Below are 61,796 nucleotides of genomic sequence, written 5' to 3' on the forward strand. Positions count from 1 at the left end.
TTCAGGGATCAAGAAAGTTTGGGAAATCTTACTCAGTGTAGAACAAGAACTCTGAGTGTTACTTCTGCAGGCACTGTTGTAAGCTGTTCAACAATTCCTCCGGAACTGGTAAAACAGAAGGTAAAATGGCAGTTGACAAGACAGCAAAAATCAGCTGTGAGATGTCGATTACAGAAAGGAGAAGCAAATATATTTACCAAGCAAAGGAGAGAAAACATGCAAAATATTAAATCAAGTTTGGAAGCAGCCAGCTTTTGGGGAGAATAACATGTTTTAAGATCTTGGATAGGGACTGGCATTGTGGCACAGTGGGTTAAACCTCTGCCTGTGATGCCCATATTTTAGTGCTGATTTGAGTCCTGCCTACATCTGGGAAAGCATTGGAAGATGGACCACATACTTGGACCCTGCCACCCATGTGGGAGACCAGCTGAAGCTTTGGGCTCCTGGCTTTGACCGAGCCCAGTCCTGGCTATTTGGGACATGAACCAACGGATGGAAGATCTCTGTGTCTCCCTCTCTGTTGCTCTACCTTTTAAATAAACAAACAAATATTAAAAAAAAGAAAATATTCTAAAATGTTCATGAGAGAAACACCAAATTACTTTCAGAGGATCTCCAATTAGAATCTCAGCTGACTACTCATCAAAAACCCTACAGGCTAGAAGAGAATGGCAAGATATAGTCCAAAATTTAAGAGAAAAAAACTGTTAGTCCAGAATTCAAAGATTTCATCTATGAATGAAGGTAAAATGAAGACCTTCCATAATAAACAGAAATTGAATTAATTTGTCACCACTTAATCAGCCTTACAAAAGATGCTAAAGGATGTGCCATACAGAGAAACACAGAAAGCAAGACATCACTGGGGCCAGCACTTGTGGCACAGTAGGTTAATCCTTTGCCTACAGCTCATTATCCCATATGGACACTGGTTCTAGACCTATCCAGGTCTCTGTTATGGTCTGGGAAACAGTAGAAGATGGCCCAAACGCTTGGGCTCCTGCACCCATGTGGGAGACCAGAAAGAAGCTCCTAGCTCCTGGCTTCAGATCAGAACAGCTCCAGCCATTTGCAGCCATTTGGGGAGTAAACCAGTGGAAGGAAGACCTTTCTCTCTGTCTCTCCCTCTGTCTATAACTCTACCTCTCAAATGAATAAATACAACCTTTAAAAAAAAAGCCAGCATCATGAAAGAATATGAAGGCAGAAAATCTCCCAGTAAAAGTATAAAAGAAATTCAAAGTTAGCAATAGGAATATTCATAGAAAAAATGGCAGAGCCAAGTCATTACTTATCAATAGTCACCTTGAATGTAAATGACCTCAATTCTGCAGCTAAAAGATACAGACTGGCCAAATGGATTAAAAAACAAGACCCATCTATTTGCTGCCTACAACTAAAACATCTCACCAACAAAGATACACAAAAACTAAAAGGATGGGAAATAATATTCCATTCTAATGGAAAGCATTAAAAAAGGGCAGGTGTAGCCTTCCTAATATCAGATAAAATAGACTTTAACACAAATACTGTAAAAGAGACAGAGAAAGACACTATGTAATGATTAAGGATCAATTCAGGAGGAAGATGTGACTATAATAAATGTATATGTACCCAATTACAAGGCACCTGGCTATTTGAAAGAACTGTTAGTTGATCTAAAGGGAGACATAAAATCCAATACAATAGCAGTGGGGGTAAGTGGCACTGTTGCACAGCACACTAAAACCCCGGCCTGCAATGCCAGCATCCCATATGGGCACCAGTTTAAGTCCCAGCTCCTCCACTTCTGACCTAGCTCCCTGCTGATGCACTTGGAAAATTCAGCAGAGGATGGCACAAGTCCTTGGACCCCTGCACCTTCATGAGAGACATGAAAGAAGTTCCTGGCTCCTGGCTTTGGATTGGCTCAGCTCCAGCCATTGCAGCTACTTGGGGAGTGAACCAGTGGATGGAAGACCCCCCACCCCGTGTGTCTCTACCTCTCTCTGTAATTCTTTCAAACAAGTAAAATAAACAAATAAACAAAAAACAAGACTTCTCTCCCTGTATCTCCCTCTGTAATTCTGCCTCTGAAATAAATAAATCTTCTTCTTTTTTTTTTTTTGACAGGTAGAGTGGACAGTAAGAGAGAGAGAGACAGAGAGAAAGGTCTTCCTTTTGCCGTTGGTTCACCTTCCAATGGCCGCTGCGGCTGGCACATTGTGGCCAGTGCATCACGCTGATCCAAAGCCAGGAGCCAGGTGCTTCTCCTGGTCTCCCATGCAGGTGCAGGGCCTAAACACTTGGGCCATCCACCACTGCACTCCTGGGCCATAGCAGATAGCTGGCCTGGAAGAGGGACAACTGGGACAGAATCCGGCACCCCAACCGGGACTAGAACACAGTGTGCCAGTGCCACAGGTGGAGGATTAGCCTATTGAGCCATGGTGCTGGCCAAAATAAATAAATCTTTAACAAAATGGTAATGGGGACTTCAACACCCTACTTTCAGCAATAGATAGATCAACCAGACAGGAAATCAACAAAGAAACAATAGAGCTAAGCATTTCTATAGACCAAATGGATTTAACCAATCTCTACAGATTCTTTCACCCCACAGTTGCAGAATACACATTCTACTCATCATTGCATGACACTTTCTCTAGGATATACCATATACCATGCCATAAAGCAAGTCTCAGTAAACTAAAAAAAAAAATCAAAATTATGCCATGTGTCTTCTCTGATCATAATGGATTGAAGCTGAAAATCAATAAATCAAGAATCTCTAGAACATATGCAAACACATGGAGAGTGAAAAACATGCTCCCAAATGAACAGTAGGCCAAAGAAATCAAAAGAGAAATTTAAAAATTCCTGAAAGTGAATGAAAATGACAATAACAGCATATCAAAACTTATAGGATGGGGCCAGCGCTATGGCATAGCAGGTGAAGCTGCTGCCTGCAGTCCCAGCATCCCATATGTGTTCCAGTTCTGGTCCCAGCTGCTCCAGTTCCTATCCAGCTCTCTGCTGTGGTCTGGATGGGCAGTGGAAGATGGCCCAAGTCCTTGGGCCCCTGCACCTGTGTGGGAGACCTGGAAGAAGTTCCTGGCTTTAGATCAGTGCAGCGCCAGCCATTGAAGCCAATTGGGAAGTGAACCAGTGGATGGAAGACCTCTCTCTCTCTCTCTCTCTCTGCCTTTCCTTCTCTCTCTGAATAACTTTTACATTCAAATAAATAAATCTTTAAAAAAACCTTATTGAATACAGCAAAAGCAGTGTTAAGAGAGGAGTTTATAGTAATTGGTCCCTACATAAAGAAACTGGAAAGTCACCAAGTAAATGAGTTATTAATGCATAGCCTCTTTGAGATGGCAGCTCACCTTCAGCTGTACTGCATTACATCCTCTAATTTCAGGCAGTTTTACCTTCCATAAGCACCCTGAAACCACATGTAGTCAGAGTATTCTCTTGCTTATGTCAAAGAAAAACCCAATTATTCCTTATATATAGAAAGCATCTGGGCATTATTACATAAATACAACAAGATTCAAATATAGCAATAACAGTACTTGTAAAACCATTTTCCACACTTGAATTGTAAAGTCATCACTTGAAATAAATTTTGGGTCATACAAACTCAAAGATAAAAATTAAGATTTATTTGGGTAAACTGATAGTGAGCAGCCAAAGTCACAGTGAAATAGTTTTCATAGAAGGCCAGCATTGTGGTGAAGCATGTTAAGCTACCACCTGCAATGCTGGCATCCCATGTGAGTGCTAGTTTGAGTCCTGTCTACTCCAATTCCAATCCAGCTCCTTGCTGATACATCTGGAAAGCAGCAAATTTTCCAGGCACTTGGACACTTGCTGCATATATGGGAGACCAAGACTGAGTTTCAGGATCTTTATTTCAGTTTGACCATTGCAGCCATTTGGGGAGTGTAGCAGCAGATGGAAGATCTCTTTCTATCTCCAATCTCTCTCTCTCTCTCTCTCTCTCTCTCTCTCTCTCTCTCTCTCTTCTCTCTCTCCCTCTCTTTCTCACTGTGACTCTGTCTTTCAAATAAATTTTTTAAAAATACTTTTTATGGATTGACGTAAAATACCTCCATAGAAAATGAGAGAGAAATATAAGTGTACCTTCAGCTCTACAAGATAGTATAACATCAAAGTTAACTCACAGAAAGTAGAACAGAGTACTTGCTATGATTTGGATACAGTCTGAGTGCCCCCTAGGACTCCATGTGTTGAGATTTCATTCCCATTATGAGACACAAAGAGGGTGAAAACCTAATCCAATTATGGTGTGCAGAGGGGAGGCCTTTGGGAAGTGATAAGGATTTGATAAGGGTATCAGGCAGGAACCTAAAGGTGGAATCTTGGTGGCTTCATATGAAGACAGGAGAGACAAGACATAGAAATGCGCACACCCTCCTCCTGTCTTTGGTGTTCTTTGCCACCCAGGACTTCTGCAAGCACAAAGGCCACTTGCTATGAGATGATATCCCAGGAGGGCACTGGCAAGAGCCTGTACCATTCTACTTGAACATTAAGCCTTGAAAACTGTAAGCTAGATGAGCCTCTCTTCTTTATAAAGCTGTGTATTTTACTATAGTAACAAAGCACCAATACAATAATAAAGGCAAAAATAAAACTATAGAATTGATTAATAAAAACAGAGTTTATGCCTTAAAATGTACTTATGTCTGGAAACTTGTACATTAAAAAGAAGAAAGTATAAATATACAGGAAGGAGCATAAGTAAGGAAATAAGCAAATATGTGTATGATCATAAACAACAGTCCATTTTCATTGAGTGCTTTGTATGATTCAGGCACTGTTGAAATAAATTGCAGTTAAATAGTAGAATACTGAACAACTATTGAATGAAGGAAGATAAATTTACACAAACATCATAGAAATTTAATTACAACAAACTGCCAAGTGAAAAGGCAAGATAAAATTGAATAGGGGAAAGCACTGTGGTGCTGTAAGGTAAACTGCCACTTGGACATCTGAATCCCATGTCAGAGTGCCTGAGTTTGATTCCTGCCTCTGATTCTGATGCAGATTCCCCTGTAAAAGGTATTGACCAGTTGGCTGGGTACCCAGACACGTTTTATATTGTATCCTTCTCTTATCTTTCTCAATCCTGATTTCAGGTCCGTCAGGTCCGACTAGCTCTAGCTTCTGGCATAGCCATTGTATTCATGGCATTTCTGTTGACAATTTTAAAAGATGTCTTGGTAATGATTTACAATTCTTTCTGGCTGGTAGAAGCAACTTTGGATGCTACTAGTAACCTGTTCCTTTACAGATGAAAATGGAGGCTACTATTGGCTGTCCTGCTTCCTGAGTGGCTGACTGATGGAAAAGTTGGTGCTGAAAAGGAGCTCTGAAAATAAATCATTAAACAGAACTTGATGAGTTTCTGTTAGGCTCTGGTTCTCATTTTCCTTTGGTGTTAAATGTCCCCAGTAAGGAAGCTCAAGGTCATTGTGAATTAGGGCCAGGGTTGGTTAAACAGAGTGTGGGCCACACTGGAGCTTCTGATTAATCTCCAAAGAACTGAGCTTAGCCTCAGTATTTGCATTTTCCCACAAGTATTTATTCATCTTTGATTAACACAATACATGTATATTTTTATGGAGAAGAGTGCAATATTTCAACACATGTCTTCACTGAAAACTAATCAAATCAGGGAATGGGCATCTCCATTTCCTCAACATTTATTTCTGTTTAGAGCCTATGAGAGCACCTCTTCTAGTTATCCATGCTGGATATTAATAGACAGGAGACAGATTAAGTCTGAATTAGGTAGCCAGGGACAAGGGGCTGAAGTAATCCAAGTCTGATGTGCAAAAGAAAACTCAAGCTTGATGGGTAAATCTGACATACAGAGAAACACACCTGGAATAAAATGGCCCCACTATACAAAAACAAAATTAAAAAAAAAATAACAGGCTGTGTTTGAGGGAGCCTAGGACTAGAAATACACTAGATGGTGTCCATCCTGCAGGTCCTTACCAGCATGTATGTTGCTGCTCATTAATAGCTTGTACACACTAAACAAACAAAAAAAATGGAAACCCCTTGTACAAATATTTGCCAGCACACAATGAGATCTAGGTTTTGACACAAACAAGTTACAAATGGCTCCATTGAAACTGCCCTGCCATCATAGATCTTGTATAACCACCACACTTGGTCCTTGGAGATAATGTACTAAAAACACAAACACCCCTAGATTGTCAGTCCCTGTGGCTTGATGTCTCTTTCTGCCAGTCCCTCCACTTGTTTGGACCCTCTCTTTCTCTTAAATAAAACTTCACTTCTACTCTCACCATTGTGTCCTGTCTCATAAGTTGTCATTGACACTGGGACATGAACCCAGTGAAAACTAATCTCACTAGTAGTCCTACAACATTATTGGGGACCCGCTAGGCTTTCCTCTCCAAGTGGCAAATAAAAGATCACCAATGGCCTATCACTCCTACTTTCTCTTTCCTATCATCTTCATTTTCCTTTCTGAGATGATGACAAGGGTGCATGTGACTGGAGGTAACCTGGTAGAGGACTGATGGTCTCTGACTGAGGCTACTCATTTATGTGACCCAAAACTCCCCAGATGAATTCTAGACTCAAAATGCCCAATATCTGAACACTGATTTCCTCTTTACTTTCATTTCTTATTGGACAATTCTACTTAGTGGAGGGAAGGTGAGATTCCTGAGCTCCCTTTTCAGTATCCTCCTTGGAGTTTTCTCCTTGAAGTGATTCATGCATATCTTTGGAAGACTCTACACTCCCAAGTGAGTTGAGAAAAGCACCAGCCTTTTTACTCTGACTCCTTATCTTAGAGTTCTGTCTCCTAAATGACCTCTTGACTCTATTTTCCTGCATGTGTTCCAACACACATTAATTTCTTTTCTGGAGTCTATCATAGTGTCCTTGGGTATCATTGTCAAGAAACTTATCTCACCTATTTTGTGAGCCACAAGTGTCCCTTTGTTATAAGTGTTTAACTATTGTTGAGATTTTCAATTCCTGGTGGAGGAGACTTTATCAGGCAGCGGTTGCCCCAATTGTTGTAATATTGCTTGGAGATTTCTAGGCAAAAATCCAGGCTCAATAACATCAAGTGCTTTTAAATTTATATGGACTAATCCATAGGATGAAGTCCTGGACTTCTTAAGACACTTGCTAACCTAAATCCTTATTCCCAGACTTTTTTAACTGACCATCCCATGATTAGAACTTCTAGTACTGGATTTTAGTTTGGGGGTATAAGATTACTGTTCCTTTTCTGGATCTCTGGTTTTTCTCTTGCTAGTCTTCCTCTTTATGGGCTCTTACAGGAGCCTGCTTATAGGTCATTATCTCTGACCTTTAAATTTAACAATCCTTAGGGACCTATGGGACCCCTCCATCACATAATTTCCTCTATTATGCCTTTAAACCTCCTCCATAACCTTATGACCTCTGACTGGCCACCTTGTGAATTTCCCACTGGGATGTGTCCATTCCAACAGAGGGCATGGTGAGTCCATATTGGGGCCCCTGCTACATCAGATGTTTTTATGTAAGCCCTAAGGAGAAAGTCAATCTCCAAACAGATTTGTTCACACTAAATGCTTTTTTTTTTTTTTTTGGACAAGCAGAGTGGATAATGAGAGAGAGAGACAGAGAGAAAGGTCTTCCTTTTTGCCATTGGTTCACCCTCCAATGGCCGCTGTGGACGGCTCATCATGCTGATCCAAAGCCAGGAGCCAGGTGCTTCTCCTGGTCTCCCATGCGGGTGCAGGACCCAAGCACTTGGGCCATCCTCCACTGCCTTCCCGGGCCACAGCAGAGAGCTGGCCTGGAAGAGGGGCAACCAGGATAGAATCCAGCACCCCGACCGGGACTAGAACCTGATGTGCCAGTGCCGCAAGGTGTAGGATTAGCCTGTTAAGCCATGGCACCGGCCCACATTAAATGCTTTTAACAATAGAAGCTATGGAGAAGGAGACAAGATGGAGGGAGGCAGATGCTTTTACATGCACTGTACTACTAGTGAATGTTGCTCTGCACACAACAGATGTTAATTAATTATTCAACAGGTGTTAATTTTAGAAAATTAGTTTAGAAAGAAAAGTAAATTTTAAAGATGTGTTTATTTGAAAAATAGTTATATAGAGAGAGACAGAGATCTTCCATCTGCTTGTTTACTCCCCAAAATGGCTGCCATGGCTGAGGCTGAGTCAAGCCAAAGCCAGGGGCAAAGAACTCGATCTGGGTCTCCCACGTAGTTGCAGGGGCCCAAGTACTTGGACCATCTTCTGCTGTTTTCCCAGGTCCATTAACAGAGAGTTGGATTGTAAGCAGAGCAGCAGCAGCAGAAGCTGGGAATGAAACTAGCCCTTTGATTTTCAATACCAGTATCAGAGGAGGCAGCTTAATCCACTGTACCACAATGCCAAATGCAAGAAAGGTAACTTTTTGAACCCAAGAGTTTTCAGAATATTTTACACAATTCAATATTGAAGTCTTTGTTTAATACTCCAAGGGCCTAATTGGAGTAGTCACTTGGCCTAATGGCTAAGCTACCGGTTAAGAATTTTGTATCAGGGCTGGTACTGTGGCTTAGTAGCTAATCCGCCACTTGTGATGTTGGCATCTGATATGGGTGCTGGTTCATGTCCTAGCTGTTCCTCTTCAGATCCAGCTCTCTGCTATGGCCTGGGAAGGAAGTAGAAGATGGCCCAAGTCCTTGGGCCACTGTACCCATGTGGGAGACCCAGAAGAAGCTCCTGACTCCTGATTCCAGATCAGCCTGGCTCCAGCTATTGTGGTCATGCCATTTGGGAAGTGAACCAGTAGACAGAAGACCTTTCTCTGTCTCTCTCTCTCTCGGTCTGTAACTCTACATCTCAGATAAACAAATAAATCTTAAGAAAAAAACCCAGACACATGTATCTCACATCAGAGTGACTAGATTAGGTCCCTGGCTCTGCCCTGATTTCAGCTTCCTGAAGAAACAGAGCCTGGGAGAAAGAGGGTAATGGTTCAAATAGTTAGGTCCCTATCCATGTCACATGGATTGGATTCTCAATTCCTGACATCAAATCTGGTCATTACATGTGTTTAGGGGACTCAATCAGATAGGGGCTTTCTCAGTCCAATAAATAAATAATATTTTAAATGCATAATTGAAATTAATATTAAAAATAAGAAGTCAATTTTGTGCATTGAAAATTAAGTGCATGAAAATTAAGTGTGCTGTTGGTCAAAGGGGCAGAAATTTTAAGTTTTAAGATGTATACATGCTGGGGGTCTAATGGCACAGTGAGTGCAGTGAACTGGAATGTGTTGTCTAAAAGAGTGATCTTAAGTGTCCTAAGTGTCCCACCACACACACCCTAGCTATGGCAGAAGGTGGATGTGTTAATTACCTCATAGGTGGTAGTCATTTCACATTATATACATCATTACTTTGTACTTCATCAATATATACCATCTTACTTGCCAATATAGCACAACAAACCTTGAAAGAAATGAAATTTTAGGATTTTCAAAACCTCTGTATCAAAACTGCTGGAGAAGCACATTCTTTCCCATGATAACAGATGGAACAGAGGGCACAGGACATGAGCAGGTCAGGAACCTTGGCTCAGGCCTCTGCTCTCTGAAACTAACATGTCCATGGACTGCTGGGCAAACCTCAAAGTGTCTGAGCCTTCTTTTCTTCACCAGAGTGCCATGGATCCAAATAAGCTAGTATATTTGAAAAGGTTTTGTACCTGCTAAAACTGCAAGTGGGAGGTAGAGTTGTTTTGAAAGCACTCACTGTGTGGCATGCTAAGCAGAACAGCTGAGCCACACCGAGCATGTGGCAAACATCCAGATGTTTTCATAATGATGTGAGAAAGGTGTGCTTTTTGGTAAGTCCTAGCAGTGGAAAATCAACCCTGAGGGAAGTGGTGCTCCCATAATGCTCTCTGGTTTGGATTGCTGGCACCTCCTCTCTCCACCTCTGTTCCAGGGGAGAAAAGTCTAAGATGCTGAACAGCTCCATTTCTCTCCACACACTTCTGGGATCCACGCTCTAGTCCTTTCAATTCTCTGGGAATAATTTGTCTCTTTCAGATCCAAGGACAAGAGCATTCACCAGCTTCTTAAAGTTCAAGCCATAGCTACTTCTTATCACTTCAATGAAATCTCAGGGAACCAAGGGTACCAACTCAAAATAAGTCACTTAATCTTGAGGCCACAGCCTATTTAACAGAAAAATGATGGCTCATATTCAAAGGGTCCTATGAGCTTGTAAGGTTCAAGTAGAGTGTCCATCTCCCTCTCTCTCGCTATCTCTCTCTACTTTCTGGTTGGTTGTATGTCTACCCCTAGACTGGGGTAGAACTATTGTCAGTGTCCTCGGGTTTTGAACAAGACAGAGCCTGACTTTGATTTCTCAGGTGTCAAAGCCTGCTCTCCTCCTCTCCTCCTTTCTCTGGCCTACCTGACCAACGTGGACCCTCAAACAGCTGTTGTTTATTAAATTTCTGATAAGCAAAGAGACAGAGGAAAAAATACACAAATGATGGGTTAACAGTTAACTCAATCAACAGTACTTACTGTGTATTTTATGTAATGAACTGGGGTCCAAATTCCACCTGTTAGTGGAGTTGGGAGTGCAGCATGTCAGATACAAAGACTAGGAGATCACTTGAAAGAAGGGGATCAGTCAAGAAAGCTGGCTTAAGATCATGCCATGGGAAGCAAGGGTGAAATGAGAAGATGAAGGAGTGAATGAATACCAAGAGTAGACCGATGAATGGGCAGTGTGGCCTCACACTTTGTTACTGCCCATACCTCACACTGGATTTCTTTTTGGATTACTGCACCCCTGTTGCCAGACACATGTTGGTTATATTGGATGCATCTACAGAGCATGTATGAGTCATGGGAACTTACCACCATGGTGAGACAAGAGTTTTCTATTTCTTTTAGAAACAGCTCCTCACTTGGCACTGCACAGCCAGTACGCACTATCCAGATGGAGAGCAAAAAGGTCTCAGACATTTATCACTACAGAGAAACTATTCTTTTTAGCTTTTCACAAGCTTACCTCTAAATTTTCTAACGATTAGCTTCCATTTCAGCCCTCCCCAGTCTCAAAAAAGGAGCCACCTCACCAAATGAGATCTTACTTTTGTTTTTTTATTTGAGATTTATTTATTTTAAAGGCAGAGTTACAGAGAAAGGAGAAACACAAAAGGAAAGAAATTTTTCATCCATTGGTTCACTCCCCAAATGGCTACAGCAACCATGGTTGGGCCAGGTCACATCTGGAGCCTGAAGGTCCATCTGGATCTCCCATATGGATAGCACGGACTCAAGAACTTAGATCATCATCCACTGCCTTCCCAGATACATCAGCAGAGATCTGAACTGGAGTGGAGTAGCCTGTACATGAACTGGCACTCTGTTATCGGATGCCTGCATTGCAAATGGGGGCCTTAACCTGCTGTGCAATGATAACAGATCCCCAATACAACTGTAAATGCACATACCATTACTCTCAAGAATCCCACTTTTGAATATTTGTCTCATGGATATAATGTAGAGACAAAATAGTTATCAAAAAGAGGAACAAATTACACTAGTTAGGGTAACTTCCTACATAGGAATATTATATAATTCCTTTAAGGGATCAGGAAAATCTCTACAGACTAATAGGATAAAACTGTTCATTAAAGGGGCCAACATTGTGGTGCAGTGAGTTAAGCTTCTACCTGTAATATTTGCATCCCATATGAGTGCTGGTTTGAGCTCTGGCTGCTCCATTCCAATTCAGCTCCCTGTGAATATGCCTGGGAAAAGCAGTAGACGACATAAGTACTTGGGTTCCTGCTACCCATATGGGAGACCTGATAGAGTTTCAGGCTCCTGGCTTTGGCCTGGCCCAACCTCATGCCCAGTCATTGTTCCCATTTGGGGAGTGACCCATTGGATGAAAGATCTCTCTGTCTCTCTCTCTGTTAGTCTGCCTTTCAAATAAATAAATCATTTTTAAAACCTGTCCATAAATATAGTTTTATTAAATTGTAGTTAACAGCCATATATGCACTGAGTTTAAAAGTTAAATTATATTACCACTGAAATACAAAGGATAAAAGGAAACTACTGTGAAGAACTATATGCTAATAAACTGGGAAACTTTGAAGAATGGATAAATTCCTGGATTTGTATAACCTACCAAGATTAAACCAAGGTGCTGGTCCTGTGACATAGTGGGTAAAGTGGCTGCATGCAGTGCCAGTGTCCCATACAGGCACTGGTTCAAGTCCTGGCTGCTCCACTTATGATCCAGCTCTCTGCTATGGCCTTTGAAAGCAATAGAGACAGCTGAAGTCCTTGGGCCCCTGCACCCATGAGGGGGACATAGAAGAAGCTCCTGGTTCCTGGTTTCAAATCAGCTCAGCTCTGGCCATTGTGGTAATTTGGGGAGTGAACCAGCAAATAGAAGATATCTCCCTCTCTCTGTAACTCTGCCTTTCAAATAAATAAATCTTTTTGAAAATTGATGAAATAATCAATGATACAAAAAAATGGAAAGATATTCTTTGCTCATGGAATGAAAGAATCAATATCATTAAAATGTCTATACCACCTAAACCCATCTACAGAAAGACCCAGAATAGTCAAAGCAATCCTGACCAAGAAAAATCAAGCTGAAGGCATTACAATACCTGACTTCAAAGCATACTACAGGGGCTGGTCTGTGGTGTAGTGGGTAAGGCCACCACCTGCAGTGCCAGAATCCCAAGTGGGTGCTGGTTCAAGTCTTGGCTGCTCCACTTCTGATCCAGCTCTCTGCTGTGGCCTGGGAAAGCAGTGGAGGATGGCCGAAGTCCGTGGGCCCCTGCACCCACATGGGAGATTTGGAAGAAGCCCCTGACTCCTGGCTTCAGATCAGTACATCTCTGGCCATTGCAGCCAACTGGGGCATGAACCAGTGGGTGGAGGACCTCCCTCTGCCTCCCCTTCTCTCTCTGTAACTCTTCCAAATAAATATATAAATATTTTTAAAAAGCATACTACAGTTATAGTTGTTAAAATGGCATTGTATTGGCACAAAAACTGATACATAGATCATCAGAACAGAATGGGAAGCCCAGAAATTAATCCAAATAAATACAGCCAATTGATTTTTGATAAAAAGCATTCAGAACATATAGTGGAGTAAAGATAATTTTTTCAACAAATGCTGCTGGCAAAACTGGATGTATATATGTAGAAGAATGAAATTAGATCCATATCTCTCATCATATACAAAAATCAACTCAAGATACATCAGAGACCTACACTTAAGAGCTGAGACTTTTAAGTTGCTAGAAGAAAATGTAGGGGAAACACTCCAAGGTTTAGGGGATGACTTGGACAAGAGCCCTGAAGCACAGGCAACAAAAGAAAAACTAAACAAATGGGACATATAAAACTTAGAAACTTTTGCACAGCAAAGGAAACAATCAATAAAATGAAGAAGACACCAAAAAAATGTGAAAATGTATCTGCAAGACAGCTGTCTGACAAATGATTACTATCTCAAATATATCATCAACTTTAAAAACTCAACAAAAAAATTACCAACACAGTTGAGAAATGGGAAAAGGACTTCAATAAACAATTTTCAAAACAAGAAGTACAAATGGCCAAGAAATATATGAAAAAAAATTCTCAACATCACTAGCCACCATGGAAACACAAATCAAAACCACAATGAGATATCACCTTACATCTGACAGAATGGCTTTTATCCAAAACATAGAGTGTAACAAATGCTGGCAAGGATGTGGAGAAAGGGAAACAATTATACACTATTGGTGGAAATGTAAATTAGTGCCTGCACTGTGGAAAATTATGTGAAGATTTATTTAGAAGCTAGAAATAGACTTGCCATATGATTCAGCAATCACACTACTGGGTATATACCCAAAAAACGTGAACACAACATATCAAAGAGATACCTGCACCACTAAGTTTATAACAGCACTGTTCACAATAGCCAAAATTTGGAATCAATCAAGGTGTCCATCATTAAATGAATGAAGAAATGTGGTATAAATATACAATGCAATGTTTTCATCTATAAAAAAGAATGAGATTCTACCATTTACAGCAAAATTGACACAACTGAAAGACACCATGTTGAAATAAGCCATACCTAGAAAGACGTACTGTTTGATCTTTCATATATGTGGAAGCTAAAAATTAAATAATTAAAATAAAACAAAAAGAAAAAAGGAAGAGATGCCTGTGTGTGTCTGTATTACTGCAATTATAGTTTTGTCAAACTTTTTTTATAATTTTGTCAAATCAATGGTTAACAATGTTATGTTTCTACAATTTTAATGATATATGATTACTTTAAAATGCACTGTATGTGGGAAAATGGTCATTTTTACATATTTTCCATTTAATTATGGTTTACAATCATTGTCTATATTACTGTTAACTAGGGTCTTTTTACTTTTTACTTATTAAACTTCTTTTTTGTTTAAATTATACAAGTTTATTCTATTTCATAAATACAGATTTGGGAACATAGTGATATTTCCTACTCCTCTCTTCCTCCTGCACATGCTACAACACTCTTCTTTTACTTCTCCCATTCTCACTCTTAATTTCTTTTTTTTTTCTTTTTTTTAATTTATTTTATTTTATTTTTTATTTTTTGACAGGCAGAGTGGACAGTGAGAGAGAGACAGAGAGAAAGGTCTTCCTTTTTGCCCGTTGGTTCACCCTCCAATGGCCGCTGCGGTAGGCGCGCTGCGGCCGGTGCACCGCGCTGATCCGAAGCCAGGAGCTAGGTGCTTCTCCTGGTCTCCCATGGGGTGCAGGGCCCAAGCACTTGGGCCATCCTCCACTGCCCTCCCTGGCCACAGCAGAGAGCTGGCCTGGAAGAGGGGCAACCGGGACAGGATCGGTGCCCCGACCAGGACTAGAATCCAGTGTGCCGGCGCCGCAAGGCGGAGGATTAGCCTAGTGAACCAAGGCGCCGGCTCTCACTCTTAATTTCTACAATGATCTATTTTCAGTTTACTAAATGATCATAAAGTTAACCTTACACTAACCAACAAATAGTATTCGGTGTAGTATTAAGCCTTTTTACTGTAATGCAAATTTTAAATATGCTATTTAAAAAATTAAAAATAGGAAATGGAGAAGGAAAAGGGTGAGAGGGAGAGAGTGAAAGGCAGGGAGGAAGGGACTATCATTATGTTCTTAGAAAGTATCTACAAACACATTGAATCTGTTTAAAAACAATTAAGGACTAGTGCCATGGTGTGGTAGGTTAAGCCTCCACCTGTGTGGCCCCAGAGTTCCATATGGGTGTAGTTCATGTCCTGGCAGCTCCTCTTCTGATCCAACTCTCTGCTGATGGCATGGGAAAGCAATGGAAGATGGCCCAATTGCTTAAGCCCCTGCACCCATGTGGGAGGCCAGGAAGAAGCTCCTGACTCCTGGCTTCTGATTGGCTCAGCTCTGGCCATTGTGACCATGTGGAAGTGAACCAGTAGATGGAAGAGTATTCTCTGTCTCTCTCAATCTCTTCCTGTAACTCTCTCAAATAATCTTTAGAAAACTAATTAAAATTAAAAGATTAAATGATATTAAAAGGCTTAGGTTTCCTGTTTTACCCCTCCCAATCCCCAGTCCTTTTCAAGAAACAAGCACATCTTACTATCATAGCTGTCCCTTCCCACATATACATGTTAGTTTACTTATAAATCAGCACTGTTCTTTCTGTGGTTCTATTTCTTGGAATAATTTATTTATTATATACAAAATACAGAAACATAAGGTAAGCCACAATATAACTTTAAATTGTCTAGTGGCCACCTTTAAAAAATTAAAATAAGCAGGTAACATGAATTTTAATAGTATCTTTTATTTAACCACAAATTTTAACAATATATATGCAATCAGTATGAACATAAGTAATGAGATGGTATATGTTCAGAAAGTTCCCTTCAAAAGTCACATTGGAATTTAATTGCCAGTGCCACAGTTGTTTGGGAGGTGGGATCTGTGTAAAGTGATCAGGTCCTGGGGGCATAACTCTCATTTGTGGATTAAGGCTGTTCTCCTATGAATGGGTTAATGAAAAATGAAGATGTTTTGATGGTTTTTATTTTCTGCCCCCCTCCTTCTCTTTCATTGCCATGTGCCATGTTCTGCCATGTTATGAGACAGCAAGAAAACCATTGCCAGATGCAGTTCTTACAACTTGGACTTTGTAGCATCAAGAACAATAAGTTAAATAAACTTATATTGTTCATAATTTACTCAGTATGTGATATCCTATAGTAGCAGCAGAAAATAATTGAAAACAGACATTTCACAGTTTTTACTACACCTTCAAAATCCATGGTGTAGTTTACACTAATAATGCATCTCAATTTGAACCAGTTACATTTCAATTTCTCAATAGTCATATGGGACTAGTCACTACCATATTAGATATAATAGCTCTAATTGAAGTATTCTTCTATTTTTTGATTGGTGATTGACTTACTCTGAAGTGATACCTTGACAGCAGGGACTCCATTTTAGAGCAACTGAGACTCTATCTTGAGAAAGCACCCCCCCACACCATGAGACTATGGTCTGAAACTAACTATGGTCTACAACTTAGAGTACAGGCCGGCGCCATGACTCACTAGGCTAATCCTCTGCTTACAGCACCAGCACCCTGGGTTCTAGTCCCAGTTGGGGCACCAGGTTCTAGTCCTGGTGGCTCCTCTTCCAGGCCAGCTCTCTGCTGTGGCCCTGGAAGGCAATGGAGGATGGCCCAAGTGCTTGGCGCATCTCGCTGATCCAAAGCCAGGAGCCAGGTGCTTCTCCTGGTCTCCCATGCGGGTGCAGGGCCCAAGGACTTGGGCCATCCTCCACTGCCTTCCTAGGTCATAGCAGAGAGCTGGCCTGGAAGAGGGGCAACCGGGATAGAATCCAGCGCCCCAACCGGGACTAGAATCTGGTGTGCCGGCACTGCAAGGCGGAGGATTAGCCTGTTAAGCCACAGTGCCGGCCTGAGAGAGGTCTTTTATCTGATGGTCCACTTCCCAATTGGCCACAATGGCTGGAGCTGCACTGATCTGAAGCCAGGAGTCAGGAGCTTCTTCTAGGTCTCCCATGTGTGTGCAGGGGCCCAAGGACTTGGGCCATCTTCTACTGCTTTCCCAGGCCATAGCAGAGAGCTGGATCAGAAATGGAGCTGCTGGATCTCAAACTGGCACCCATATGGGATGCTGGGGCTTCAGGCCAGGACATTAACTTGCTGTGCCACAGCTCTGGCCCCTGGATTAATGTTAGGATTGTAATTTGTCCATATCCCAAATATGATTTAGGTCAATACCTGGACTAATATCAAGATTGTATTTAGTATTGTTAAGATTGTAATTGGTATTCTCATGATTGTAATTGATATTAGTTTTGCATAGGCCTTAGGTCAGCTTGACCCTAGCAACTATGTATTCTCCCCAACCCTAACAACCATGTATTCCCTCTCCCTTCCTTGTGGTTTTTGCCTTTATAAACCCTGTTGCTTTGAGATTAGTGGTCCAAAGTTTTTTAGTGTAGAGCCTATTCTCAGCCACTGGCAATAAAGGACTCCAAAGTTTATCAGTGTGTGGTGCTCCTCTGTCAACATGTGTTCAGATAGAACAACTCTTACAGGTAAATAAACATCTAGCTTTCCTAACACTGAACTTTCTTGCATTTTTTACAAGATTTACATACTTGTGATTCAATATTCAACATTTATATTATATGCATGTGTCCATAAAAATGTAGCTAAGTATGCATTTTGTTATGGCAGTGCTTCCTTTCTTATTTTTCTTATATATATCCTGAATGTTATAATTGTCTTCTTTTTATTAATTTCAGAGTCTTGGTGTCTTTTAATCTAACTCTTCCTTGTCTTCCAATGGCCTTCCAGTATAGTGCTCTGCTGGTCAGCTCCATCATAGAATCTTCAGTTTGCATTGGTCTCCCATATGTCATTTGCCTGTTTCATTTGTTCATTTTGGTCAGATTCACAATTTGGTAATTTTATACTTGTAAGAAAAAAAAAGCCTGGTATAATGTTCACATTATCAAAATGAATTACAGACTCAATATATCCTATCAAAATCTCTATGAGTGTTTTTTTTTTTTGGCAGAAACAGAAAAACCTTTCCAAAATTCATACAGAACCTCAAGGGACTCCAAATGTCCAATACAATTTTGAAAAAATAGATTTGTAAGTCTCACATTTCTTGATTTAGAAACATTATTGAGCTGATGCTGTGGCATGGTAGGCTAAACCTCTGACTGCAGCACTAGCATCCCATGTGGGCATTAGTTTGGGTTCCAACTGCTCCTATTCTGACCCAGTTCTCTGCCAATGGCCTGGGAAATTAATTGAAGATGGCCCAAGTGCTTGGGCCCCTGCACTCCTGTGGGAGACCCTGAAGAAGATCCTGGCTCCTGGCTTTGAATTGGCTCATCTCTGGCCATTGCTGCCATTTGCAGAATTGACCAGCAGATGGGTGACCTTTCTCTTTGTCTCTTCCTCTATCTGTAACTTTACCTCTCAAATAAAAAAAAAATTAGAAAATAATTTTGAAAATTACACATGTACAATTCTCAAACCACTAGGGCCCTGGCATCAAAGCAAATATACAGAACAATAAAATAGAATTTAAAAAATTGTATTGGTGAGATTTCCAAGACCATTCAGTGCAGAAAAATAATCTCTTCAACAAATGATGGTGGGAAAACAATATACTCACATGCAAAAGATTGATGCTATAACTTTTTTTGTTTTGTTTTTGAGAGGCAGAGTTACAGACAGAGAGGGAGAGACAGAGAGGAAAAAAAAAGAGAAAGATCTTCCATCCACTGGTACACTCCCCATATGATCACAATGTGCTGAATCGCACACTTCCCACCTGTACTGATTGACTTCTGCTTTGGAGGTAAAATTGCTATCCTTGGGTCTCTTTGTATCACTCTCCAGGAAATCCCCTCCCTTCCTACAGGGTCCTCTATCCCAGTCTTCCTCTGCATTGGCTTCTCCACTCATCTGTATGGAGTATATCCTCCAGGAACTGTCTAAGAAGGCAAATTTCTGAAATATTATTTAGATTTGCCTGCCTGAGAGTGTCTATTTTTCATCAAACTTGATTCATAGCTTGGGTTGCTATAGAAATCAATGTTCTTTTACTTTTAGAGGCTTTTCCATTGTCTTCTAGCTTTTAGTACTGCCATTAGGAAGTTGCTGATCCTTTCTGTGTGAACTGTTTTATTTTCTGGGAGTTTATGGACTCTTCCTAATTCCAAATATAATGCAACTTCACAATTATGCTGGAAGTTTTTGTTTTGTCCTTTTCATTGGACTGTGATTGAGTCCCTTTCATCCCAAAATACATATCCTTTGGTTCTAAAAAGTGTTCCGTCATCCATGTTCTCTTTTTCTTTTTAAGATTTAATTGCTGGGTTGTTAAACCTCCTGGACCCAAATTCTAATTTTCCTCTGTTTTCCTTCCTACTTTCTATTCTTGTTTTGCTTTACTTTTGGGAAATTTTTTCATTCAATTCTTCTTTTGAATTTTTCATTTCTTCTACATTTCTAATACCCAAGGACTATTTTTTGTTCCCAGAGATTTTTATGGCATACTGTTGTTCTTTCATAGTGCAAACATTTTCACTGAGGCTATAAATGTCAGATTTTGTTCCACCTGCATGCTTCCCACAAGTTTCTTTTCTGTTTGATTTTATCTTTCTCATGTAGAAACTATCCTATCATAGCTGGCTTGTTGCTCATGATTAAAGTGTATATACTAGATTGAAAGTGAAAATTGAGGATGGGGCTCACTGACTTGGCTTTCACTATACAGTGAAGACCACTGTACAGTGTTCATATCTTTATGCTCTGTGCTTATACAGATCAGATTCCCCAGGGTGTGTTTTTCTAGCCTCTACATGGAGGGTGAAGTCCTGAGTGCTGAATGCAGGAGTTCCTTGGGGAAATCTTCAACATGTGTGTGTGTTCATCAATCCACGTCTTCTCAGAACAAACCCTTGCATTGTTAAGCTGGAGACTTGGTTGCCTTCATCTCCCATTCCCCTGTATCCCTTCCCCAAGGCACATAGCTCCAATGAAGAACTGTTGAGCTTCTGAACACCTTGAGGCAGAGCATGTTATTTTCAGTTATCTCCTTGGCCAGTGTAGGGCCAACTTTTCTGGGTCTACTGACTATACATTCACCTTCTGCTTCCACAGTTTTCTACACTTTTGCTTCCTCTGTCTTACTCTATTTTTCAAACTTAATCTTTTAAAAATTCTTGCATATTTTTCATGAAGTTTGTGGCATACAGCAAAATTATGTGATCAAGCTATCATGTTATCCCCAAAATCACTCTCCCCAAATAGACACATGGTTTTTGTTTTGGTCTATGTAACATTATTGAAGAAAATAAATTAATTACTAGCAGACTTGTTAGTTGATCACTCATCCATTGGCAACTTGCATCATTCATTCAGTGCTATCTTAAACAATGTATTGGAAGATAGATTAACTAATAGTTCCAAGCCTCCTAACAATTTAAATGAAAATCACAAATTGTTGGAGACCCTATTTTGGAATACAATGGGTGTTTGACTTCTAATTTCTATTCCCTGTAGAACAAAAACAGGTCATTCCTTTACTTGTATGCATAAAATACACCACATTTTTTTGTTCTGCTGATGCTATAAATTCAATATCAATTCTCTAACTGCATCAGTGATGAGCATAAAGTACATCATTTAACCTCAAATTTCTAACAGTGGAAGGCTTAAACAAGAATGGATGCTGTTATAATAATGGTGCTTCCTTTGATGTGACAACTGAGCATCCATCTCCCACCCTTTCAGATTTCTTCAGCGTGTTAGAGTAGTGAAGAATGATTTTTAGACTCATAACCAAGTTAGAGTGAAGACATTTGCCACATAATACACATGCTTCACTTTTTAAAATAAATTCTGAATCTTGGGAAACTGTTCAGTTGCAACTACCTTGCATGTTTTTTTTTTTAAGATTTATCTATTTATTTGAAAGTCAGAGTTACACAAAGATAAAGAGAGACAGAGAGAGAGGTCTTCCATCCACTGGTTCACTCCCCAATTGGCTGCAATGGCTGGAGCTGTGCTGATCTGAAGTCAGGAGCCAAAAGCTTCTTCTGGGTCTCCCACATGGGTGCAGAAGTCCAAGGACTTGGGCCATCTTCTACTGCTTTCCCAGGCTATACTAGAGAGCTGGATGAGAAGTGGAGAGGCCAGGAGTTGAACCAGCACTTAAATGGGATGCCGGCACTGCAGGCGATGGCTTTACCCACTATGCCACAGTGCCAGCCCCTACCTTACAGTTTCAAAAGCAGTTATTGTCCAAAGCTGTAAGAACTTAAGTATTCTCAGATGAATATGTGAATGAATGAAGGGAGTTAAAAAAATTTTAGAAGATGAGATCTAATAGGGAAGCCACCAGATAAGAAAATCAAAAAAGAAACAGTAATTTAAAGTTTATTTCAGCTATATGCAGATTATTCTGAATTTAAGGTAGCATCACATGGCATACTTCTGAGTCCATTCCCAAGGTATTCTATTGTATTTATCTCTTTTTTATAGATTTGTGCAATCTCTAGCACTAGGGGTTCATCTGGATTTGGATCACATTGCAGTGAACAAATGGATAAAAGAACTTTAGAAATGGTTAAAGCATTAGACCACTGTGATCTTAGAATATGGAGACAAATGCTGTCATTACTGTTGACATTTGGATAATAAATTCTTGTTGTAAATGCAACATTAAGTGATTTGAAGGGGGTAGTCTGTAGGAAAATGAATTGCCAAAAAGAATACACTCCCATGATATGAGCTGTCCCGTAATTGTGACTTGCTAGTGAAGCATATCATCCCAAACTGGACCTGCAGAATATCATGCCAGAAGGTCACGGGCCAAATCACTAAATTCCTTATTAATCCATTTCAGCACTATAGTCTGTGCTTTCAGTCTGGTTCCTCTCTCAGAGTGTGCTCAGAAGTCTGGCCAAAACTTTTGATTATCCAGGGGGCAGGGAAGGATTGTCTCTTGGTCTCACATCGGCTCTGCCAAACACAGGTGCCTCTTCACCGCTTTGTATCAGTCCGCCAACAAGGCCGTCGCAAGCATGGGATGAAGCTAAGGATAGCAGGGGACACTTTATTGCCCACATGCAGGGCTTAGCAAATCTGAGCCAACCTCAATGCATCTTTTAAAAAAATAAATATTCAGGATATATGTCTGTTTCCATTTATGTGAGAAAAAGATGAATCCATACAGAGATGGAGACATAGAAACAAGGCTGCTTTTACTTTTCATTTTTTATACTTTCATACTAATTGGTTTTTAATTTAAAAGTCATAGCTGTGAATAATTTGTAAAGACCTTGTCTTAAATGAAATCTTTTAAAGATCCAGTTTAGAGATTAGCATTGTAGTGTAGCAGGTTAAGCCTTTGCCTGTGATGCTGACACTTCATATGAGCACCAGTTCAAGTCCCAGATGCTCCACTTCCAACCCAGTCCCCTACTAATGCACATGGAAAAGCAGCAAAGGATGGCCCAAGTGATTAGGCCCTTGTGACTTATAGGGGAGATACAGATGAAATTCCATGCTCCTGGCTTTTTCCTGGTCCAGATTCAGTCATTGTAGTCACTTGAGAAGTGAACCAGCAGATGGAAAAACTCTGTCTCTCTGCAAATCTACCTTTCAAATATATACACATATATCTTTTAAAATATCCAGTTTAAAAATACTTGAAAAGAGCATGGTACAGCTGAAATGAACCTCTTGGAATCTGTTACCCTCTCTAGTTCCTCTCAATGGCACCAGAGGCCCCACTACTACAATTTGCAAGTTCACAGCTGCATATGTGGCTTCAGAGCCCTTAGAAGTCTTCCACGCACCTAGGCCATAGGCCGTCTACTGCTGCGGAGAGATCCCACCTAGATCCTAATTGCTCATCCAGAGAAAAAGAAGCAGATAAGTGGTAGCAGTCACAGAGGGGATGGTGGTTGCAGGAGCGAATTTTGAGAATTGTTTTCCAAAGCTTAGTATTGAAATAAAAAGCTAGGCAACAATTTGCTAAGAGGCAGAAACACTTATTTGACAAAAGCATCTGGTCCAAGAGGAGATGAGGCAGAGTGCCAGAGCAGGACACCGGCTTTCAGGAAGTGCCCAGGGTTTTTAAGGCATTACTTTTTTTTCCAATTGGATCATTCTGGGGGGGGGGTGTCCATTGGGCAGGGGTTTCACATATGAATGTTTATTAGCTTGGGGCTCACAGAGATTGTGTGGGTCTCCTGGAGACAGTCTGTGTCCTCCTTAGAAGCTCAAACCCCTCTTCTGCTAGCTCAGGGTGAAAGATTGCAACCACACTGAAAGTGTGATTTAAAGCTGCAAGATCACACATGCATCTTGAGAAGCTATTAGTGGGGGAGATGCCAGCTGGTCTGGAAACAAGCTTTCCACTGACAGATGGCAGTCTGCTTGTGAAGGAATTCTACCCACATCTGAGAGACTCACAGACCCCCAGCCCCACTGGACAGCCTAATAAAGCCTCATTTGTTCTTAAATTGCCACTGACCAGACAACCTCCTTCCACTTAGCATAGCCTCCCCTGTCTGCCTTCTCACCTCTCCTCATTTCTCCTAGTTTAGACACACCATTATGAGACATTCTGGCTCACTGAAGCCTTGAACATGTCTGTTTGGCTGACTCATGTGTCATATAACCAAAACTGCTCTGATCCTGGTCCTGGGGAGCATCATTTCCTTGACCAAACATTTGTATGTGGCAGAAGAATCCAATCATTCAAGTAATTAGGCTCCAATTCTGACCCACTAATGACTAGGAAATTACTTGAATGATGTACCTCAGTTTCCTGATTTACAAAGTGGGTTGAGAATGGTAAATGCTTTCTAGCATTCCGAGAGGACTGGGGAAGTGATATATGTAAGTGTCTGCTGAGCATCTATGCTATATCGTGATTGTAGGTCTGATAGAAACAGAAAGTCATCAAAGTCAGGATGCCTTCTGACATGGAGTTTGAGGTTTAGTGAGAAAGACACAATTCAGTTTTCTGAAAAGAAATGTCAACCAACAAAGGGTAAGAAATAACAAATAATTGCACACTTGGTTCAGTGTGACAAGCAAATATTTGGTTCATTTTCAAACTAAGGTATGCACCTGAACGTTCTTAGGCAAACAGGAAGTTAGTAGCCAAAACAGCTGAAGCAAATGCTGGGAAGATTGCAATCTTGTAGTTACTCAGCCAAGGAGGAACCAGAGTAAGGACCTGCATGCTAGGAAACAAATAGCTTGCTGTAAAACACGCTGAGTGTGCAGTCCCACCAGGCACCCCATCTTGCAAGACCATTCATAGTTTCCCTTCTCAATGCACTTCCTGTGTCTTGAGTACATCCATTGAGTGGAAAGGTGAGGCTGTTTCTCACAACTTGGGGGCTCATCGGGGATCTCTGTACCTGCATGGAGTGGGGGCTCTAATAGAGGGGGAGACACATCCCATCCAATTGCATGTGGCCTGCTCTATCTGGGTGCCCTATCTCACTCCAGAAGCCTGAGACTTGTTATTTGGAGGACAGCAGAGGTGCCACAGAAAAGAAAAAGCAGGTACTGCAGCAACCAAACAACCTCACATGTGAGCCAAGTAGGAAAAATTAGAGTATAAGTATTGCATTGGTATTTGGGTATTTTTGGAGGTCAAGCATATGTCACTGACACATATCCCAAGTATGAGGCAAGTATGGAGTCCCATTTTAGTTCCATTCTCCTTCAAGGGAAACAACTGGACATGGAGCAGTTGGATCCCAAGATGTGAAGGAAACCTCCACTACAGAGGTTTGAGCTCAAGAAAAATTTGAGGTGGTGTGCAAGAAAGCTCCCTTATGGGAGACTGAATACACATGTCCAAGAAATCTTCATTATGGGACATTGAGCACACAGGAAAACTCATACACAGAGATCGGTCAAACTGGGAAATAAAAATTCTAGGTCTAGGGAAAGGAGAACTGAGGAGGCTCCCTCTGACATTTCCCTGGATAGTCCACTGGGGAGAATTTTGGAGTCCTGGGGGAACACCTCTCAAACCAGGAACAAAGAAAAGCAAAACAATGATTAAGTGTTGATGTTTTATTTGACTTAAAGATCCAATTTATGAACCCTCAGTCTTTTGGTCCAAGTTTGGCTCAGATGAAGATTAAATATACCTTGGGGCTGGCATTGTAGTGCAGTGGGTTAAAGCTCTGGCCCAAAGTGCCAGCATCCCATATGGGCGCTGGTTCTAGTCCCAGCTGTTTCACTTCTGATCCAGCTCTCTGCTATGGCCTAGGAAAGCAGTGGAAGATGGCCCAGGTCCTTGGGCCCCTGCACCCACGTGGGACACCCGGAAGAAGCTCCTAGCTCCTGGCTCCTGGCTTCAGATTGGCACAACTCCAGCCATTGCAGCCATATGGGGAGTGAACCAGCAGATGGAAGACCTCTCTCTCTGTCTCTACCTCTCTCTGTAACTCTGCCTTTCAAATAAATAAAATAAATCTTCTAAAAAGAAGATTAAATATACCAAGCTCTAGTTTTCTTAATTTTGTAATTAAGAGCTGGCTTGATAGACCAAAGAAATGCAAAAGATAAAGAGAAGCACAGAAATTTTTCAAAAGAGTAAAAACAAAAAGTAAAATTTATGATTTGCCCTGTAGAAGAGACAGTTAAAAAGAGAGATTAGATCAGAATATTCCTTGCAAAAGGTGGGGAAATCCCAAATTTCAGCAAATAACTAGGAGTGAAATACAGAAGGGAATTCCTAAAACTGTAAATGGATGTTACAGAACCAGGAGTAACAGAGGGAGGGATTCCAGATTCCAATATTTACCATGAAGCATTACTGAAGCCTCAAATCTATTTGGCCAGGTGTTAGGAAAGTTCTGGAGGAGTTCCAACCTTCCACAGAGACTCAATTACTATAATATGTAGATGAACTTCTTTTTAAAGATTTATTTATTTATTTATTTATTGGAAAGTCAGAGTTACACAGGAGAGGAAGAGAAAGAGATCTTTCATCCACTGGCTCACTCCCTGAATAGCTTTAATGGCCAGGGCTGGGCTAGGTGCAAGGAACTTCTTGATCTCCCACATAAGTGTAGAGGCCTAAGGACTTAGGCCATCTCCTGCTGCTTCCCAGGCATATTAACAAGGAGTTGGATCAGAAATGGAGCTGCTGGGACCCACATAGGTATCCATTTGGGATGCTGGTATTTCAGGTGGCATCCTAATCCATTATACCACAATTCCAGCCCTGTCAAAGGTGTGACAGACCATTGGATTATCCTAATTAATAGGTAGACAGAATCCAATGTGTACATTAATCAGAGAAAAAGAGAACTTGGCAGATTGCTTCTTTCCCCTTATTAAACCACAAATATGTATATCATCTCCACAGTAAGGATGTCTTATATTTACTAAGCATTAAATATTCACTCACTGCATGCCATATCTTGACTAGTCCCCAGTTAAAACTTTCTGGTTCTTGTGGATGCTCCCAGCTATCCCTAGAAAGATCTCAAAACCTTCCCACTCACCTTTATCTCAGGCCAATATCTTTCTCGGCCTATTCAACATGAACATATTAAATGCCCTATACCATGGAATTCAACATCTACTGATTAGGGGATGACATTGTGCTGTATCAGGTAAAGTCACTGCCAGTGACACTAGCATCCCATATGGGTGCTGGTTCAAGTCTTGACTGTGCCATTTCTGACCCAGCTCCTTGCTAATGCTCCCAGGAAAGCAATGGAAGATGACCCAAGTACTTGGACCCATGTGGGAGACCCAGAAGTAGCTCCTGTCTCCTGGCTTCAGCATGACCAGCCCTGGCCATTATCTCTGCCTTTCAAACAAATGAAACAAATCTTCTTTAAAATCTACCAATTTTAGACTTTTACTAATTATAGGTTATAGTTTGAAGCAATTTACTGTTATGATTTATGAAATCTGTGAAATGATCAGCCCAAACATCTTGGGGAACACCTTGATGCTAAAATTATTGTGGGTAAATAAAAGAATTCAATGGACTATAAATAACTGTAGATTATAATTTTATTTTTCTAAGTTATTCAGAGTCAACCCTCTGTGAAAACCATGAAACAGTCTATACTTCTAGTCTAAATCTATCTCTCTGGCATTCTTGATCAGAGGGAGTTCCCCAGAAGTTCTGCAAAGGAGAAGATGGTTAATTTATTAAGCACTTCTCATTCTTTTTTTCTTTTTTTTAATTTTTACAGGCAGTTAGACAGTGAGAGAGAGACAGAGAGAAAGGTCTTCCTTCTGTTGGTTCACCCCCCAGATGGTCGCTATGGTTGATGCGCTGTGCTGATCCGAAGCCAGGAGCCAGGTGCTTCCTCCTGGTCTCCCATGCGGGTGCAGGACCCAAGCACTTGGGCCATCCTCCACTGCCTTCCCAGGCCACAGCAGAGAGCTGGACCAGAAGAGGAGCAACTGGGACAGAACCGGTGCCCCAACTGGGACTAGAACCCAGAGTGCCAGCACCACAGGTGAAGGATTAGGCTAGTGAGCCATGGCACCGGCCACTTCTCATTCTTAAAGTCATAATGCCCTTGCTATTTCCTATATGATGCAGTCACATTAGAAAATATCAAGGGGGGTTGGCGCCATGGCTCACTTGGTTAATCCTCCACCTGCAGTGCCAGCATCCCATATGGGCACCGGGTTCCAGTCCTGGTTGCTCATCTTCCAGTCCAGCTCTCTGTTGTTGCCCAGGAGGACCATGGAGGATGGCCCAAGTCCTTGGGCCCCTGCAACCACATGGGAGGACAGGAAGAAGCACCTGGCTCCTGGCTACAGATTGGCACACTGCCAGCCATGGCGGCCATTTGGGGAGTGAACCAATGGAAGGAAGACCTTTCTCTTTGTCTCTCTCTGTCTCTGTCTCACTGTCTATAACTCTGTCAAATAAATTTTGAAAAAAAGAAAGTATCAAGGAAGGTGGCCAAGATGTAATAGAGAAGATACCTTATGATAAAAAAGTAAGAAAACATATGAGGCAACTTCAAAAATCAAGTACAAATATAAATGTTATTTGTTTACATAAGCTCCATGAAGTTCCAGACATTTTTAAAACAGTGATACTTGGCATTTAGTTCATTTGCAAACAATTGTGGCTCCTAGTAATTTGACCATGTCAATGCAGGGTTTTACATTATTAACTAAAGAAAACTGAATGTTCTTTAAAGATTTTTAAGATTCTAGAACAGGGGCTGGTGCTGTGGTGTAGTGGGTTAAAGCCCTGGCCTGCAGTGCCAGTATCCCATATGGGTGCCATTTCAAGTCCTAGCTGCTTGCTCTGCTTCTGTTCTAGCTCCCTGCTAATGTGCCTCAGAAAGTACCAGAGTGATTAAGACTTTGACCCGGCCGGCACCGTGGCTTAATAGGCTAATCCTCCGCCTTGCGGTGCCGGCACACCGGGTTCTAGTCCCGGTTGGGGCGCCGGATTCTATCCCAGTTGCCCCTCTTCCAGGCCAGCTCTCTGCTATGGCCCGGGAAGGCAGTGGAGGATGGCCCAAGTGCTTGGGCCCTGCACCCGCAAGGGAGACCAGGAGAAGCACCTGGCTCCTGGCTTCGGACCAGCATGATGTGCTGTCTGCAGCGGCCATTGGAGGGTGAACCAATGGCAAAAAGGAAGACCTTTCTCTCTGTCTCTCTCTCTCACTGTCCACTGTCAAAAAAAAATTAAAAAAAAAGACTTTGACCCCATTTTGGAGACACAGAAGAAGCTCCTGGCTCCTGGCTTTGACCTACTCATCCCTTGTCATTGCAATTATTTGAGGAGTGAACCAATGGATGGAAGACCTCCCTCTCTCTCTCTCTCTGTTTCTCTCTCTGTGTGTGTGTATGTGTCTGCCTTTCTCTGTAAATCATTCAAATAAATAAAGTGAATCTTCACAAAAAAGATTATAGAACAAAAATAACTCAGAATAGGCCAAATGAGGTGTGTGATATATATTCATAACTACTTCCTGTAGAAATAGTCAAAAAATTGTTCTTGTTTGATGAAAGAAATGAAGAAACATTGTCATGATGAAGGACTGCCTAGTGAAGATTGCCCACATGTTTTCCTGCTAAAGCTTTGGCTGACTTTCTTGAAGCTCTTTCCAAGTAAGTGATGTTATCATGCTCAATGATCATACTCCAGAAATACAACAAGCAAGACTCCTTGAGCATCTGAAAAACCATTTGCATAACATTTACTCTTGATAAATCTGTTTTGTCTAGACCATCTCCCACTCTGGTTAGCCATTTCTTCATTGGGTTTTGTCTTCAGGATCATTTTGCTAAGTCTATATTTCATCTCTTCTTAAAAATTCTTCCAAGAAATACTTCAGGGACTACTGAAAATTTCTGTAGAAAATTCTACTGTTATCTGAAGTTGATCTAAGTGCATCAAGTTTAGAACTCATCAAAGAGTGTTTGCTCCATTTGAGCTTTTTTTAAACTTTTATTTAATAAGTATAAATTTCAAAAGTACAACTTTTGTCTTTTTGTTTTTTTTTCAACTTTTAATAAATATAAATTTCCAAAGTACAACTTTTGGATTATAGTGGCTTTCCCCCCCCATAACCTCCCTCTCACCCACAACCATCCCATCTCCCACTCCCTCTGCCATCCCATCCTTCATCAAGATTCATTTTCAATTATCTTTATATAAAGAAGATCAACTTAGTATATACTAGGTAAAGATTTCAACAGTTTGCATCCACATAGATACATAAAGTATAAAGTACTGTTTGAGTACTAGTTTTACCATTAACTCATATAGTACAATACATTAAGGACAGAGATCCTACAAGGTAAGTGTACAGTGACTCCTGTTGTTGGTTTAACAATTGACACTATTATTTATGACATCAGTAATTACTTGAAGCTCTTGTCACGAGCTGCCAAGGCTATGGAAGCCTCTTGAGTTCCCAAACTCCAACTTTATGTAGACAAGGCCATAATCAAAGTGGAAGTTCCCTCCTCCCTTCAGAGAAAGGCACCTCTTTCTTTGATGGTCTGTTCTTTCCACAGGAATCTCACTCACAGAGATCTTTCATTTAGGTCATTTTTTCCCACAGTGTCTTGGCTTTCCATTGTCTTGGCCTGAGAAACTCTCATGGGCTCTTCAGCCAGATTCGAATGCCTTAAGGGCTGATTCAGAGGCCAGAGTGTTGTTTAGGGCATCTGCAATTCTATGAGTCTGCTGTGTATCTCACTTCCCATGTTGGATCATTTTCTGCTTTTTAATTCTATCAGTTATTATTAGTAGACACTAGTCTTGTTTACATGATCCCTTTGACACTTAATCCTATCTTTATGATCAATTATGAACTTAAGCTGATCACTTTGACAAGTATGATGGCATTGGTACATGCCACCTTGATGAGATTGATTTGGAATCTCCTGGCACATTTCTAGCTCTATCATTAGGGTCAAGTCCGAGTGAGCATGTGCTGAACTGTACACTCTTCCCTCTCTTATTTCCACTCTTATATTTAACAGGGATCACTTTTCAGTTAAATTTAAATACCTAAGAATAATTGTGTATTAATTAAGGAGTTCAACCAATGATATTAAGTAGAACAAAAAAATACTAAAAGAAATAAAAATAGTAAGTTGTTCCTTGACAGGACAAGGACTGATCAAGTCATTGTTTTTCATAGTGTCCATTTCACTTCAACAGGTTTCCTTTTAGGTGCTCAGTTGTCACCGATCAGGGAGAACATATATTTGTCCCTTTAGGACTGGTTTATTTCACTCAGCATGATATTTTTCAGATTCCTCCATTTTGTTGCAAATGACCAGATTTCTTTTTTTTTTTTTACTGTTGTATATTATTCTATAGAGTACATATCCCATAATTTCTTTATCCAGTCTTCTGTTGATGAGCATTTAGATTGATTCCATGTCTATTGTGAATTGAGCTGCAATAAACATTGAGGTGCAGACAGCTCTTTTATTTGCCAATTTAATTTCCTTTGGGTAAATTCCAAGGAGTGGGATGGCTGGGTCATGTGGTAAGGCTATATTCAGGTTTCTGAGGAATCTTCTATTTGAGCTTTTGAGCCAGAATTGTGAAACATGAATCAGATGAGATATCTGCAGTGTTGGCCATTGTTTCTTTTTTTAATTTTTTTTTTTTACTTTTTGCCAGGCAGAGTTAGACAGTGAGAGAGGTCTTCCTTCCATTGGTTCACTCCCCTAATGGCCACTATGGCTGGAGCTGCACCAATCTGAAGCCAGGAGCTGGGTACTTCCTCCTGGTCTCCCATGTGGGTGCAGGGACCCAAGCACTTGGGCCATCCTTCACTGCCCTCCTGGGCCATAGCTGAGAGCTGGACTGGAAGAGGAGCAACTGAGACTAGTACCTGGTGCCCCAACTGGGACTAAAACCTAGGGTGCTGGCACCACAGATGGAGGATTAGCCAAGAGAGCCATGGCCCTGGCTGGTCATTGTTTCTAATGTTGATCATCAGTCCCTTTTAAGTCATGATCAAGGTGAGGTTTTTCCATAAATTGATATAGGTGATCTGACATTGTAGGGTTCACATTCAACATTGTCTTTTTCCTTCTTAAAACAAGTTATTCTTTTGTAAATTGTTGATTCCTTTGAGGTATTGTCCCCATACACTTTTTTTTTAACAAATGATCAGTGATTTCACCATTCTTAAATCCAAGATTTACCACCAATTTGATATTTATTTTTGCTCAAGCTTAGCAGAATTTGTGTTGCTCTGATAGGGGCTTTTTCCAAATTGATGTCTATTCTTGTTAGTGCTTCAAACTATATACTTTTAAGACATATCATAACAAGGTAGGGTGGACACCGAAACATCTTCAAACAGAGGCACTCACAGGACCCTGACAGTTTATGAAATAGAAAAGTTCTAAAACCAAGTCTAAAATTTATTTTTGAAATCCATCAGAAGAATCAAATCTCCCTCAACTCTACAATGACACTATTTTAACGTAAATAGCAGTAACCTTTACTTAAAATATTTTAGTATGTTGACTTGAGAAACCTTAAGACATGCAATTAAACTTTTAAAACATAAGGTTGACATCTCAACCCATCATAGAACATATTGTTGCTTTCAATAAAGCCATGTGAAATTAAAGAGAGCTCTTCAAAGCACCAAACATCTAAATTCACATGTATAGTGTGTCTGGATTTACAGAACATTTACAGTTTGTGAATGATGGATGTTACTTGATGATTTCTGATGGGCATGTTGTATTTTCCCAACTAGACAGAAATAAAGTTTAATACCCCCTCTTATGTGCTCATCAGTTCCATTATTTGTTAAGCATCTAGCACAGTACTAGATACATAATAATGGTGCTAAAATGTACATTTTTCATTACTAAATACTGTGCAAGTGTTTTATTTACCTTCACAGCTGTTCACATGAATGAGGAAACCGGTCATACAGCCAGAAAATGGCAGAGCTAGAATTCCCACACAGTTTATGTGATTCCCAAGCCCTTGAGCCCATGCCCATATTGCACTGGTGTCCAGTAAGTGACTCACCTCCTTCCAATTTCCTCCTCTCTATCTTCAAAATGGATTCTTGTGTTCTGGTCATCACTGACATATTTATCCAAACTAATGCTGAAAGGGCATCCTGTGACTTCATGTCAATATGAAATAGATAAACACTTTTATAGTCAATCTTGTTTTCATACCAGTTTTCCAGCAGCCCCACTTCTAGAGATGTAGCTAAAGTATATATTCACACAAAAATAAAAAATAATGCTCAAACTGTGTTTAGTAATGCCTACTATAGCATTGCTTGCAAAGAAAATGACTGGGGCCGGCGCCGCGGCTCACTAGGCTAATCCTCTGCCTTGCGGCGCCGGCACACTGGGTTCTAGTCCCAGTCGGGGCACCGATCCTGTCCCGGTTGCCCCTCTTCCAGGCCAGCTCTCTGCTGTGGCTAGGGAGTGCAGTGGAGGATGGCCCAAGTCCTTGGGTCCTGCACCCCATGGGAGACCAGGAGAAGCACCTGGCTCCTGCCATCGGAACAGCGCGGTGCACCGGCCGCAGCGCGCTACCGCGGCGGCCATTGGAGGGTGAACCAATGGCAAAAGGAAGACCTTTCTCTCTGTCTCTCTCCCTCACTGTCCACTCTGCCTGTCAAAAAAAATAAAAAATTTAAAAAAAAAAAAAAGAAAAAAAAAAGAAAAGAAAATGACTGGAAATTACCTAAATGCCCATGACTAAGAGACTGGAAAAATATTTTTTCAATGCAAAACTATGTGGTCCTAGAAAGTAATAAGATAGAGATGTGTGTATGGCTGTGGTAACAACTATAACAAATATTGCATCAAAAAGAAAAGAATGTTATATGGAACACAACATCACTATTGATTAGTTAAGCTACATAAAATCTATACAGTAAATTTTATACATAAAATCTGTAACAGTAAGTCATTTTGAATGTATTTCCCAATTTATCTTCCTTTACCAATAAAAATGCTTCTGTCTCTGAACTTGTACTCAGCACTTAGATTAAGAGATAACAGCAAAGTTGAGACAGGGGAAAGATTAGCCATAGTAGAAGTCCTTAGCAGACAGGAAGGAAATGAAAGCCTCACCTCAGGGTTGAGGGACTGTGGGAGGAAGAGAGAGCTGTTGAGTTGGCAGAGGGTTGGATGTGTATGATGAAAACTCTGCCTCCCTGGAGGCTCTTGCTCCTTTTCTGACTGACTTGAAGACACTGTCTCTCATGGCCTGTGGTACACTGCACATGAGGTGTGCTGAGACAAACAGCCCAGTTTGGTGGGCAAGTTCTCCCTAGCCGCAGGATGGTAAGGGGGTGTTTAGGTCCCTATGTCTCTTGAGTGCTTAGTTTCCCAGGGCATCTTCCAAAGATGGGGTGTGGGGAAAGATGAGGCAAAGGATTATCCAGCCCTGTCACAGGGAACTGCAGCTGAGCCAGGCTAGACCCAGCCAGGGGAGCACAGCCTCAGGTATACTGGCATCAGGCTTTAAAAGCAGACACCAGCAGGCTGACCAAGGGCACAAAATATGGCCATACCCATCCCACAGGCACAAGTAAGAGCCAGGTTAAGTGCCTCATGGGGCTGTATTGAGAAGGAGTGCTAAAGGATGGAGCAGTCTCTGGAAAGGCATTAAGTCAAAGTGCATAGTGAGGGAGCACTAACAAGAAAAAAGATAGCCTATCAGAGTAAATGGAGAAGCTGCAGTTTGTATATCCATATGTAGGGAATGAGTCAGTCTGTGGCCCACTACCCACAAATACCTTGAACAAAATTTCAAGAATACTTAGGTCACTTCTAGGAAGTGGAACTGGAGGTCAAAGGATATGAAAGGAGGGAAATTTTAGTACATTAGCAGAGAATTTTTTAAAAAGAGATTTGTTTATTTATTTGAAAAGCAAAGTTACAGAGAGGGAGATATATCTACCAGCCAGGGTTCACACTCCAAATAGTCATAATGGCTGCAGCTGGGCCTGTCCAAAGCCAGGAGCCAGGTTTCCCACATGCATGTAGGGGCCCAAGTACTTGGAACATCTGCTGGTTTCCCAGGTGCATTAGCAGGGGCCTTGATAGGAAGTAGAATAGCCAGTACTGGAACCAGCTCCCATACAGAATACCAGCATCACAGGTGACCGTTCTACCCACTACTTTACAATGCTGGCTCCAGCAGAGAATTTTTAAAGCATTTTAAATAATAAAACATCCCTAAAGTTGTACTCATGAAACTGTATTCCTTAAAAAATAAATTTAAAAAAAGAAAAGAAGATAAACAGTCAAACACCAGAAAATGTGGCAAGTTCCACTTCCACTTTATGCTCTATTTCTGCATAAAAAATTAAAATAGATCTTTGCTATAAACCAGTGACTTCTTATATTTGCTTGATCATTGATGAACTTCAGAGTCATTTTCAAATGAAAAGGGATTCAAATTTGTGAGTTCATCTCATTTACAGCTCACTGAATCAGTAGTGTCAGATTAACTCTTGCATTGCACATCTCAGAAAGAATTCCCAATGTGAATTGATTAGCCTTATTAAATATCCATGTCTTCATTTATTCCATAAGTATTTTTGAAATTTATTATGTAGTGGGCACTTTTATAGAAACTGATATATAGTGCTGAATAAACAAAATCCACATTCCCAGGAATTTCCATCCTAGTGGGAGAGAAAATGAACACACAGGCAAATTGGAACTACCGTAATCTCAGAGAGTGGAACATGTGATGATAAAAATCAATCAGTAAATTAGAGGTGGGACTTGAGCACCTCCTTGACTTGCATCCTGTGGTCTGCTTTAAGAAAAATCAGGAGAAAAGAAAGCTAGGCATCAGAAGCAATGTAAAGATAGGTGGCAGGCCTATTAAAGGTTGCTCTGTACAGTGATCTGCCCTCAAAGAGACCCAGCAGGCCAGTCCACTACAGTGGCTTTTAATGTGGGAAGCCTGGGATTCAGCAGAAATCAGCTTATGAAGAGCCCTGGCAGCTCTGCCAGGCAAGAGTTGGATCACTGGAAATGGACCTGCCCTGGAGTCGAAGGATGCCCAGGTCAGAGCCACAGATCTTGCAGGCTACAAGCTGAAAAGCCCTTCACTTGGCCAAGTTTCCAAAGTGACTACCACTGCTGAGGGTACAGCCAAGCAGGGTCAGTAACATTGCAGGCAGAAGATGCCACTAGCCTTAGCCTTACCACCTCTCCTGCCAGGCCAGCTAGGTAATGGAAGTCAACAGGGTGCCTTCCCCAAGGAGGTTCACACCTCCCTTAGGCTGTACCCCATGTGAAGAGATAGATAGGTCTGGGCCTCATAACTTACAAGGCCTTAAAGCTCACCAGATTATTATCAGGCCCCTTCTGTCAGTTCTTTCCTTTTTTTAAAATATTTATTTTATTTACTTGAAAGTCAGAGTTACACAGAGAGACAAGAGGCAGAGGGAGAGAGATAGAGAGGTCCCCCATATGATGGTTCACTCCCCAGTTGGCCACAACAGCCAGACTGTCAATTTCTATTTGGCTTACACAGCACCTTTCTTAGGTCCTCTAATGATGACTCTGTCCTTTGTATCTAGCCCACTTAGGGCCTCATTCCTTTGTAATCATAGCCTCTACTCTAACATCAAGGGTTCTACTCCCCACCTCTGTGTATTGATGGTCCTTTCCCCTACTTAATGTTGTATGGTTGTCCAGAATTTCTCTACAGACAAACACCTCTACCTGAAAAAGTTGAGTGGCCTTTCTCCTGATCTTGGTTGGGATCAGCTTTAAACCACATTTATCAAACAGTCCTCACAAGGGTCCAGAGACACCACCACCATCATTTCCTCTCCTCTATAAAATCTTCTCATTACCTGGTTAATGCCACTCTTAGGATCATTGGTTTCTATTCTTACCCTGTCTTTTATACTACAGTGTCTGTTTAAGTGTTTACAGGAGTTAATAATGGAATGAACCAAGGCATTCAGCAACCAGGCGGTCAACCAAATGCTGTTGCTGCTACAGGGATATACTTGACTCCCCACCCAGGAGATAGTGGCTTGAGACAATGCCCCATGACAGTGAAGAGTATCTCCTTGCCCCATTCCAGCAGGAAGTAGCTCTAAAGACAGATCATTGTCCCTCTAACCCTCCTGGACTTTTGGGACTAATGTAATCCCATACAACTCCTGCTTCATAAAAAACTAAAAGTGGAGGATGTTAGTAAAATGGTGCAATCTTATCTATGGTGTGAACTACACCCTGACACCATCCTAGGCTCTAGCCCCCACTGCCATTGCTGGAAGCCAGGTAGCCACATGGCTCAACCACTGGTGTCAAGCTCCACCCCCATCCTAATGGGATTTTCTGCTCCTACTTCCCTGCCTGCCCCCTGGCAAAGTTTTTAAAGGACCTCTCTCTTTCTCTCCATGTCCTGATCTCTGTCTCTCTCTTATACTCTTCTTCTCCCTCCTTTCCTTCTTTGCTCCTTCCCACTGGTATGTTGGGATTCCCCCAATAAACTCTTTCCCTTAAAAAAATCAATCATTAGGGGCTGGCACTGTGGCACAGTGGGTTAATGTCCTGGCTGGAAGTGCCAGCATCCCATATGGGCACTGGTTCGAGATCCAGCTGCTCCACTTCCAACATAGCTCTCTGCTATGGCCTGGGATAGCAGTAGAAAATGGCCCAAGTCCTTGAGCCCCTGCACCTGCGTGGGAGATCCAGAAGAAGCTCCTGGCTCCTGGCTTTAGATCAGTGCAGTTTCCAGCTGGTGTGGCCATCTAGGGGTGAACCATTGGATGGAAGACCCCCCCCTCCACCTCTCCTCTCTCTGTGTAACTCTGACTTTCAAATAAATAAATAAATCTTTAAAAAATCAATCAGTAGGCTGGCACCATGGCTCACTTGGCTGATCCTCTACCTGTGGCACTGGCATCCCAGGTTCTAGTCCTGGTTGGGGTGCCAGATTCTGTCCTGGTTGCTCCTCTTCCTGTCCAGCTATCTGCTGTGGCCCAGGAGGGCAGTGGAGGATTGCCCAGGTGTTTGGGCCCTGCACCCACATGGGAGACCAGGAGGAAGCACCTGGTTCCTAGCTTTGGATCAGCACAGCACGCCAGCCCTTGGCAGCCATTTGGGGGGTGAACCAATGGAAGGAAGACCTTTCTCTCTGTCTCTCTCTCTCACTGTCTAACTCTGCCTGTCAAAAAATCAATCAGTAAAGTAAAGAAAGTTAGTAGGTGCAGGGATTATATTGAATAGTATTCTTACTGGACTTCAAGGAAGTAGTTGTCCTTTAATAACATACTTTGAAGGAAAAATAACTCCAATGTCGGTCTTTGATTCTTTAAAGACTTATTTATTTGAAAGGAAAACTTACAGTGGAGATGGGGAAGAGTGAGAAAGGGAGAGAGAGACGAAGAGGGAGAGGGAGAAATGCTTTTAGCTACTGGTTCACTCCCAAAATGACTACAGCTGCCAGGGCTGGTCCTTGCTGAAGCCAAGGAGCCAAGGACTCCATACAGGTGGCAGAGGCCCTAGCATTTGGGTCATCATCCACTGCATTCCTGGGCACATTAACAGGGAGCTGGATCAGTAGCAGAGCAGCCAGGACTCAAACTGGTATCATATGGGTTGCTGGCATTTCAGGCTGTGGCTTAACCTGTTGTGACACAATGCCAGCCCCTTTTAATAACATTTTAACAACATAAAACAGCACTATAGAAGGAATGCTACTGCAAGTCTGCCACAAAACATGATAAGATAGCACAAATTATGGGAGTATGAGGAAGGTAGAGCATTTATCTGAAGTTTCTTGCATTTGGAACATTATAGGGCATGAAATTAGCATGCATATGTGTGAAAGTAGAGGTTTTATGTATTTATCTATTTTAACTTTTTATTTATTTATCTGAGAGCAGAGACACACAGAGAGGAATAAAGAGAAAGAAAGAGCTCCCATCCTTACCAGAAAGAGAGAAGTCTTCCATCCACTGGTTCACTCCCCATATGATCACAATGGCCAGAGCTGTGCTGATCCAAAGCCAAGAGCCAGGAGATTCTTCAGGGTCTCCCATGCAGGTGCAGGGGCCTAAGGACTTGGGCCACCTTCCACTGCTTTCCCAAGCCATAGCAGAGAGCTGCATTGGAAATGGAGCAGCCAGGACTCAAGCCAGTGCCATAAAGGGTTGCTGGCACTGTAGGTGGCAGGTAAACTGTAGGTTTACCAGCTTTGCTACAGTATTGGCCCCAAGATCTAAGAATCATAACTTATAAAACCCCTCCTAAAATTGTGGATTAGGATATCTGAAAAATGTGGATCTGAATCGTGCTTTGCTTACCTTCTAGCCATGTGAATTAATTGACTCCTCTAGCCTTTAGTTTCCCCATACATAAAACATAGATTAGGGGCCAGCATTGTGGCAGATCAGGTTAAGTTGTCACTTGCTATGCTGGCATCCCATATCAGAGTGCTGGTTCAAGTCCAGGTGCTCTGCTTCTGATCCAACTTCCTACATACACCTGAGAAGGCAGTGGAAGATGTCTCAAGCACTGAGTCCCTGCTACTCACATTGGAGATCAGGGTGAAATTTCAGGAACCTGGCTTTGACCTAGCATTTGCCGCCATATGGGGGAGTGAATCAGTGGATGAAAGATATCTCTCTCTCTCTCTTTGTAACTCTGCCTTTTGATAAATAATAAACCTTTTAGAAACTTGGATCAGGGCCGGTGCCATGGCTCACTTGGTTAATCCTCTGCTGTGGCACCAGCATCCCATATGGGCACCAGGTTCTAGTCCCAGTTGCTCCTCTTCCAGTCCAGCTCTCTGCTGTGGCCTGAGAAGGCAGTGGAAGATGGCCCAAGTGCTTGGGCCCCTGCACCCGCATGGGAGACCAGAGGGAGGCACTTGACTCCTGGCTTCAGATCAGTATAGCTCTGGCTGTAGTGGCCATTTGGGGGATGAACCAACAGAAGGAAGACCTTTCTTTCTGTCTCTTTCTCTCTCACACTGTCTAACTCTATCTGTCAAATAAGAAAAAAGAAACTTGGATCACTTAGAAATATGGATGAATAGATTTGTGTGGGTGACACTGCCAGATTCCAGAGACATAAAAATGAATAATATAAAAGCCTTCACCCTCACAAAATGCACACTCTAGTGGGTGAGAGCCATCTACACCATCCTTCTAATACTGCACAGTAATCCCTCTGGACAGAAGTGGTTGCTGTCATCACACCTGTGGCAGAGATTGCAGGCTCTTTTATGTCCACTTCTCCTTTCCGTCTGGCTTTGTACTTGCATCAGACCTTAAGCCTCTGAAATCAGGGCCATGTAGCAGTGCTAGTAGAAGTTTGAGAGTAGGGGGATCAGGGGCACTTTGAAACCAATACATCTCATGGCCAGAATGTCACCATTTATATTCTCTTCTACTGCCGCAATAGCCAAGGAAGTCAAATGCTGTGGATAGTGCAATTACAGGATGGAAGAGACTCCACGAACTCCATCAGCAGAGCTTTTAGAGGAGCTGCCCAAGAGAATAACCCAGACCTGCAGCCAAATTTGACTGGCTAAGTGACAAACTTCTGTTAATTTACCAAGAGTTATTGGTTGTAAATGACTACAGCATGCTCTTGCTTCACTAATTCACAAACGCCCTGCAAAAGACATTCTGAAAAAGCCAAAGAGCAGTGAGTACTCACTGGTGAGTGGAATGACAGCCAGGAGAAGAGGTGAAGAATGACCATGAGAACAGAAGGAGGCAGTACAAGGGCCCTGAGGATTGACAGGGCCTGGAAATTGGGGAAACTGTAGGTCATTCAGGTGAGCTAGGATACAAAGAGAAAGGGTGGGGACATGGGAAGACAGAAGAGGGAAGTCAGAGCAAACTGGAAGGCCTGTGGGCCAGGTTAGTAGCTTGTATTACTAATCAGTTAGTACTGTATCATGGAGAACATGGGAACCATGGGGTTGGGGAGGAGGAGACTTTGAGCAAAGGCTGACATGCTCCTCTGTGTTTAGAGAATGGATTGAGGATGGGCTAGAAATAAGCAAACAAGATCAAAGTATACCACTTATGGAAAGTACCTCCTATAGTATCTGGCAGACAGAAATATGTGGCTTCCCTTTTCCCTTCTTCTGCTCATTTATTAAGGTAATTGGAAAAACTTGTCCTCTCTGTAACTCAGAAATCTTAGTGATGGAAAGAAATGCTTCTTCAAAAATAAATGCTTTATTATATAAAAAGATATACACAAAATGTTCATTGAAAATCGAATTGAAAAATTAAATGTAAATTTAAAAAGTTTACTTCTTCACATTTCAATGAAGATCAAGACACTTTTGTGAATCACGATACTTTGCCATTTAATTCATCCCTAAGAACTGAGGTTTCTGGGAATTTAAACATGGTATTGCTGGATTTTTACATTAGTAACTAAAGAAAACTGCATGTCTTTAAAAAAAGTTTTAAGATTATAAAACATAAAGAAGTCATAGGGAGCCCAAACAGAATTATGGTATAGATGCCTAGCTATATCCCATGGAAATTCTCACAAACTTACCCCTTTTTGATGAGCTAAATGACCAATGCATTGTTGTAGTGCAGAAATACTCCTTGGTGAAGCTTTTTCAGGGGTTTTTCTGCTGGAGCTTTCAGATGTGATCATTCTCTGTTTCTGCTTTGACTGGACCACTTCCATCTCTTGGTAGCCATTGTCTTGATGTGCTTTGACTTAGGAATCATACTGGTAAATTCATGTTTCATCTCGCATTGTTGCAGGATGATGAAAGCCATCTCAGTTCTTATCTCACATTAAAGAAGAATTTCCATGCAGACAGGGACAGTGAGCAAAGCAAAATTTATTGAAAGTGAGAAACCCCTTGTTGCAGCAGTGAGGAGTGTGGTTCCAAGAGAGCATCTCCCAGTTAAGCCTGTGAGGGCTAGCCATTTTTTACATATAGTTGCTCTCTCTGGTTCCTTTCTGAAAACCATTCCTAGATTTAGCAAATCAGGGAGGAGTAGACTAACAGCCAATCACAAAGCAGGGATAAAAAGCAATCGGAAGGGTAGAATAGCAACCAGAGGGGGAGGGTAACAATTAGAAGACTAGAATAACCAACCAATCAGGAGCAAGGCTTACAATGCTGTATAATCTTCTCTTGGCATAAAACTAAGTGTGGTTAAGACAGCTTCCAGGGAGAAGTACGCACTTTGTCCACTCTTCAAGGGCTTTTGTCTCTTTCTCACTCTGATAGGGATATGACATAATGAGTTACCTAGTGTAACTCCTCATATTATTGCAGTGTTTGCAAGAAGTGCTTTTAGTTAAAAATCTTTCTATTGAAAACTGAATATTTCTATAGCTGTTCTGGGAACAACAGTTTTTGCACACCCACTGAGCAAAAATGTTAGTCTTTAGTTTTTTCTAGTCAGAATTATGTGAGCTGAACAGTGGAGATGTCTGTACTGTTGGCTATTGTTTCTGTTGCTATTCATCAGTCCTCTTCAATTAGGGTATGAACAAGCCTAATGTTATCCTTGCAGATTGATGTGGATGGTCTGCCACTGTGGAAATTATCTTTAACATCACCTCATCCCTTCTTAAATAAATTTACCACTCATAAATTGCTGATTTCCTTGAGGCCTTGTCCACATAAAATTGCCACAAGGCATCCATGGGGTTACAATTTTCCCATCCATGCTGCACCATCAAGATAGTGTTCATTCTTCTTTTCCTGCAGAATTCATATTGCTCTGATAAGGGCTTTTTCAAATTGATGTCTTTACCTTCTTAGTGCCCCAAACTAGATCTTGGGCAAACAGATTGTTACAAATTACTATGAGTTTATTTTGATGCAGATTTTTTAAATCCACACATACTTTTTTTATAGTGAGCATTTAAATGAACTTCCTGAGGAGCAGCCCATATTATAAGTTATTTACAAAATGGAAGGCTATGTTAACTGACTGAGGAGCTGTCCGTATTATAGCATTAAGTGAGAAACACAAGTTGCAGAGTAATATACATTGCATAGTTCCATTACTGAAGACATAAATAAATAAGCAAACATATAGTTCAACCTGTTATAGTTCTATTACTGAAGACATAAAATAAATAAGAAAATAGATAATTCAGGGCGGAGCCAAGATGGCAGAAGAGTGAGGGCGTGCACCAACAGTCCGGGAAAAGATAGTTTAACAAAAGTGGAGTTACTGTACCATCAGGAAGAGGCTCAGAAAAAAAACTGCAGAGGAAACTCTTCTGGATCTAGTAGATGTGACACAGAAGACCTACAGGGAGAGCAAGGTGTCCCACTGCCGCGCCAAGCCGTACCGTGGGAGCAAAGCCACGAGATTGGAGCCGCGAGATCAGAGCCACAAGAGCGGGGAACCCAGCGAGCCCAGCGACAGAAGCCCAGCCACAGAATTTGAGCCCCAGCGCTGGAAGGAAAGGTAACCTGAGACATTGGATGGGAAGGTTAGAGCGTGGTCTGAGACCCCACGGGGGGAAACTGCACCAGGCTGACTGGAGGAGAGAAAAAAAAGTGAATAAATAAGGGAAACCGACAGGGTCACTAGCCTCTCTCTCCACTCAGCTTACAAAGATGAGCAAGACAAAGAGCAGGCACCATTTTACATATGTAAAACAAACTCCATAACCTAGGCAACCCGGTGAGCTGTGTGGAATTTCTTCCCAACTGAGTCTAAAAAAAAATGAGAGAGAGAGAGAGAGCAAGAGAGCAAGCCAGATAACAATCTGTGTGAGTCACCTTGGGCACACCCTTAACCCTGAAGAACCAAACAGATCTCTTTGGCCACACCTCCAAGATGCCAAACAAACATAAAAACCAAGGTAACAAGAGCAAGGAAGACACTATGATGCCCCCAAATGAAAAAGACAATCCAATTCAAGATTATGAAGATGATGAGATAGAAGAAATGCAAGAAGCGGATCTCAAAAAATTGGTAAGATCATTAAGAAGCTCTCAAAAACAAATTCTTGAATTACAGAAATCCTTAATGGACAAGATAGAAAATCTTTCTCGTGAAAATGAAATATTAAGGAGGAATCAAAATGAAATGAAACAACTAGTAGAACAAGAAACTGTGATAGTGACGAGAAACCATAATGAAATGAAGAATTCAATAGATCAAATGACAAACACATTAGAGAGCCTTAAAAACAGAATGGGTGAAGCAGAAGAGAGAATATCGGACTTAGAAGACAGAGAACAGGAGAGGAAACAGGCAAATCAAAGAAAAGAAGAGGAAATTCGAAATCTAAAAAATATTGTCGGGAATCTACAGGATACTATTAAAAAAACCCAACATTCGGGTCCTAGGAGTTCCTGAAGGCATGGAAAGGGAGAAAGGATTAGAAGGACTTTTTAGTGAGATACTAGCAGGAAATTTCCCAGGTTTGGAGAAGGACAGAGACATCTTAGTACAGGGAGCTCATAGAACCCCTAATAAACATGACCAAAAGAGATCTTCACCACGACACATTGTAATTAAACTCACCACAGTGAAACATAAAGAAAAGATCTTAAAATGTGCAAGAGAGAAACATCAGACCACCCTCAGATGATCCCCAATTAGACTCACAGCTGACTTCTCATCAGAAACCCTACAAGGGAGGAGGGAATGGCAAGGTATAGCCCAGGTACTAAGAGAGAAAAACTGCCAGCCCAGAATATTATATCCTGCAAAGCTCTCATTTGTGAATGAAGGTGAAATAAAGACCTTTCACAGCTAACAGAAATTGAAAGAATTCATCACCACTTGTCCAGCCCTGCAAAAGATGTTTAAAGATGTGATACACGTAGAAACACAGAAACACGGTCATCAATATGAAAGAAGGTAAAGGAAGGAAACCTCACAGCAAAAGATCACAGGAAACCCAAAAATGGTAGGGCAAAATTGCTACTTATCGATAGTCACATTAAACGTTAAAGGCCTGAACAATCCAGTTAAAAGACACCGAGTGGCTCATTGGGTTAAGGAACAAAACCCATCTATTCACTGTTTACAAGAAACACATCTTTCTAACAAAGATGCACACAGACTGAAAGTGAAAGGTTGGAAAAAGATATACCATGCCAACAGAAATGAAAAAAGAGCGGGCGTAGCCTCTTAATATCAGATAACATAAATTTTACCACAAAAACTATTAGGAGAGACAAAGAGGGGCACTATATAATGATTAAGGGATCCATTCCACAGGAAGATACAATGATTATCAATGTATATGTGCCTAATTACAGGGCACCGGTTTATTTAAAAGACTTGTTAAGGGACTTAAAGGGAGACTTAGACCCCAATAAAATAGTACTGGGGGACTTCAATACTCCACTCTCAGAGATAGACAGATCAACAGGACAGAAGGTCAACAAGGAGACAGTAGATTTAAACGACACTATAGCTCAAATGGACCTAACAGATATCTACAGAACATTTCATCCTACATCTAAAGACTTTACATTCTTCTCAGCAGTACATGGAACCTTCTGTAGGACTGACCATATACTAGCCATAAAGCAAGTCTCAGCAAATTCAAAAGAATTACAATCATACCATGCAGCTTCGCAGACCATACAGGAATGAAGTTGGAAATTAGCAACTCGGGAATCCCTAGAGCACGTGCAAACACATGGAGATTGAACAACATGCTCCTGAATGAACAATGGGTCATAGAAGAAATCAAAAGAGAAATCAAAAATTTTCTGGAAGTAAATGAGGATAACAGCACATCATTCCAAAACCTATGGGATACAGCAAAATCAGTGTTAAGAGGAAAGTTTATATCAATAGGTGCTTACATCAAGAAATGGGAAAGGCACCAAATAGATGGGCTTTCAGTTCATCTCAAGGATCTAGAAAATCTGCAGCAAACCAAACCCAAAGCTAGTAGGAGAAGAGAAATAATTAAAATCAGAGAAGAAATCAACAGGATTGAATCCTAAAAAACATTACAAAAAATCAGCCAAATGAGGAGAAGGTTTTTTGAAAAAATAAACAAAATTGACACCCTATTGGCCCAACTAACTAAAAAAAGAAGAGAAAAGACCCAAATCAATACGATCAGAGATGAAAAAGGAAACGTAACAACAGACACCACAGAAATAAAAAGAATCATCAGAAATTACTACAAGGACTTATATGCCAGCAAACAGGGAAATCTATCAGAAATGGATAGATTCCTGGACACATACAACCTACCTAAATTAAACCAGGAAGACATAGAAAACCTAAACAGATCCATAACAGAGACAGAAATTGAAACAGTAATAAAGGCCCTCCCAACAAAGAAAAGCCCAGGACCAGATGGATTCACTGCTGAATTCTACCAGACATTTAAAGAATAATTAACTCCAATTCTCCTAAAACTATTCAGAACAATCAAAAAAGAGGGAATCCTCCCAAATTCTTTCTATGAAGCCAGCATCACCTTAATTCCTAAGCCAGAAAAAGATGCAGCATTGAAAGAGAACTACAGACCAATATCCCTGATGAACATAGATGCAAAAATCCTAAATAAAATTCTGGCCAATAGAATGCAACATCACATTAGAAAAATCATCCACCCAGACCAAGTGGGATTTATCCCTGGTATGCAGGGATGGTTCAATGTTCACAAAACAATCAACGTGATACACCACATCAACAGACTGCAGAAGAAAAACCATATGATTCTCTCAATAGACACAGAGAAAGCATTTGATAAAATACAACACCCTTTCATGATGAAAACCTTAAACAAACTGGGTATAGAAGGAACATTCCTCAATACAATCAAAGCAATTCATGAAAAACCCATGGCCAGTATCCTATTGAATGGGGAAAAGTTGGAAGCATTTCCACTGAGATCTGGTACCAGACAGGGATGCCCTCTCTCACCACTGCTCTTCAATATCGTTCTGGAAGTCTTAGCCAGAGCTATTAGGCAAGAAAAAGAAATTAAAGGGATACAAATTTGGAAGGAAGAACTCAAACTATCCCTCTTTGCAGATGATGATTCTTTATTTAGGGGACGCAAAGAACTCTACTAAGAGACTATTGGAACTCATAGAAGAGTTTGGCAAAGTAGCAGGATATAAAATCAATGCACAAAAATCAACAGCCTTGGTATACACAGACAATGCCGTGGCTGAGGAAGAACTTCTAAGTTCAATCCATTCTCAATAGCTACAAAAAGCAATCAAATACCTTGGAATAAACTTAACCAAGGACATTAAAGATCTCTACGATGAAAATTACAAAATCTTAAAGAAAGAAATAGAATAGGATACCAAAAAATGGAAAAATCTTCCATGCTCATGGATTGGAAGAATCAACATCATCAAAATGTCCATTCTCCCAAAAGCAATTTACAGATTTAATACAATACCAATCAAAATACCAAAGGCATTCTTCTGAGATCTGGAAAAAATGATGCTGAAATTCATATGGAGACACAGGAGACCTCGAATAGATAAAGCAATCTTGTACAACAAAAACAAAGCTGGAGGCATCACAATACCAGATTTCAGGACATACTACAGGGCAGTAGTTATCAAAACAGCATGGCACTGGTACAGAAACAGATGGATAGATGAATGGAACAGAATAGAAACACCAGAAATCAACCCAAACATCTACAGCCAACTCATATTTGATCAAGGATCCAAAACCAATCCCTGGAGTAAAGACAGTCTATTCAATAAATGGTGCTGGGAAAATTGGATTTCCACGTGCAGAATCATGAAGTAAGATCCCTACCTTTCACCTGACACAAAAATTCACTGAACATGGATTAAAGACTTAAATCTATGACCCAAAACCATCAAATTATTAGAGAGCATTGGAGAAACCCTGCAAGATATAGGAATAGGCAAAGACTTCTTGGAAAATAACCCAGGAGCACAGGCAGTCAAAACCAAAATTAACATTTGGGATTGCATCAAATTGAGAAGTTTCTGTACTGCAAAAGAAACAGGAAAGTGAATAGGAAACCGACAGAATGGGAAAAATATTTGCAAACTACACTACAGAGAAAGGGTTGATAACCAGAATCTACAAAGAAATCAAGAAACTCCGCAACATCAAAACAAACAACCCACTTAAGTGATGGGCCAAAGACCTCAACAGACATCTTTCCAAAGAGGAAATCCAAATGGCCAACAGACACATGAAAAAATGTTCAAGATCACTAGCAATCAGAGAAATGCAAATCAAAACCACAATGAGGTTTCACCTCACCTCAGTGAGAATGGCTCACATTCAGAAATCTACCAACAATAGATGCTGGAAAGGATGTGGGGAAAAAGGGACACTAACCCACTGTTGGTGGGAATGCAAACTGGTTAAGCCACCATGGAAGTCAGTCTGGAGATTCCTCAGAAACCTGAACATAACCCTACCATTCAACCCAGCCATTCCACTCCTTGGAATTTACCCAAAGGAAATTAAATAGGCAAACAAAAAAGCCATCTGCACATTAATGTTTATTTCACCTCAATTCACAATAGCTAAGACCTGGAACCAACCCAAATGCCCATCAACAGTAGACTGTATAAAGAAATTATGGGACATGTACTCTATAGAATACTATACAGCAGTCAAAAACAATGAAACCCGGTCATTTGCAACAAGATGGAGGAATCTGGAAAACATCATGCTGAGTGAATTAAGCCAGTCCCAAAAAGACAAATATCATTTGTTTTCCCTGATCAGTGACAACTAACTGAGCACCAAAGGGGAAACCCGTGGAAGTGAAATGGACACTATGAGAAACAGTGACTTGATCAGCTCTTGTGCTGACTGTTGATGTACAATGTAATACTTTATCAATTTTAGTATATTTTTTTGTTCTAGTACTAGTTGTTGAACTCTGTAATTAACACACAATTATTCTTAGGTGTTTAAATTTTAACTGAAAAGTGATCCCGGTTAAATATAAGAATGAGAAAAAGAGAGGGAGGAGATGTACAATTGGGGACATGCTCAATCGGACTGGCCCCAAATGATGGAGTTAGAAAGGTGCCAGGGGATTCCAATACAATCACATCAAGGTGGCATGTACCAATGCCATCTCACTAGTCCAGGTGATCAATTTTAGTTCACAATTGATCACACTGACAGTTCTAAGAGTCAAAGGGATCACACAAACAAGACTAATGTCTGCTAATCCTAACTGATAAAACCAAAAAGGGAGAGAAGGATCCAACATGGGAAGGGGGAGACACAGCAGACTCATAGAATGGCAGATGTCCTAAATAGCACTCTGGCCTCAGAATCAGCCCTTAAGGCATTCGGATCAGGCTGAAGAGCCTATGAGTATTTTAAGCATGGAAAGCCAAGACACTGGGAAAAAAAAAAGAAGAAGAAGAAGACCTAAATGAGGATCTCAGCGAGTGTGATCCCAGTGGAAAGAATGGGGCCATCAAGGTAGGAGGTACCTTTCTCTGAAGGGAGGAGAGAACTTCCACTTTGACTATGACCCTGTTGGAATAAGATCGAAGTTGGCAAACCCTAAAGGCTTCCATAGCCTCGGCAACTCATGACTAGAGCCTAGGGAGATTACTGATGCCATAAACAAGAGTGTTAAATTGTTAAATCAACATCAAGAGTCACTGTGTACCTACGTCCCATGTGGGATCTGTCCTTAATGGGTTGTCCAATGTGAATTAATGATATAGCTAGTAGTGAAACAGTAGTTTTACATTTTGTGTTTCTGTGTGGGTGCAAGCTGATGAAATCTTTACTTAGTATATACTGAATCGATCTCCTGTATATAAAGATAATTGAAAATGAAAAAAAAAGCCCTTGGTGTTAAATTGGAAATTACATAGAAAATTAATCAATTTTTTTTAAAAAAAATATCATGCAGGATCTCTGTTATTAATGTGCTGTACACTTATTTAATGCTATAACTAGTACTCCAAAAGTACTTACTCACTTTGAGTAGCTATGTGAGGGCAAACTGTTGAAATCTTCATATATACTAAACTGATTTTCTGTATATAAAGAGAATTGAAAATGAATCTTGATGTGAAAGGAAGGGGAGAGAGAGCGGGAAAGGGGAGGGTTGTGGGTGGGAGGGAAGTTATGGGTGGGGGGAAAGCCATTGTAATCCATAAGTTGCACTTTGGAAATTTATATTTATTAAATAAAAGATAAAAAATAGCATTTCAAACACTGTACATTTCTGAATAAACATGATATAAAATAAAAAAAAAGAAAATAGATAATTCAACACTATTCATGTATGAAACCTATTGGTATCCAGTTTTTGAGCCTGTAGCAGCATAAGAAATGCACTGTGGGTTATTAATAGCAGTCACCTCTAGGGGTTTGTAGTATTGTCATAGTTCCAATAAGCATATGTTACTTTTATATATTTTAATTAATGGAAACCTTAAAAGAAAATTATCATTCTAAAGAACTGAAAATGGCAATGCACGTCCTATAGAGACTGTTGTCAATTTCAATCTTAAAACCCAATCTGTTGGTGTAAAGATTTCTCTTTTCAGTCCAAGTTTCCTTTACTTGCTTGAATTGAACTGCTTTAAATTTAATGTGCTACCTTGAGTTCTCTGTGATTATTAATTCCAATGGATTAAAGCAAGACTCTAAGGGAATTTACATAGGTTCAGGCTTTCAGAGATGATTAGTCTCTGAGTAGAATCCCTGCTCACTCTTAGAAAATATTCTCATCATGAATATAAATTATAGTACTTTGAACTTGTGGGATAAAGGTAATCACCTTCCAAAAATGACATGCAAATAAAGCTGAATCAATGAAAATTCTTTCAGGTCAGGTACCAGGGTCTGTAGTAGGTGCTGGTGAATTAAACCTGAGTCACTGAAGAAAGGCATCAACCTTAGGTATAGAGTATCTGAATTTAAGTGTCCCATGCTTTCAATTTCCAACCTTTCCTACCAAGCATTATGAGAAACAGCAGTCTGATCTTTCCAGTATATGATATAAGCATGCTAAATTCCATCCAAGTGGAAATGTCCACTAGATTGTTTCTAATTCAGAGGCTACAGACATAAATTTGTAAGTCATCTTAGAAAGAGAGTTAAAAAAGTCACACATGGGGAGATGGCCCACAGAAGACATATTGAGAGGAGTATCTGATTCAGCATTTTGATTAATATCTCAAAGTCCCTGAGTTCAAATCTTTTTTAAAAAGTTTATTTGAAAGACACAGTGGCAGAATGAGAGGAAGATATTTGTCTCACCCACTGGTTCACTCACCAAATGGCTGTAACAGCTGGGACTTGGCCAGGCCAAAACCAGGAGCCAGTATGTGTGTTTATATCAGGGTAGGGCAAAAGTAATTCATTGTGTCACATGAATCATAGTCTGTGTTTGCCAATATTTTAAAACCTATTGTTTCCTACTCAAAAAATCCTTAACATGTCTGTGTAGGCTAAATAAGCCCCTTTCACTTTTTTAAGATTTATTTTTGTTTATTTGAAAGAGTACAGAGTGAGAGGAAAAGACATAGAGGAGAAGTCTTCCATATGCTGATTCACACTCCAAATGGCTATAATGACCAGAACTAGGCCCAGCGGAAGTCAGGAGACATGAGTGTCATCTAGATCATTTGCATGGGTGGTGGGGCCCAAGTACTTTGACAACCTTCTGCTTCTATTCCAGGTGCATTAGTAGGGAGCTGGATCAGAAATAGAGCAGACTCAGGGCCAATATTGTGGTATAGTGGGTAAAGTCACCCACTGTTATTGGCAGCACCCCACATGGACATTACCTCTTGTTCTGGCTGCTTCACTTGGATGAAGCTCCTGGCTTTGGTTTTGGCATGGCCCAGCACTGGCCTTTGAAGAAATCTGGAGAGTGAACCAGTGGATGAAAGATCTCTCTCTCTCTCTCCCTCCCTCCCACCCTCCATCTCCCTCTATCTATCTCTTGCTTTTTCTCTCCCTCTCTCTCTCCCTCTCCCTCTCCTTTGCTCTCACTCTGTCTCCCCATTTCTCCCTCTCTGTAACTTTGAGTTTCAAATAAATAAATAATTCCCTTTTTTTTGAAGAAGGTATATCCACCTGATTATCACTTTTTTTTACAGGCAGAGTTAGACAGTGAGACAAAGAGAGACAGAGAGAAAGGTCTTCCTTCCATTGGTTCACCCTGCAAATAGCCACTACGGCCTGTGTGCTGCACTGATCCAAAGCCGGGAGCCAGATGCTTCCTCCTGGTCTCCCATGTGGGTGCAGGACCCAAGCACTTGGGCCACCCGCTACTGCCTTCCCGGGCAAAAGCAGAGAGCTGGACTGGAAGAGGAGCAATCGGGACAGAATCTGGCATCCCATCTGAGACTAGAACCCGGGGTGCCAGCACCACAGGTGGAGGATTAGCCAAGTGAGCCATGGCACCGGCTCAAATAAATGAATAAATCTTAAAAAAAGAAGTTGTGTGTCTGTGTCAGACTTGGCTGCAAGTGGTTTGCTGAGCCTATTAGTACCCTGAGCAAGATTCACGCCACTACCTGTGCCCTGCAAACACATCTCTGTCAGGAACGTAGTGGGCAACACCAGGTCTGAAGACTTATGGTGAAAATTTTGTTGTTATGATCCTAAAGTTCATGTGTATGTTCCACTTGATTTCTACATTCTCCATCCAAGAGGATTTGCTTACATTCAATTTGAGGATGCTCATGATTCCAAAAATGCTTTACATAACTTGGACAGAAAATAGATTTGTGGGCATCAAAAATACAATTTGCACAGGGCAATCAGAAGACACCAAATCAGAAGAAAGCCAAGGGAGGAATGTGTAGAGTTCTTCATGTCATCATGATTTGACAAATATAGATGTTCTAGAATCTAGTGTTATGAAGGGAGAGCAAGAAGTCAGTCTTTTAATTACATGTCTAAGTCTTATAGCCCTAGAAAGAGCAGACTAATTAGAAGACTTCACGGTAGCAGAAGTCGTTCTAACATTGTTAGATTCAAACACCAAAGATTGTGATATCCCAGCCCAATAAATAATTGGAGACTAAATCACATTCTAGGTCTGCAACTCACAAAAAAATTAGAGGCACCTCTAAAACAGGTTCCAAAACACATTATAAGTCTGGCTCAAGTAATGAAAAGGAATCAGGGAGAAAAGGACTACCTAAATCCAAAGCTCAGTCAAGATCACAGTCTAGGTCTAGGTCAAAATTTAGATCAAGATCTTAGACTAGTCCTAAGTCCAGTGGCCACTGATAACATAAACCATGATAATCTTTAGGCATATATCATTAATTTATCATAGTTTGGTTTACTTAAATTATCAGAAGTACAATGTTGTAATGATGCTTTAGAAATACTTGTTAGCTTTCCATGTATCAGGTTATAATTAAAATGACATGTTATTAAGAAGCCACTCTGAGGAGTCCAATTTACTTAATGTCATGGACAGGTACAAATTTGTGGGGTCTGCAATTTTCTCAAAGATTCTCATTATGCTTGAAGTATTCATTGAAAAGATGTTGATTGGCTTGAATTTGCAACATTGTCTTACTAAAAATGAAATTTCATATCCATATTTGGTAGAACTGGAAACCTAGAGCTGTAGCTTGCTAATAAGATAGATTAATACAAAATGAAGTAGCCACAGTATAACACTGACTGCTCAAACACAGTAGGTTCATGGTGAACTTTTATGTCTTGTTAAGATGTCTAGTCCCATGTTAATATTTTATTCATGGGGCTGGCACTGTGGTGTAATGGGTTAAGCTACTGCCTGTAGTGCTGGCATCCCATTATGAGTGTCAGTTCCAGACCCGGCTGCTCCACTTCCAAGCCAGCTCTCTGCTATGGCCTGGGAAAGCAGTAGAAGATAACCCAAGTCCTTGGGCCCCTGCACCTGCTTGGGAGACCCAGAAGAAGCTCCTGGCTTCAGATGGGTGCAGCTCCAGCCACAGCAGCCAACTGGGTAGTGAACCATTGGATGGAAGACCTCTCTCTCTCTGCCTCTCCTTCTCTCTCTGTGTAACTCTGACTTTCAAATAAATAAATAAATCTTTAAAAAAGTTTATTTATGACACAGTTTAGAATAGTTTTTGTTAACCCCAGTACTTGGGGGAATGCTCCCCAACCCTGGCTGGATTAAACAGCATTTTCAGGGTGATTGAGATTTTAGCTGAAACACAGAGCCTTCACTGCTTTTATTCTGGCTTCTGTACAGATTTGGAATATACAAAAATCTCACCTTAGAAGTTGAGCAGATCATTGATGGCAGAAATAATTTGAAGTGGGAAAGAATGTTCTCACATAATTACTCTGAAGTTTAATGAGCATTGCTGACTAATTATCTTAGTGCCATTAGAAGTAAGTTGTTTCAAAGTAAGTTTTGTTTGTGTGAGTGTGCATTGTGTAAACTAAATTGTGATGTTTATAGCACTTAGAGTGTGTATTTGTATCAAAATGTACCTACCTATTTATGAGGGAGGCTTGCTTTTCACACTTCAGTTTTATTTAATGTGTGGCAAGCTGAGAGACAACACTCCCATTTTAGGTGAGGTTGTGTTGTGAAGTTTAAAATATTTCAGGAAAAGGATCCGTTCTAAGCAAGAGTCATCTCTCAGCTTTAGTTATCAATGTAGCTGGCTAAAAATGAGGAAATAAAATCCTTAACCATTTATAATTTCTGTAATTTCTCTGAAAGATTTCTTTGCGGAACTAAAAGTGACTTGACATATCCAAGCTCATTTCAGAGTAAGAAGCTAACATCTTTTTAAAATCTCAGATTGTTTACTTGTAGATCTAGGTAATATTGTGGGGAAAAAATTTCTTTCAGAGGAGTACTCTTTCCAATTTTGTTTTGGAAACCTAGGTTTTGCCTGTGAAGAACAAGACAATGGTTTTTAGATACTGCTTGTGGATTGTGTTTGAGGGATTGATTCTAGGACTGTTATTTATTGGATAGTATTTCTAGCTTTCATTTATTTACTATTTGCAGTTAATGTTCATGTTTTGCTATACAATCATGTTATGCACATTTCTTCAACTTTTTAAGATTTTTTTGGATGTATAAACAACAAAGTCAATTTTTTATTAAACTGTTACACACTATTAACACCTGTATTTCAAGTTTGCAAGCAGCCATGCAAAAGTATACATGAATAATTCACAATCTATGAAAATTATGAAAACATCCTTGCTACTAATACATTCCTAAATACAAAAGTGACTACCATATTTGTATGAAGAAGAAGACCTAAATGAGGATTTCAGTGAGTGTGATCCCAGTGGAAAGAACGGGGCCATCAAGGTAGGAGGTACCTTTCTCTGAAGGGAGGAGAGAACTTCCACTTTGACTATGACTCTGTCATAATCAAATGAGAAGCTCATTTTCAAAACAGATAAAATTCAATCTTTAGGTGTGGGTGGCATCAATGTCAGGCTGTTTTTTTTTTTCAATTTCTTAGTCCTTTGGGATCATTAAGCATGCAAAAACATTGCACAGGAGAGTCCACAAAGGAACTAAGGTTGTTAGGACATCCCATTAAGCCATAGCTAGAAATGCCTCTGGATCATTCATATCAGATGCAGAAACACTTGACTTGGTCCTGCTGGACTAAGTCATCCATCATGACATCCATCATGTCCACATCTACCTCTGCCCTCTTCTGCCACCATGTCCTAGGTGGCCTAGGTCTCCAAAGTTGATCTCTAGCTAAGATGTTATATCATTTGCTGGTTTCCAGAAATGATAGGCCAAAATAGAATCTTCAGCATGAGCCTCTTCACACCTTGTTTATGAAAAACAAATCCTTTCATTGCCAGTCAGCACCTTGATTTGATTTTCAAATATTAAATTCTAGTTTTGTCCTGTCTTTATGAATTGTCTTCCACTCATCTAAAGTAATCTCATTTGTACTCTCTTCTTTTACCTTTTCCATTCACATTTCCCTATTTTCCATGTTGGCCACTGGATGTTCTTCACCTTCAAGTGTTTCCTCAGTCACACTTGATGAATCAGTCAGTTAATTCATCTTTGAAAATTTCCCATTTGTGAGACCCACAACCTCCACATTTGTCTACCTGCTTTAGACCACTGTAATGTGATACAGATCTATTGCTTTTACTGTGTCTATCAAATTCACATTTGCCATGAGAACCAAATCCATCTCCTAGGCCCATTCCACATCCATGGCCTCCTGACCTCTTCTAAGACCACCACTACCTCAGGTCAGTCAATTATAAATGTATCAACAGAAAACTCACCTCTCATCTGCTAATATCCTTGCCCCTCTGAAGCAGACCTGAGGCAGCCTTGGGCCAACAGTTCTGCCTCAACTTCCACTGGTAGACCTGGTGTTGGGAAACACTCTTTGCCAGAGAATGACATTTTAGTTTTATGTTCCCAATTAAAACTTTCCCCTATTTTTATAAATTGTTGATTTCTTGCATACTTTACAAAATGACTATAACTTTGCTAAACAAAGTACCATTTTTTTTTGTCCTGTGCAATGTTGAGATAGTGTGATGACACTGACAAACCCTTATCCCTTATGATGATGTTGGTTCCCTTTTCTTTTCTTTTTTTTTTTTTTTTGTATTTTTTGTATGACTTTTTGTCCTCTTTCCAGTTGTTAGGTTAGGTTTTATGATCTGAGAAAAAAGAATTACTGGAGTCTGAGAATAGAGGAAAGGGGATTTTTCTTGGGCCTTTTAGGATAATTTCCCCTCAGGTAATTTAGAAAAATATCTAAATTGCATTCAAACTTCGAACTACTTCAAGAAGAGGAATCTAATGCAACCAAGTCTGCAATGCTCGCAAAACATTACAGAAGCGGATATTCTGTGAATAAGTCAGAGATGATTAAAATATTCAAGGGGTCATTAAGTTGATGCTGGCTTCTATTTGTGGTGTGTTTGTGTTTTTGCATAGTATTTGCTTTCATTAGGAGAGGATGTAGCAGGAATAGTAAGATGCTGGATTTGACAATCTGTGCAGAAATGAATCAATGGAAATAACAGGGCAGATCCTGTTCTTGCAGGGCAAGGATAGTAGCAGGGATAAAAGCTTACCCTAATGGCCCTTTAGTTTGTTTTCTTTGCTTGTGTTTGTGTTTCATTTTTTTGGAGCAGTTTCCATTAATAAAGGTTTTGGTTTGTGGACTTAATTACAAGGGGGTATGGCTTTGGAATGTAGACTGGGTCCCAGGGTGACCCTCAGCCTCAGAGCTCCCCCAAACAGCTGTGGAGCCTCTGTGCTAGGAGAGACATCTTCCCTCTCTTGTTGAATGACATTTTCCTTTCCAAGATGCATATAATCTCCTAGTGGATTACGTCCTTCCTCCCAAAACGTGCCTTCTGAGCAGTTGGTGCTTTAGTGGGTTTGAGTCTTGGCTGTTTTGTTCTCCCTGGCCTTTAAACACTCCTTGATGTTCCCCACCTGTCTTTGCTGCAATTTCCCCTGCCACCCAGGGTGTAGGACTTTCAACAAGAACTCTTTCCTTGTTCTTGACTTGTTCACCCTGGAAGGTTAAGAATTTGAATCAGTCCCTATGGGTCAATCCTTTAAGACCTATTAGAGTTAGGTATTAGTCCTTTGACTAGGCAGAAACCATGTATCATTTATCATTGACACGTGGTACTCATTACTCATTTTTCTGTTGTGGGTAGTGTTTAGCCCCTGGCACTGATTCTCAGCCTGAAGCCAGTGAATCCCTTCAGTTATAGTTAAACAAAGTTTTTATAAGTCATTTTTGCTCACACTATAAGAAGGTTTACCCAGTCATCTCAAGCTAATTAGAAGCTCTGATTGGCAGCTTTAAATTTCTTGATTAAAAACTTAATAGTATTAGTCTTTTAATAATAAAGGTGCTGTTAATGAAAAGAATGAGAACGATGCTACTTGGTGCTTAAAGAAAATATTTTGATTTAATGTATGTACCAGCTATTGACATTTCTTTATTGTATTGAAAAGTTTTCTTTTAAATAAATAGCAGTTTTTCAGTGTTTGAAAGAAAAGAAAACCTGCTTCTTCACCCTTTTCTTCAAGCGGTTTTGCAAATATTCATTCAAGAAGTGGTCACCTTTTGGTCCTCTCTCAATTATTTTTCCTTCACCCTGAAGCTGTTGATCAGTCTTTTTCCAACATGTCTTATTCTTTCTTTCTTGAACGCCACAGGTGGCTGCACCTTATCTTTCTTGTCAACCAGGCCAATCTGGCAGTGAGTTTATTGGTCTTTCTGGGACTCTTTCTATGGCTGTTTGCCTGCTGCTTTGGAGTTGGTCTGGGCCTCTGCCTGAGCTGCGTTATCTGCCCCGGGGACTCCAACACTCCCCACCCCCAGCCCCGCCTCGGCCGGCTTCTTTTTCTCTTGGTCTCTGCTCCTTTAGCATCTGGAATGGATCAGATTCGATGTCAAATAACTGATTGAATTGGTTGGTAACCATGCAGAGAAGCCTTCCTGTGGGTGCCCAGCCCTGATTGTGGCTCAGCGGTGCTTTTCTCCACAGACTGCTATGGGTCGCCTTGAGTTAAGAGCTCCTGCTTCAGTTCTTCCCACAAGATGATTCAGCTCAGGGGGAAGGAGTCTACTTAACACTGTAGTTTTAGGGGCCGGCGCTGTGGCACAGTGGGGTAACACCCTGGCCTGAAGCACTGGCATCCCACATGGGTGCTGCTTTGAGACCCAGCTGCTCCACTTCCAATCCAGCTCTCTGCTATGGCCTGGGAAAGCAGTAGAAGATGGCCCAAAATGCTTGGGCCCCTGCACCCATGTGGGAGACCTGGAGGAAGCTCCTGGCTTCAAATCAGCGCAGCTCCAGCCAGTGCAGCCAACTGGAGAGTGAACCATCAGATGGAAGACCTCTCTGTCTCTCTGTCTCTCTCTCTCTCTACTTCTTAAAACTGTAGTTTTAAAAATAAAACTACTAGCAGTAGTTTTTCAGTTCTAGAAAAAGTAAAAGTTGTGGGGTTAAAAGTTGTATTTTCTTTCTTATGGGATCTTCTAATATTGTATTTTTATATGTCCTTTTTTAAAAAAATATTGTTTACAACCTTTAAAACATCAATGTTGGGATCAAAAGAAGACCCAGCCTATTTTCTACTTGCTGTAAGTTAAGCAAACATGTTTTAATAAAAACAAAATGAAGGAAAGAAAATTGAAGCAGTCAGAACATGAACCAGTGCCCATATGGTGAGCCTGTTCAGTTGGACTGGGCATCTGTGGGCCTCTCGGGCTTTAGCAGAATGTCTTTAGCATGCAGGCTGTAGGCTGTGACAGTGTGGTTTGCTCTGAGACTTGCTCATACCTCTCCCCATTGTAGCATCCTGTGCTACAGCCTGTGGTTTGGACCACGTCTTCAAGCTAGTTACAATTTTTCACTCAGAACTAGCAGAGAGAGGGCTGAGGCCACCAAAAGAGGAAGTTAGCATTTAGAAATTCCCATTCAGGCTGTCACCAACGAAAATACCACTATTATTATGGGCCCCAAGCCAATGAGCATACAGTATGTGAAACCCCCATCCAATGGGAAAGCCTGTAAGATGTCCCAATAAGAAAATAGTAAATCCTTAAAAACCCAGTGCACTTTTGGAAAACCAGTGTCCCACTCTGGCACTCCATCTCACCTCTCAGATGAGCTGCTTCACTTTCACTTGCAAAACAAAGAAGCAATAAAGTTTCTATTCACTTGCCATTGTTTCCAGGCTTTTTCTCTTTACTGGGCTAAGGAAAGGAAACCACTGAATTCAATCCAGTAACTACTCTCCCCTCTGTGACTGGGAACATACTAGATGCTGGCTTTATGGGTAGCATCTTGGCCTGCTATGCCACAATATGGCCCCTAAATAAACCTTTACAAAGAAAGTCATAAAATCTAGAAGACACAAAAGAAATAAAATAAAATCTGAGTCACATAAATCAAAACTTTCTTCAAGGCAAAAACACCATAAACTAAACATTAAGAATCTATGGCGGCCGGCGCCGTGGTTTAACAGGCTAATCCTCTGCCTTGCAGCACCGGCACACTGGGTTCTAGTCCTGGTTGGGGTGCCGGATTCTATCCCAGCTGCCCCTCTTCCAGGCCAGCTCTCTGCTATGGCCCAGGAAGGCAGTGGAGGATGGCCCAAGTGCTTGGGCCCTGCACCCGCAGGGGAGACCAAGAGAAGCACCTGGCTCCTGGCTTCGGATCAGTGAGATGCGCTGGCTGCAGTGGCCATTGGAGGGTGAACCAATGGCAAAAAGGAAGACCTTTCTCTCTGTCTCTCTCTCTCACTCTGCCTGTCAAAAAGAAAAAAAAAAAAGAATCTATGGTAGATTAGAAATTCCTGTGAAAAACGTAAGTTTGCATTTTCAAGTCTATCAAGAATATCTTCATATCGGGGAAAGTGAAATAAAAGTAATTCTCAAATGTTTGACCCAGCTGCAGCCACTGCAAACATTTGAGGAATGAACCGGTTTATGGGAGCACTCTCTCTCTGTTTCTCAAAAACAGTTTTGAAAATCACACACACACAAATTGTATGAATTAAGCTTTTTTTTTTAACTTTGATGATTATTTCTGAGATATCAATTGCAAGGAGTTCCCATCTGTCACTCATACATCAATGCTGAGTTCCAACCAAGTGCTTGAAATATGCTATATCTTGGCATGAAAAAGGCAAAGTTCTCAAGACACTCTAAGTCCACTATGCAGAGAGAAACCATGATAATAAAAGGGGTCTTCAGAACATTGGTGGGAAATGCATACTACAAAAACAGTGCATAAATTTTGATATTTTTGCCTTAAAATAAACTCATATTAACTTATTATAACATATCTGAACAGGATGTAGTTTGAAGTGCTAGGATATATAAGGCAACAATTTCAAAAGAGCTCATAATGCAACATAAGTTCTGAAAACACAGAGAAAACTCCACATTGATGGTGCAACTCAAGTGGAAGAATGGTTAAACAACTGGTGCCATATGGAAAATGTATGGCAACAGCAATTGAAGAGAATCAGTGGTGTATGAATAGATAACTCTTTTGAAAAATTAACTTGAAGGACAGGCAACAAATTTCATGTTTTTCATATATATAGTTTTTTTTTTTTTTGACAGGCAGATTGGACAGTGAGAGAAGAGACTGAGAGAAAGGTCTTCCTTTGCTGTTGATTCACCCTCCAATGGCCACCACGGTAGGCGCGCTGTGGCTGGCGCACCATGCTAATCCAATGGCAGGAGCCAGGTGTTTATCCTGGTCTCCCATGGGGTGCAGGGCCCAAGCACTTGGGCCATCCTCCACTGCACTCCCTGGCCACAGCAGAGAGCTGGCCTGGAAGAGGGGCAACCGGGAAAGAATCTGGCGCCCCGACTGGGACTAGAACCTGGTGTGCCAGCACCACAAGGCAGAGGATTAGCCTGTTGAGCCACGGCGCCGGCCCATATATATAGTTTTAAGAGTATAATGATACTTCCATCCACACTCCTCCTTCATATTCCTTTCATATTTTAAGGTTTGCTATGGACAAACTTTTAATTTACTTTATAATCACAAGCTTAATCATCCACTAAATAAAAAGGCTCAACAAGTAGTAAGTAGAATAACCACTGTTCCTCAGGAGTAGAGACAAGGAATATAGGACTATAAACAATCAAATCTATGAGGGCTAGGATTGTGGCATAGAAGGCTAAGCTGCTGCTCACAGTGCATCCCATATGGGATGCTGGCTGCTCTACTACTGATCCAGCTCCTTGCTGATGTGCTTGGGAGGGCAGTAGATGGCCGAGTTCTTGGGCCCCTGCCACCCATGTGGGAGACCCAGAAGAAGCTCCAGACTCCTAGCTTCGGCCTGTTCCAACCCCTGCTATTGCAACCATTTGGGGAGTGAACCAGTGGATGGAAGGTTCTCTCTCCTTCTCTCTCTCACTCACTCTCTCCCAATCTTTCTCTCCCCCTCTCCCTCTCTCCCCTCTTTCTGTATCTCTGCCTTTCAAATAAATCTTTTTTTAAAATCAAATCCTAAAATGTCAACACTATTCATATACATTATATTGTTTTGTACTCTGTATATTAATTACCAGAAATCAGGAAAAATCTATGATATTTGTCTTTTGAGGACTTGCTTACTTTACTAAGTATAATGATCTCCACTTGCATTTATGGTTCAAGTCCTGGCTAATCTGACTCCACTTCAACATCCTGCTAATGTGCATGTTGGG

General features: G+C 40.9%; 1 protein-coding gene and 3 pseudogenes across 1 annotated transcript in view; 2 read left to right on the plus strand and 2 right to left on the minus strand.

The window, feature by feature from the left end:
- Window positions 1-373, plus strand: part of LOC133754466 (serine/threonine-protein kinase RIO2-like) — a 1,765-nt gene extending 1,392 nt beyond the window's left edge. Inside the window, exon 1 of the mRNA XM_062184959.1 lies at window positions 1-373. This exon is cut by the window's left edge and continues 1,392 nt beyond it. Within this exon, the coding sequence (XP_062040943.1) occupies window positions 1-267 (267 nt within the window). The 3' untranslated portion in view covers window positions 268-373.
- A 21,249-nt stretch (window positions 374-21,622) lies between these two features.
- LOC133754463 (ubiquitin-conjugating enzyme E2 D3-like) lies at window positions 21,623-23,776 on the minus strand (annotated as a pseudogene).
- A 1,087-nt stretch (window positions 23,777-24,863) lies between these two features.
- LOC133754464 (serine/arginine-rich splicing factor 10-like) lies at window positions 24,864-52,854 on the plus strand (annotated as a pseudogene).
- Window positions 52,855-55,138: 2,284 nt separating this feature from the next.
- On the minus strand, window positions 55,139-58,071 carry LOC133754465 (SERPINE1 mRNA-binding protein 1-like; annotated as a pseudogene).
- Window positions 58,072-61,796: the final 3,725 nt, after the last annotated feature.

Source organism: Lepus europaeus, unplaced genomic scaffold (assembly GCF_033115175.1).
Source record: "Lepus europaeus isolate LE1 unplaced genomic scaffold, mLepTim1.pri SCAFFOLD_106, whole genome shotgun sequence".
NCBI classification, from domain to species: Eukaryota; Metazoa; Chordata; class Mammalia; order Lagomorpha; family Leporidae; genus Lepus; species Lepus europaeus.